Source organism: Callospermophilus lateralis, chromosome 8, assembly GCF_048772815.1.
Source record: "Callospermophilus lateralis isolate mCalLat2 chromosome 8, mCalLat2.hap1, whole genome shotgun sequence".
NCBI lineage: Eukaryota > Metazoa > Chordata > Mammalia > Rodentia > Sciuridae > Callospermophilus > Callospermophilus lateralis.
In genome coordinates, this window is record NC_135312.1 from 51,903,401 (window position 1) to 51,975,489 (window position 72,089).

The following is a 72,089-nucleotide window of genomic DNA, read 5'->3' on the forward strand; positions in this document are numbered from 1 at the left end:
AAAGTGGATCAAAGAATTTAATGTTGGATATAAAAGTTTGGAGCTTACAGGAAAAAATTGGGGAGACATTTTATGATGTAAGAAGAGGCAACAGTTTTCTGAATAGGACTACAAAGCTTGGGAAGTAAATGAAGAAGTGGCATATTGGATTAGATCAAATTTAAAAGCTTCTAAACAGCAAATGAAGCAACTGGGAGAAAAATAAGAACCTTCAAATAGGACAAAATTTTTCATATGTATTCATTTGATAGTGAATTAATATTCAGAATATATAAAGAAGTAAAAAAAAATGTTTGACCAAAGAACAAACCATGGAAACAACAAATGGGAAAAGGATCTGAATAGACTCTTCTAAAAAGAAGTTCAAATCACCAATGTAGGAAGAAAAGTGATGAACATCTTTAGCCATAAGGAATATACAAATCAATATACCTCATCCTGTCAGAGTGGCTGCTATCACAACAACAATAACAACAACAAAATAACAAATGCTGGCAAGGATCTGAAGAAGAAAGAACCCTTATGTGCTGTCGGCAGAATGCAACTTCCAACAGCAACTATGGAAAACAGTATGGGGTTCCAAAAAAAACACTAAAATTACAGCTATCTTATGACCCACTCCTAGACATACATTCAAAGGAATTGAAGTCAGTATATAAAAGAGATTCCTGAATGACTATCTTTATTACAGTACTATGCACAATAGCCAAGCTATGGAAACAGTATAGGTTTCTATTCACAGATGAAGGAATAAGGATAAGATAATATATCTATATCTACATCTATATCTATGCCTATAGATATATATTATATATCATCATATGGTTTTATATATTTATGATATATATATGGTGATACACACATATATCACACATATATCACATACATGTATAAGTTGTTATACACACACATAATTAGAATTTTATTTAGCTGTGAAGAAGAATAAAGTCATGTTCTTTGTAGAAAAATGAATGGAACTAGAGATCATCTTTTTATGGGAAATAATCCAGAGAGAAGACAAGTATCACATACCTTTTCTCATTATGGGAATTAAAATAAAAACCCTGAATATCAAAGAGGTATTGTTAAGACAGGGGAAGGTGGTTAGAGGAGAGAAGGAGGGGAAATTGTCAGGTGGGAGGATAGGATTAAAACACAGTACATGTACTCAAGGAAATGTCACAAAGAATTTCCTTAATTTATAGAAATAATGATTGAATATTTACATAAAATATATAAAGTGAAAGTAATTCTGTTCATATTCCGCATTATTTATATCTGTTTACCTGTTGATAGACACTTGGTTAGATTATAGTCTTGGCTATTGTGAAACATGTTAAAAGCAAAATGGCAGTGTTGATATTTCTTTCACAAGCAGGTTTCTTTCCATTTGTATATATGCCCAGAAAGAAACTGCTTACATCTCATAGTATTTCTATTTCATTCTTTTTGTAATACTTCAGTACTCTTTTCTGTAATGTATACTCTAACTTACATTCCTACAAACAATGTAAAAGCCTACTCTTTTCTCTGTATCTTTGCCAATACTACTTATTTTTGTCTTTCAATAGTGTTCACTATAACTGGAGTAAGATGAAATATCACTGTAGTTTGACTTGTGTTTTTCTAATAATTATTGATGGTGAGCTTTTTTGTTATATATTTGTGGACCACTTTTTATATCTCCTTTTTGAGAAATTTCTTTCTATTCCATTGTTTTTTCCTCTTTTTAATTGTTGCTGCTGGTGAGGTAATTCGGACCTTGATATATTGAGGATATCATTCCCTTGTTGGATGAATGGTTTGCAAGTGTTTTATCCAATTCCATATGTTTTCATTTAATTCTTTTGATTGTTTCCTTTGATGTTCTGTTTTTCAATTTTTATTTATGTTGCTTGTGCTTTTGGGTTAGAGTCAATAACCCTTTGCTGAGCGTTATGGTCTGAAATGTTTCTTCTGGTAGTTTTACAATTTGCATACTTACATTTATATCTTTAATATGTTTTGAGTTGATTATTTATTTGGTAAATAGTAGAAGTACAGTTATATTCTTCTATATTAAAATTAAGTTTTTCTTTCACCACTTGTTGGTCCCTATGTTGAAAGTCAAGTGACTATAAATTGGTGGACTGATTTTTTAGTTGTATATTCTGCTACAATGGTCCACTTATCAGATTTTATGCTAATTCTTTGCTGCTTCACTTTCTATAACTTAATATATTTTGAGGCAAAATATTATAATATTTCTCACTGTTTTTTTCAGAAGTATTATCTCTCCAAGTGTTTTTCATGGATCCAGGTAGTTTTTACTATATTTATATTATATTGGTTATTTCTGTGAAGGAGTTCCTCAGTATTTTGTTAAGTTTTGCTTTCTGACCTTAGATTGCTTTATATTTTGTGGACATTATACCAAATTGAATTCTTCTTATGAAGGTGAGCTGTCTTTACATTTTTGCATGTGACTCATTCAATTTATTTTATCAGTGTTTCAGAATTAACATTTTACTTTTTTTTACCTTTCATGGTAAATTTATTGCTAGCTAATTATTTTTCCGTAACTACTATAAATTGAATTTATTTCTTGATTTTTTAGGTAGCTTCTTATTGGTATTGATCATGAATCCAGTAACATTATCAAGAATGTTTTATCTATTATTTTTCATCCAAAAGGTTTCTGGTGAAATGAGAAGGGTTTTTTTTTCTATATAAGATTATGTGGACTCAAAACAGTAATAATTTGACTTCTTTCTTTCCTATTTGGATGAAATTTCTTTCTTTCTTTGATTAATTGTTCTGGGTTGGACTTCCAATATCATATTGAGTAAGAGTGATGAAAGTGAACATCCTTCTCTGGCTCCCAAATTTAAAGAAAAAATTTCAACTTTTCCTAATTCAATATCTTGTTATTTGTGCATCTGGAATATGTGTCTTTAGTTGTATTGAGGTATGTCCTTCTACTTGTGACTTGCTGACAGGATTTATTAAAATTTATTGAATACATTCTATTTCCTTTTATAACTAGTCTCTTTTACATGTTATTAACCACTTTTAATTCTGTGAATTGCTTATCTATCTACTTCACTGATTTGTACACAAAGCTGTTTAAATTTCTGATGATTGTAATATTTTTTTCACTATTTGATGAATATTACTCTTTTGTTCATATATAAGTTGCATGAAAACTAAGTCAGTCTTCATGATTTAACAGTATTTTTAACAACTTACTGTATTAGCTCTATTTGTATTATATATATATATATATATATATATATATATATATATATAATTATTAGATAAGATGTAAAAAGAATTCATCCAAACCTTTCCTATAATTTCTCTAATTTTTAAAAAAAAGTTTTCGTCACCTCAATTTTCTTTTTGGGTTTTTTTTTTTTTTTGGTCCGGGGATTGGATTCAGGGGAGCTTAAACACTGAGCCACATCCCCAGCCCTTTTTTGAATTTTCATTTAGAGACAAGATCTTGCTGAATTGCTTAGGGCCTCACTAAGTTGCTAAGGCTGGCTTTGAACTCACGATCCTCCTGTTTCAGCCTCCGGAGCCTCTGGATTACAGGCGTGCGCCATATTATGTAAAAATGTGGATGTGTAACCGATGTGATTCTGCAACTTGTATTTGGGGTAAAAAATGGGAGTTCATAACCCACTTGAATCAAATGTATGGAAGATGATATGTCATGAGCGTTGTAATGTTTTGAACAACCAATAAAAAAATAAATAAACAAAAGTTTTCTAAGGAGGTGAAAGACCTCTACAATGAAATGTGGACAACATTGAAGAAAGAAATTAAAGATCTCAAAAGATGGAAAGACTTCCCCTGTTCATTGATAGGCAGAATTAATATTATTAAAATGCCCTATAATCAAAAGCAATATATAGATATGGCTAATTCACCATGAGAACACCAATGACATTGTCCACAGAACTAGAAAAAAGCAGTTCTCTAATTAATTTAGAAGAATAAATAATCCAGAAAAGCCAGGGCAATTCTAAACCCAGAAAGTAATGTTGGAGGCATCAAAATATTTGACTTCAAATTATACTACGGAGCTATAGTAACAAAAGTCACATGGCACTGTTTTAAAACAGACACACAGGCCAGTGGTACAAAATAGAAGACACAGAGACAAACCCACAAATGTACAGATGTCTGATTCTTGACAAAATTGCCAAAAATACACTGGAGAATAGATTGATTATTTAGGAAATGATGCTGGGATCTGGTTATCCATGTGTAGAAGAATGAAACTAGCCCCCTAACTGTGACCCTACATAAAAATAAACCCCAAATGGATCAAAGACCTAGGAATTAGAAATTATGCAACTCCTAGAAGAAAACGAACGGTCAACACTCCAGTATATAGACACAGGAAATGACTTTCTCAATAGAATGATAAAGTTCAGAAAATCATGCTAAGAGTTAATAAATGGGAAGGCATCAAATTAAAAAGCTTCTGCACAGCAAAACAATTATAATTTTGAAGAGAAAGCATACAGAATGGAAGAAAGTCTTTGCTAGTTATATTTGACTAAGGATTAATATTTAGAATATATAAAGAATTTAAAAAACTTTACACCAAAAAAACAAACAACCAAATCAACAAATGGGCAAATGAATAAAAAAGATACTTCTCAAAAGAAGAAATATAAATAACCAAAAAAAAATGTGAAAAATATCTTTGATACATTTAATCTTCATGGAAATGCAAAGCAAAAGTATACTTGGATTTTATCTTATACCAGTCAGAATGGCAGTCATCAATAAAAAAAAAATAAAATGCTGGAAAGAATGTGAAGAAAACACTTTTACAATATTGGAGACATTGTAAACTAGTACTACCACTATGGAAATCAGTATAGAGGTTCCTCAAAAACGAGGCATGGAGCCATCATAAGACCCAGCTATACCACTTCTCAGTATTTATCATGAAGAATTAAAGTCATTTTATTACCCTGATACATGCATATCCATGTTTATATTTGTAGAAGCACAATTTACAATAGCCCAACTATGAAACTAGCTTAGGTGTCTGCCAGTGGATGAATGGATTTTACAAAAATTGTGGTTTTTATACATAATGGAATTTTATTCAGTCATAAAGAAAAATAAAATTATGCTATATGCATGAAAATGGATGAAACTAGAGATCATTATGTTAAACAAAATAAATAAGCCAAACTCAGAAGTCAAGTGTTTTATGTTTTCTCTCAGATGTGGAAGCTAGAGACAAAAAAGGAAAGATGGAGATCGATCTCATGAAAATCAGTGGAAGAGCCGAAGCGGAAAGCCTCCAAAGGGTGGAATGTGGGGTAAGAGGGGAAAAGTGTTGGGAAGTGATATTGGCCAAATTATATTGTTATATTGTGTCTTTGTTTGCATGTACAAATATGTCACAATAAATCCTATCAGTTTATAAAATTATAATGCACCAATAAAAAGTGGAAAAAGATGAAAACATGTTTTAGTATTTATTTTGAATTAATAACTTAAGATGGAGAATATTTCTTGTGAGGCTTGGTTGGTGGTCTTTATAACAAAAAAGATAACTAACTATTATGGTTTGGACTTGAGGTGTCCCCCAAAAGCTCACAGGAGAGACAATGGGAGATAGTTCAGAGGGGAAATGATTGGGTTATGAGAGTCCTAAGCCAAACAGTGAATTAATCACCTGATGGGATTAATTGAGTGGCAACTGAAGGCAGGTGGGGTGTGGCTGCAGGAGGCAGGTCATTGGGGTCATGGCTTTGGGGTACATATTTTGTATCTGGCAAGTGGAAGCTCTCTCTACCTCCTGATTATTATATTAGCTGCTTCTCTCCACCATACAATACCCCCATGATATTCTGCCTCACCTCCAGACTCAAGAAATGGAGCCAACCTTCTATGGAATAAAACATGAGTCCTCAAATAAACTTTTCCTCTTCTACAATAATTCTTGTAGGTCTTTTAGTCATAGTAGCAAACATGCTGACTAAACCACTAACTATTCCTGAATTTGGGACATTTTGATCATAAAAAGGTTTAGTGATGTTTTCCTTAAAGGACAGCATTTGGATTACTTGTGATTTTGTTTACCTATTTTCCAACCAACTTATGTAATTTTTATATTGTTTTCAATGTTACTGAATGTTATAATAGATAACATGCTGAGTTTTACAGGAAAAATATGAAGATTTTATTTTCAGTCATTCCAAATGATTTAGATCCTTTACTACTGTTATAGGTGATATGAGACAATAAGCTACTTAGGAAAAAGAAAAAAAAATAGACATGCTCTTCATAATTACAGATTATAGAATTTAAATATAACTGCAAACTGTCTACAAAAACTCATTACATTTCACATCATAACAGTAACAAATATTGGTAACATTGTGTCATATTTGAGTAAAGAATAAGAATTTAGCAAGTTTCTTTCCTGTTCCTGTTCTGTATTACCACAACCTAAAATTGAGACCTAATGTCTATTTTCAGAGCATGATTATGAGAGTGGCCAAACAGTTCAATTTATTTGATGGATTAAGAGTAAATAACTATAATGAGGTAATGAAACCAAATATTTCCTTCAATGACTCAATTGTGCTGTAGAAAGTAGATAGGAATCATTATGTTTCTAATCCTACAAAACATTTTATGGGGAAATGATTTAGCTGGAAAAAAGGAAAGTGTCTTTCTTCAGGAAAGTTAAATGTACAAAATTCTGTGCCTAAATGACAAGCAAGGCTGGGAATTTGAGAAACCATACTGATACTATGAGTGAATCCTTACTGTTTTTGTCTCAATGCATAATTGTAATTAAGTTTACTAAGTTTTTTTGGTATGAGTAATAAATTAAAACATTAAATTTCTACATAGGTTCATATAGTCATATAGTTTAATCTTCCACAGTGTTTGATCCCCCCCCGACCCGAGATGTTTATATCCCTTAACTAGGAATTAAATTTCTGGAAAAGAAACTTTGAGTTGATTAGGTAGGTTGTAAACATTTGTTTTTTTCACAGACAGAAAGGATTCTAGCATTGTAACATCTTATTGCTGGAGTAAACTGGAAGAGGCCCATCTGTCAGGACTCCAGGTTCAGGACTAATAAACTACTCCACTTTTTTCTTATTTCCTGTTTTAGCAAACTTCCGACAACAAAATAGACAGCATTTGGTGATGATGAATATCACAGTTGCCACACAGGCCAGCAGGAACCCAAGCACATCCAAAAAGTAGTACTGGAACCAGGAGAGGTCATGGGCAGCCACCGGAAGGTGTTTAGCTCCTTTGTGGCGCATGACAAACTCGATCCAGAAGACAGCTCGGTCCAGAGGCTTCACTGGCTGATCATGGTGAATTCTTGATAATCTCATAACATTATCTTTATGTCTATAGAACAAATCATAAGATACCAACATTTAAAACAAGTTAATTGGCCTAAAATTCCAAGTCCCTGAAAGGTTCTTTGAGTTTCACAAAACTAGGTCAAATAAGTGTCATAAAACAGCCATAGAAGTATTTTTTTTTTTTAAAATTCTGTTGTCTTGAGAAATTCAGCTTCTAAGATGGTGATTTATTTATTTAATTTCATTTCAAAGTTCAAATGTAATTAAAATGGTGATTGTATAGAATGGGTTTGAAGTCATTCAAGCTCCTTAAGTTGGAGATTTGTGTTGGACAAATATTTTCCAAAGTGAAATGGAAGGTCAGGTGGGAAAGGTAATATTACCTAGAGGACCAAGTGGAAGTACGCAATTTTCAGTGTGGTAAGTGATATGGTTAAACACTATTTGAAAATGATCATCTTGATGTTTTTGAAGAGATATTGTGTCATGTTGGGTGAAATGACTTCGATCAATTCTATTTTGCTCTTCTATTCTACCTGTTGCTGTGTATTTTCACTCAATACCCAGAAAGATCCTTTTTGATTAAACACATGTCAGCTTCTAATACTGATGTGACCAAAATTTTCATATGGCTCCCCATGTATTTAGATTAATATTCAGTTAAATATTTATATACTTGTTTCCTCAGTTAATTACTGCATGTTTGAACAATATATTATTTATTATTTTGTTTTTTAAAAATGTACTAAGTAGGTTTCATGGCATAAATATACATTCATAACTTAAGCTACATTTATCAGGTTCTACAAATTTTATATGCACTTGTATTTATTAATTTTTAAAATAATTTCTGAGTTATTACAAAAGTGTTCAAAATCATTTATTATTACACATTCTGTGTGTACTTTCTTCTTGTTATTTAGACTTGTTTACTCTTATTTAGTAGATGCACAAAATTTAGAATTGTATTGTTTGGATGGCTTATGAAATAATATTTGAATAATTATTACTATTTATTTTTAGAGATTATTTTGGACTATTTTGGTAATAGTAGTATAAGTAAAATAGCTTACATTGATTACGGCTTCATTGGGACTTGTCTTACATTTTCACTCATGGTTTTATTGTATACTTAAATTTATTATGTCTTATAAACAAGGTTTAGTTAGTTGAGTTAGTTTTAAAAATATGGTCATTGATAATAATTCTGGTTTTTATAATTAATGTAAGCATTAATACCGTCACAGTTGAATTAACTATTTAATTTTAGATTCATTTTCTGTTTTTCTGACCTATATTTCATTTCCATTCTATTTACTTCTTGATGCTTTAAAAGTACTATTCCATTGAATCTTATTACTATTTTGTTTTTGTTTATGCATTATTAAAATGTTCCTTTAGGTGATGTTTTCCTTATACAGTAATATTACCGATCATTGTGATGAATGTTGAATTGATTGTAGATATGCTAGGCACTTTGTACTTTACATTACATTTCCATTTGAATTGGGGAAATTTTGATAATTAAAGAGTTATTTAACTAAAATTAAACATTTTCATGCTTCAAAGTGCACTATGAAGAAATTGATGGATCCCTCTATAGTAGATGGATTTTCCACTTTGAAATGGAAGAGCATGTTTGCAAATCACCCAGTATCTCACTGTAAAACTTATTCCATCTCTTCTCATTAAATAATTTGAACCAAAAAATATAGAGCATATATTTTACCCGCTCAACAAATGTCATTTGATTGCTTAATCCTGAAAATATAACAGGTATATCGGAAGGAGAAAAAAGTAGTACCCTACAATACTTTTTAAATTTGTAACCAGGCGATAAGCAGAGACTGTAAACAAATGGTTTTTGAAGAATTTCAGTTAGCAGCTCACCACAGGGACAAATGGCATCTGAAAGAATGACATCAAACCTTGATTCTTGTAGTTTTGCCATAATTTTCTTGTTCAAAACTGCATCTATACACATAGTCTCTACTTAATCAGAAAACAGACTCATAATTTTTTGAAATCTTGAATATTTCCAAAATGGATTTTTCACTGTTTCATAAATAATTATAACAAGTGATTGAGTATAAAAATTCTCTATATATTCTCTTGAAAATGATGAAGCACAGTTCTCAAACTTAATGGCAGATGATTTGTCATCACCCACAAAAATGGAACCTGAAGGTCTCAAAATAGTCACCTCATGTACCCTTTGTGTGAGCTCCTCCAGTATTGTCTTCATATTGATCTAATGGCTGTATTCATTGCCCACACCAGCACCTTTCCACAACTTCCAGAACCAAAGTCTAACAGCTGTAACAGGAGCAGAACTACAGTCATTTTCACAGACATCCTGGGGAAATGCAAGGCTTCCTTTGACATTGAATTCCCTCTGCTCTTGCAAATATCCAAGAAGAAATCATTATTTGGTTAAAAAGTAACTTGTACACATAAAAATAAATACATAAGTGAACATTTAGTATACCTGGATGCCAAGTAGAAAAATCAAAGGTGACTTTGAAAAATCATTAGGTGACTTCCTGCTTGTGTATGTGTAATGACTCTTTCATGATTATACATGCTCTCCTGCAGTTAAGAATGGATTATCCTGCATGTGCAATACACCTATCTTATGTTAAAAGTTTTAGAATAGTGTGAGGAATGTTTGCAAGTGAGATGACTTGTTCCTATTGATTCCTTGGCTGGAACTAAAGTAAATACATAGTTGAATTAACATTTCTTATAGATCATTGTTTAACAGATTGTTTTTTAAGTAAAATCTTTGTTTGCCTATATTTTACATAGGATAAAACTCACCATTTTTAAGTATACACTTCAATTATTTAATTTCACAGTAGAATCTCAGAATTGTAAACCTCAGTTAACATTCAATGTAGAGGCATTTAACAATCCAAACATTCCCTGTACCTCTAACCATTCCATGTCCCTCATTCCTAGGTAACCTGTAATCAATTTCCTCTCTCTATGGATAAGCTTATTCTGATAGCATTTCAAATAATTATTATATAATATGTGGATTTTAATGATTGATTTCAACATTTTCAAATAATTGTCATGGGTTTTGATGATTTATATCAATACTTAAAATTATGTCACTTATAGATATTCCAACATGTGTCAGGACTTCATTCCTTTTCATGCTGTGACAGGGCATGAGCTATGCCACTGAACTGAGGCAACCATGGAAGTCCTTTCTCTCCTGATTTTTGTGGTCATGCTGGAAATATTTTATACATGTTGCTCAGAGTAGCAGACATACGTTTATTGAAGGAACAGTAAAAAGGAAATAGGGATGCTAAGGCAATTCTAGGTGACTTTGAACTATGCTGACCTGTTCTAGTTGCAACCTGCTCCTAAAAAGATTGTAAGGTTACAGGTAATTATCCTTATCTCCTTAAGTTTTGTAATCAGGTCTTTGTAAAGCTCATAAAATTCCACCTCTCCCTTCCCACAGGGTACCTTGTAGTCTTATTGGCATTTTGGACCTGCATTTCTCCTGCAGATAACAGCTTCTTTGCTAAGGAATATAGCATAATCTATTAAGTTAAACCAGCAGTTAAATATTGTCTGTGTGTGTAAAAATGAAAGCATGTGGGTATCAGCTCAATGGTCCTACTTTATAGAATTATTACCTTAAACTCCTATGCCCACTGTTAATGTTTGTGTGCTTCCTATCAAAGCCAAATAACAACTCATAGTGTAAAATATATCACATTTGTTTTTCATTCCTAAGTTTTTGCACACTAATTTTTTCCCAACCTTGGGCTATTATAAGTGATCTTATTTATTAATGCTTATTTAATAATTTTATTTGCACATGTTTTCATTTCTATATGGTATATAGGTTAAATTCAAATTCTTGGGTCTTTTGAAAACTCTGTTTATCCTTTGAGGGCCAGGATGACTCCTTCCTCTAACCAGCATTGAATGAGTGTTTTAATTTCCATTCTAACCAGCATTGAATGAGTGTTTTAATATCTCACATTATCGCTAACAGTTTATTATTAATTTTATTATAACTATGATATGAGTAATGTAGTCAGATATCTCAATATGGTTCTTTCTGAATTTCCTTGTACTACTGGTAATAATATTTTTCCAGGTGTTTGCATATGTTTTCATTGACATTTTGAAAATTTTTCTTGAAGATATGTCTATTCAGAGTTTTTGGTCATTTTTTATTTCGTGATATTCTTACTATTGAGTTGCTAACTTTCTTTATATATTCTTGATGAAAAATCCATTACCAGGTGTATGATTTGGAAATAATAGTCATTTTTTCATTTATTTTATTGATTGTGCTCTTTCATGTAGAAAAATTTTAAGTTTCATGAAGTCCAATTTTTCCATTGAAATTTATTTGTGCATTTGTACCACATATTACCAACTTCAGGGGCATAAATATTTAAATATTTATTTATTTAATTCTAATCAGCCCAAATATGTAGTTCTTTTATTGCATCTTTTGAAACTAGTCTTAAAAATTAGAATAAAGTCCTTGTTCCCTGGTGTTCAAGATTAAAAACCCGAGAAATGCCGAGGCAAGAAAACAAGTTTTATTTAAATGGTAGCACAGACACACACATACACACAGAGAGAGAGAGGGAGGAAGGGAGGGAGGGAGGGGGAGAGAGAGAGAGAGAGAGAGAGAGAGAGAGAGAAAGAGAGAGAGAGACACTTCCCACTTCCCAATAAGGAGGGGGTCTGGAGCTGGTGCCCAAGGGAGTAGAGGTGTTCTGTTCATATCTAGATTTTGGATTTCCATTCATCTCACACACCCTCCTTCTCTTATCTTGCCTGTAGGTTGACCAAAATGTGGAAATGACAGAGGCAGAAAAGGAACTACAGGGGATATTCACGTACAACTCCTTTCAATGAGGAACAATTCCTTTGAGACCAGGTAGTCTTGGAAATAGGCTGAGAAGAGGGGAAAGTATTCTGGATATTAGCATTTTATTTCCTTTTGAATTAGCTCTCATCTGCCTGATATAATAATTTATTTCCTACACTGTTGGGGGGTTTAACCCCCCACCCCCACTCCCCATTTCCTCCTGACCTGTGGGAAAGATGGGGAGGGCACGCCCGGACCAGGAGGAGCCAAGAAAGGAGAGGGCCGACTGATCACCCGCACCCAGGGCTCCCTCGCTGGAGGACAATCACACATGTCAGGGAGACCAGTCAAGGCAGGAGCTTGTTTATTGAGGAAGCACACACAGCTAATGTAATGCACAGGAGCCAATCAGGATAAAGGTCAGAGGGGAGGGGAGAGTCCACATGTGCACGCATTCCATGGTTTGTAAGGGAAGGCACGAGCTGTCCACGAGGGGCGGAAGAGTCTTGGACCTATCCTGGAGGGGGTCTCATTTTTTATCACAACCCATAGCACTGCCTCTTGGCTGATTGCCAGGCGCCATCTTAACTACATGTGGCCCCAGGACTGAGAAGCAGATTGCAGCCAGCAAGTAAGACTTTCTCTTTCCTGATGCAACATGCTCCACATGTTACAGTGTGCCCCTACATTACACTATCTCTGTATTGCCCTGTTTTCATTTTCCCCATCCCTCTGATTAAGGGAACCCTTACTGCTATAAGGGGAAATGGACAATGACCACCCTGATTGTTTCAGGCTGAGAGTTGGCGACATGGGGCAAGCAGTTCAGGTTTCCCTTTAATGAATGATTTGGGTTGTTTGAGGGGTCTGTTGTAAAATTCTGGTTTAAAAAGAACAGGTTGTCAAGTCATCTGGATATATGTGTTTCTATGAGAGAAATAAGACATGACTGCTGAAGTGAGATTAATACAAAATAAATGTTGCAGCATCTGGAACATGTGAATGAATATCACGATGATGAAATAAACCAGTAATTTTACACCTTCAGGGGTAAAACTAATTTTTTTTCCCCATGACTAGGCCAATGAAGTCATGGCCTCTATTTGAGAATTTCAATGTTCAAGGATATTTGTTATATTGCCAGAGTAATCCAGACTATGAACACAACACTTAGTTTTTATAATGTCACAGAGGTCCCCATAAGAGGTGCTAGTATCCTTGGAAGAACTCAAAGAGAGAGAAGAGTCAGATAAACAAAGGAGAAGTTAAATTCTGAAGAGAAATCCTGGAATCTTGGAGGTTGCATTGGGAAAACTACAACCATATAGGAGCAGAAAGGCATTTCAGAAAAATGTATGAAACAATCTGTAATAACAACCCAACCTCCCAGGCGGGGGCAGGCAAAACTGACATGCAAGCACCAGTTAAACTGGGAGAGAGCAGGCAACCCAAAATGATAGCCACAAACTAGTAATAATAAATGTAAAGGAAACTCAGAGTTCTTAAAATGTTTATATTCAGTACAAGGGTTTCATTTGAAAACGCCTTCTCCTGCATAAAAAGCTAGCCTGAGAGAAGAATTTAATATGATCCTCACCATCTCTTAGTGTGTTATAACCAGGAGCCACCTCTAGAAGGGGCCCATTGTTAAGAAGTAACTACTCTATGAATCAGAAAAACAAGGAACACTAGTAATTCTGGGTCCCTGTGGACACCCTGCTGCAATGACAGATTCAGAGAGAGTTACAAGGAACTGTCTTAGTAAAGGGGAGGGTCTTTCAAAAACTGTTCTAAGAATTTAACAAATGGGGACATGGTCTGTGTAAGGTTGGTGTCCTGTCCCTAACTCTCTCTGTTGATTAATGAAAACCTCATTTGTGGGGACCAGGTCTTAAAGGACTGAGACTAGTATTGACATATTACATGGTACCTGTAGATGTTTTCCCTTGAGTGCAGAATTCAGTAGTCTCCCAGCTTTCCCCACAATGCAGGGCTATGGCAGAGTTAGGGAAGTGGCAATACCCCCAAGTGCATTGTTGAATGTCTGCTTAGCACACATAATGCTGAAGTTCATAAGGACTAATAGTAGTTCTAGAGATGCATTCAAATCCATGGCAATCAACTGAGTTCCACAGCAGACAAGACACCAATGAGTAGCCTGGAAGAGAACATGTGGCCAGGCTCAGGTTATGTATACAACAATATGTTTGAAGGGAGCTCAGCAGTGGCCTAGTACCCCACCTCATGACCCATACCTAGTTAATTTCAAATAACAAAGGGCACCTGTTGAATTCAAGCACCTCAAGGGGAATATTTCCTTGATTTCTTTTTCTCTTTTCTTTTGCTACACACATTTTATTGTTTATTATGTTACTTTTTCATAGTTGTACCAGATTTTCATTAAACTTCAGTGAGGTATTTTCACTCATTCTCTATTGTCTTTTACTGTTTCATTTCCCCATCTTCTTTCTTTCTTAATTTTAGTTTTCTTAATTTTTAACATTTAGCTTTTTCTACAATGCTTCTGCTCCTTCACTTCTTAACTTTGTGAGTTTTTTCATTCTCAATGCATTACTAATTGTTTTCTATATATGTTTTGTTTTTATTTTGTGATTATAGTTTATAATTCTTTTATCTTTCTTATTAAATGCATTCCTAGATAATGATTTTTTAACACTATTGCAAATTGGATTAATTTCTTGATTTTTCAGGTAGTTTCTTATTGGTGTTTAGAAATACTAGCCACCATTGTATGTTCATTTTTTATCCACTAACATTATCAAGAGCACTTCATCTGTTCTTTTGCATTCAAAAGATTTCTGGTGGAGTGAGTAGGTTTTTCTCTACATAAGATCATGTGGAATCAAAATGTTGATAGTTTGACTTCTTTTTCAAGTTCAATGAAATTTTTTTCTTTGATTAATCATTCTGGGTTGAACTTCCAATATTATATTGGGTAAGAGTGGTGAAAGGTCATATCCTTTCTTCATTCCCAGACTTAGAGGAAAAAAATTGACTTTTTCCTATTCAATATCATGTTAACTGTGTGTTTTGAATATATGGCTTTAATTGTGTTGAGGTATGTTCCTTGCACTTATAATGTACTTACAGTATTTATTGAAATTTACTGAATTTTATTGAGTACCTTCAATTTCCATTTTCATTTTCCATTGTCAATTTTCCATTGTCCATTTTCATTTTCCATTGTCAATTTCCATTGTCATTTTTACATGTTAGTAGCCATTTTCACTTGTGTGAATTTCCTATCCATCTCCTTCATCTATTTGTATACATGACTATTCATATTTTTGTTTGGTGATTTATAATATTTATAACTATTTGATGAATACGAATCTTGGCCATATAACCAAAAGCAATATACAGATTCAGTGAAATCCCTATAAAAGTACCAATGGTATTCTTCACAGAACTAGAAAAAAAAAGAGTCCTAAAATTTATTTGGAATAATCAAAGACCTAGGATACCCAAAGTAATTCTGATCCCAGAAAATAATGCTAAAGGCAACACAATGTCTGACTTCAAATTATACTACAGAAGTATAGTAACAAAAATTGCACAGTATTAACATAAAACACATACACCATTGGTACAGAGATGAAGATACAGAGAATACCACACATATGTACAGTCATCTAATTCTTGAAAAGGTGCAAAAACTATACATTGGAGAAAATATTGCCTTTTCCAAAAATTTTGTTGGGAAAATGACTTATCCATGTGTGGAAGAATGAAATTATACCCCTTTGTCCCACCCTACACAAAAATTAACCACAAGTGGATAAAGGCCTAGGAATTAGACCAGAAACTATGGAACTCCTTCACCATATAGGCACAGGAAACAAGTTTCTCAATAGAAGCCCTAAAGCTCAGGAAATAATGCCAAGAGTTAATAAAGGTATCAAATTAGACAGCTTCTGCACACAACAAAGGAAACCATTAGAATTGTGAAAAGAGAACCTAGAGAATGGGAAAAAATCTTTGCTAGCTCTCTCTTTCTAGATACAGAAATTACTCAACAAAATGTACACCAAATAACCAAATTATTAAATCAGCAAATGAATTAAACATATACTTCTTAAAAGAAGACATGCAAATGACCAACAACAATGTGGAAAAAGAATGTTCGACATCTTTAATCTTCATGGAAAAGAAATAAAAACTTCACTGAGATTACATTTCAAACAAGTCAGAATGGTAGTCATCAATAATAAAAAAAATAATAAATACTGAATAAAATGTGTAAAAAAAGAAACAACTTTTCACTGTTGATGAGATTGTCAACTAGTACAACCATATGGATGTCAATATTGATGTTTCTCAAAGGCTAGGCATGAAACCATCATATTACCCAGCTATATAACTTCTTAATACTTACCCCAAAGAATTAAAGTCATCTTATTACAGTGATACCTTCATATTCATATTTTAAGCAGCACAATTCACAATAGCCAAATTATAGAACCAGCTTAGGTGCCTGCCAATGAATGAATAAAGAAAATATGGTGTATGTACATAATGAAGTGTTATTCAACCATAAAGAAAACATAAAATTATGTCATTTGCATGAAAATGGATGGAACTGGAGATAATTGTGTTATACAAAATAAGACAAACTCAGAAAATCAAGGGTTTTATGTTTTCTCTCATATGTGGAAGCTAGAGAGGAAAAGGAAAGACTGGTGTGAATCTCATGAAAATCAGTGGGAGATCAGGAGAGGGAAGGAACCAAAGGATCAGAGGAGACAAGGGTGGGAGAAAGTGCTGGGAAGTGATACTGGCCAACTTATATTGTCATATTGTGACTTTGTGTACATGTAAAAATATGTCATATCAAATGCTATCAGTTTGTATACTATAATGCATGAATAAAGAAGTGACAAAAGGATATAAAAATAGGTTTTAATATTTATTTTTAATTAATAACTTATGACAAAGATTGTTTCTTGTGAGGCTGGATGGTGGTCTTCATATCAAAAGAGAGAATTAACTGTTGTAGTTTGGATGTGAGACGTTCTCCAAAAGCTCACTTGAGAGACAATGTGAGATGGTTCAGAAGGGAAATGATTGGGTTGTGAGATCCTTAAGCCAACAGAATGTTCTTCCTCACCTGGAGCACAGAATAAATGAGCCAGTGAAAAAGCTGACTTAAAAAAGTAACTATTCCTCAGTTTTGGTCCACTTTGATAATAAAAATGTTCTGTGATGTTTTCTTTAAAGGACAGCCTTTGGACTACTTGTGGTTTTATTTATCTATATTCCACACAATTTATATAATTTTTATATTGCTTTCAGTGTTAGTGATTATTATAATAGATAACAAGCTGAGGTTTGAAGGAAAAGTATGAAGATTTTATTTTCAGTCATTCCAAATGATTTAGATTCCTTATTAGAGTTTATCGGTATGAATAATAAATTACACTATTAAATTTCTACATAGGTTCATATAGTTTATTCTTCCCCAATGTTTGATTTTTCTTTGACCTGAAACATTTATACTCCTTAACCAGGAATCAAAATTCTGGAAAGGAAACTGAGTTAATTATGGTACGTTGTGAAAATTTCTCACAACAGTAGGGAGTCTAGCATTGTAACAGCTTTTTGCTGGAATACACTAGAAAAAGTCCATCTGTTAGGACTTCCAGGTTCAGGCTGAATAAACTTCTCCTTTTTTATTTTTGCTTCTTTCCTCGTTTAGCAAACTTTTGGCAACAAAACAGACAGCTTTTAGTGATGATGAATATCACATTTGCCACACAGGCCAGCAGAAACACAACCACATCTAAAGAGTAGTACTGGAACCAGGAGAGGTCAGGAGCAAAAATCAAAGGTGTTTAGTTTCTTTGTGGCACATGACAAACTTGATCCAGATGATAGCTCAACTGGATGCTTATGGCGAATTATTGAAAATCTAACAGCATTCTCTTTATCTCTAAAGGACAATCATAAGACACCAATTTTAAAGCCAGTTAATTGGTCAAACTTTTCAAGTCTCTAAAATGTTCTTTGAGTTTATAAAAGTGGGTCAAATAAGTGCCATAGAACAGCCTTAAAAGTATTGTTTTTTGAACTGTTGTCTTGGGAAACCTGGCTTCTAAGTTAGAGGTTTATTTATTTCTTTACTTCCATTTCAAGTTAAATGTAATTAAAACAAAAATTGTGCTTGAAAAGAGTAAATTTAAAGTAGTACAATCTCTTTAAGTTGGAGATTTCTGGTGCATGAATATTTCCAAAGTTAAAATGGAATGTCAAGTGGGAAGCTTAATCTTTTCTAGAGACCAAGTCGTGGTAAACCATTCTCAGAGTGGTAAGTGAAATGGTTAAATACTATTTGAAAATGATCATCTTGACGTTTTTGAATAGGCATTTTGTCAGTGTGGGTGAAGTGACTTTTAACAATTATATTTCTTCTCTTATATTCTACCTTTTGCCAGAAAGATAATTTTTGATTAAACACACATGTCAGCTTTTGATACTAGTGTGACCAAAGTTTCCACATGGATCCTCATGTATTTAGATTAATATCCAGATGTGGTTATTTTAGTTAAATATTTTTTATTTGTTTCCTCACTTAAATCCTGTGTATCTGCACTATATATTATTTATGATTTCTACCTTTTCAAATGTACTGTCAAAAATAAACATTCATCACTTAAGTTACATTCATTATATTCTATCAGCCTAATGTGCACTTATATTTATTAAATTTTTATATTATTTATTTATTTATTTATTTTTATGTGATGCTGAGAATCGCCTTATGCATTATGCATGCGAGGAAAGCACTATACCACTGAGCAATCCTAGCCCATATTTATTAATTTTTAAAATAATTTATGTCTTATTGTAAAGATATTCAATATCATTTTATTATGTCAATAGATTCTGTGTATTCTTTTTTTTGTTCATTTAGACTTATTTACTTTGAAGTTTATTTAGTAGGTGCATAAAATTATAATGATATACTTTAAAATGACATCAAATAATATTGTAAAAATATTAATATTTAATTTTAGTTGTTATTTTGGAAAATAATGGTAATATTATTGGAGGTAAATTGCTTATTTTGGTTGTAGGTTCAGTAGGACTTTTCTTACTTTTTCACTCACAGCCTTCTTGTATACTTAAATTCAGCATGTCTTATAAACAGGTAGATAGTTAGTTTAAAAAAATATGGTCTTACATTCTTTGTCTGATAGTAATTCCAGTTTTTATATTAATGTAAACTTTAATATTTTCACAGTTGAATTCACCATTTTATTTTATATTCACTTACTGTTTTTCTCACCTGCATTATATTTCCATTCTATTCTTTCCTTGAATTTTAAAGTACTTTTCCACTGAAATTTATTACTATTTTTTTGTTCATGCATTGTTAAAGTGTTCCTTTAGGAGATGACTTTCTTACACAGTAAGATTATTGTAATAGTTGTAATGAATGTTGACTTGAATATAGATATACATGGCACAATGTTAACATTGTCACTTCCATTAGAATTAGGGGAATTTTGGTAACTAAAGAACTATTTAACTAAAATTAAATATTTAGATGATTCAAAATGCACTATGAAGAAATTAATCTGTCTATTCATAGTAGGTGGTTTTTCATTCTGCAATGGAAAAATATTTGCAAATCACATATCTCATAATGGACTTGTATCCTGTGTCTTGTTTTGGAAAAACATTGGGAAGAAATGAAAAAGAAGTAAGTACTTTTACAATTCTACTACCAGTTCTATATTATCATAACTTATAATTGATATCTTACATCCATTTCTAAAGACTGAATATGAGAATCAGTGTAACCAGATCATTAATTTTATGTGGTTAAAAGAAAACAGAATAAATGTGTACGTAGGAAACAGTATATTTATTATTTGACATACCTTTCTTGAAAATGACTTCAGCAAGAAGAAAATAAAAGTCTTATCAGGTCTTGAAGAGAAATGATGCTAAGGCTGGATGTACAAGCCAGCACTACCAGTCTCCCAAAACAAAAGAGAAGGGTGAATCTTGACACACAATTTTAAGTATTGAATACCTCATTCAGAAAAAGTTAACACTACAAAACTCTACACCCAAGTGAAATTAAATCATGCTGAGTATTTGCGAATCTATATTGACACTATGAGTATTCTTTTGAAGGTTCTTGTATCCATGAATAAATTATGAACCACAGACCTGCTCAGTAAATTAATACTGTCAACTTGTAAATTCCAGCAGTCATTTTCAATAGACACTTGTATCATTTTATTATTTTTATTTTTTCCATCTCCCTTTGTCCTGAAATAGTTCTAACTCTTAAACAAGCAGTATATCTTGGAAATCTGGGCTGTGTCTTGATGAGATAAGTTTTGAAAAGTGATTTTGTAAGCAGAAGGAGAAGCCTGGTTCACAATCTCTTCTTGTGAAATTGAACTGGAGGAGGTCCATCTGTCAGGACTCCCAGGTTTGGGTCTAGATACCACTACGCCCTTTTCTTCTTCTTTCCTGTTTTAGCAAACTTCTGGCAACAAAACAGACAGCATTTGGTGATGATAAATATTACAGTTGCCACACAGGCTAGCAGGAACCCAAGCACATCCAAAGAGTAGTACTGGAACCAGGAGAGGTCATGGGCAGCCACCCGGAGGTGTTTAGCTCCTTTGTGGCGCATGACATACTCAATCCAGAAGACAGCTCGGTCCAGAGGCTTCACTAGCTGATCATGGTGAATTCTTGATAGCCTCATAGCATTCTCTTTATATCTAAAGGACAAACCATAAGACACCAACATTTAAAGCAACTTAATTTGCATAAGTATATTAAGTCTATGTAAGGCTTTTAGAAATGTTCATAAAACTGAATCTAAACAAGTGCCTTAGGTAGCCACAGAAGAGCCAGGTTGGTGACACAGGCCTGTATCCCAGCTATTTGGGAGGCTGAAGCAGAATAATAAGTTCAAGGCTAAGTCTGGGAAACTTAGCAAGATATTGTCTCAAAGTTCAACAAAGTGGGCTGAGGATGTAGCTCAGAGGTAGAAAATTTGCCTATCATGAACAATGCACCTGAGTTCAATTCTCAGTACTACACACAAATGCAAAGAATATCCATAGACTGTTGTTGTTGTTATTGTTAAAGATGTTAGATCAGCATAGAAAGTTTAACTTTTAATTTGGAATTTTCTTATGGGCAAATATTTTTCAAAGAAAAAATGGAAGGTTGATTAGAAAAATAAATCATTTGCTGCAGATAAAATGATAATAAGCCATTCTAAGCACTATAAATAAGATAGTTAATTGCAATTGAAATGATCATCTTGAAGTCTTTGAAGAGAAAGTGTCATAGTGGGTGAAATTACTTTTAATCAGTCTCTCTGTTTTTAATCTTCTTTATTGCTCTCTACTGTCTAATTTCTACCTAGTATCCATGTCAGATTATAACACTGGCTCAAAGATTTTCACCCATAATCATATTTAGAATAACATTCAGATATACTCTTTGGACTACTATTAGGCCAGAACGCAAGAAAAGACCACTGACTCCAATTAAAATCAAATTAAAGCACGCTTATTATTTTGATCAGCGGTGCTGCCTCTCCCACCAAAAACCACAGGAACAAGACAGCCCTGCGGTTTTCTTGCAGCCTAGCTTTACAGCCCAGAAAGTTACAAAAGGGAGGTTATAGATAACAAAACTCTGAGGAGCATAACACAAAGGCTAGTTTACATTTTTGCTGTCCCAGACATCAGAATTTATGAAGGTCATTAGAGCCTCAGAGAGGGTCGTTATCTGGCCAGGGAAGGCCAAGATTTGTGAGGCGTCACTGAAGTTTCAGAGAGGGCTACTATCTGGTCAGAGAGAGCCAGGCATGGGTGAGTTCAAGGCAGGCATTCCAAGCTAGTTCCGAATTTGCAGTAATTTATGTTAAAGCCGAAATCATCTTTTCATGGCTTTGTGGCGAGATGGCTCCCAATTTTAAGAGAAAATCAGACTGGGTCTAGCACAACTGGACCACAGAAAGTCACATACTGGAAAAGTTCTCTCCTATCATTCTTCCTGTGCATATTATGTTACAGACACAATTTTTTTTTTTTGTTTTCAGTTTTCTCCTGAAGCCCCCAATGTCCATCTCAGTCCACCAACTTTTCTGCCCCGATTCTTCCTGTTCCCTCTCCTTTGCCTCATCCCAAATTCCTGCACTCATCCCATGCCCCATCCATTATGCATTAGCAATCATTATCAGAGAAAACATTCAGCCCCTGTTTTTTGGGGATTTGTTTATTTTGCTTATCATGATATTCTCAAACTCCATCCATTTACCTGCAAATGCCAAAATTTCATCCTTTTTAAATGCTAACTAATATTCCATTGTGTATAATATTCCATACTTTTGCTATCCATTCATCTATTGAAGGGCATCTAAGTTGTTTCCACAGTTTGGTTATGTGAATTATGCTGCTATAAACGTTGAAGTGGCTTCACCACTGTAGCATGCTGTTTTTAAGTTCTTTGGGTATAGACCAAGGAGGGGGAGAGCTGAGTCAAGTGGTGGTTCCACTTCAAGTTTTCCAAGGAATCTCCATACTGCTTTCCAGGTTGGTCGCACAGATTTGCAGTCCCACCAGCAAAGTATGAGTGTGCCTTTTCCCTTACATCCTTGCCAACACTTATTGTTGCTTATATTCTTGATAACTGCCATTCTGACTGTCATGAGATTAAGTCTTAGAATAGTTTTGATTAGCATTTCTCTAATTCTTAGATATGTTGCACATTTTTTATGTATTTGTTGATCAATTGTGTATCTTCTTCTGAGAAGTGTCTGTTCAGCTCCCTAGCCCGTTTATTGATTGGGTTGTTTGTTTGTTTGTTGGTGTTAAGTTTTTTGAGCTCTTTATATATCCTGGATATTGGTGCTCTATCTATCTTGAGCGTGGCAAAAATTTGCTCCCAAAATATAGGCTCTCTCTTCACTCATTAATTGTTTCTTTTCACGGAGAAGAAGATTTTCCGTTTGAATCCATACTATTTATTGGTTCTTGATTTTATTTCTTGCACTTTAGGAGATTTGTTAAAGATGTCAGGGCCTAATCTAACATGATGATTTGGGCCTACATTTTCTTCTATTAAACATAGGGTCTCTGGTCTAATTCTGAGGTACTTGATCCACTTTGCGTTGAGTTTTGTGCATGGTGAGAGGGGTTTAGTTTTAGTTTACTGCATATATATTTACAGTTTTCCTAGCACCATTTGTTGGAGAGGCTATCTATTTTCCAATGTTTGTTTTTGGCACCTTTGTCTAGAATGAGATAACTGTCTTTATGTGGGTTTATTTCTGTGTCTTCTATTTGTACCATTGGTCTACATGTCTATTTTGGTGCCAATACCATGCCTTTTTTGTTACTATAGTTTTGTACTATACTTTAAGGTGTGGTATTGGGATTCCTCCTGCTTTACTACTCTTGCTAAGGATTGCTTTGGCTATTCTGGATCTCTTATTTTTCCAAATAAACTTCATGATTGCTTTTTATATTTTTATGAAGAATGTCATTGGGATTTTAATAGGAATTGCATTAAATCTGTATAATGCTTTTGGTAGTATGGCCATTTTGACAATATTAATTAATATACATTATTATTTTAAATATTCATATAGTTCTGAATGCTGACTTGATGGTAAAATCTAAGCACTACACATTTTACAGAACATTTTTTGTTGTATCAAGAGAAAATTTGACTATAAAAGATATTTTATAAAAATTGAAATTATTTGCTTTCCAAAGTACGCCATTATAAAAATGATGAACTCATCTATTCAGAATAGAAGAAAATACATGCGAATCAAATATCTCAATATAAACGTGTCTCCATAATAAAGACTACTGACAATTTAATATTAAGACAAGTAACCTAATTAACAAGGGATTTAAAGACTTGGATAATTATTTGTACAGAGAATAAACATGACTATCTAGTATGCATGTGAACAACAATTCATCATTTTAAACAACCTGTAGAGTGCAAATCAAGGACAAAATTAGTTGCCACTTCATAACCACTAGGATTGGCATTATAAAAAGAAGACAGATGATAGCAACTTTTAGCAATGATGTGGAAAAGTTAGAACTCTCCTATACTACTTCTAGGAATGTATAATCTTGCCAATTATTTGGTAAACAGAATGGAATTTAATTACTAACATGAAATTCTCATGTGAGGGAGTAATGCCACTCTTTGGCACTACATAAAAGAAATGAAAAAAAAAAAAACCTTTTTCCACACAAAACAAGCCATGTTCAAATATTTGAAATTAGAAAAAAAGACCAAATGTCCATGATGTAATAAATGGTTAAAAAATGTGTTATATCCATCCACATTAAAGAATATGATTCAGTAATAAGTAGAAATCACATAGTGCTACTTGTTTAAACATGGACAAAATTAAAAAAAAAAAAAACAATATAGTAAGTGAAACAACCCAGTTGGAGCTGGCTGCCATTGTATGTCTGTTTCTATTTGTATGAAATGTGCATCTGAGGCTAGTTTTTAGAGACTGAATCTATATGAGTTGTGGAGAAGAGCTGGAGGTTAAGAGGGATTTACTTGAAAGATATATGAGATTTCTTTTTGGCACAACAAAAATGTTATAAAATTATCTCTTGAAGAAGAATTCTGAACTATGTGAACATAAATCAATTTATTTGACTTTTACAGCTCAAACAAGAAATTTATGGTATATAAATTATATATAATAGAATCTGTTAAAGTAAAAATCAATTTTAGGGAAAAATTTATATTTTCAGTAGAGGGGAAACACTTGAAAAAATCAGTATAGTCAATGACTTTTTTTTTTAGATGAGATTCCAAAAGTACATACAACAAAAGGAAAAATAGACAATTAGGATTATGTTAAATTGAGAAGCTTTCATACTGCAAAGTTAACACCAAGAGAGTAAACAGAAAACATGCACAATTGAAAGGTAATACTTGCAAATAATTCATGTAAGAAAAGATGAATATCTAGAATATGTGAGGAATTCTAACAACTCAGCAGCAAAATCTAAATTATTGCTGTAGAAAACAGAAAATGATCAGAATAGACATTTTGATTTCAAAAGAAAATATTGTATATGACAAAGTGCTCAACTTTACTAATCATGGAGTGAAATGTAAATCAAACAACAATCAACCCACAAGGTTGAATTCAGAACTCTTTTGTAGTTTTCTATTCAAACTTTGAAAAACACTCATCTTCAGCATGCCAAAAAGAGCAGCAGCATCAACAAGAACAAAAACAAAAATGAGATAATCTCATTGAATAGAATGGTCATAATCTAAAAGCGAAAAAATAACAAATGCTGGTGAGGTAGAAGAGGATGGGGACCTCTTATAGTCCACTGAGAGGAATGCAAATTTGTATAGCCACTATGGAAAAAAAGAACATGGAGTTTCCTCAAATAATGCAAATAGAACTACCATTCAGCTTTCGCATTACTGTATACACAATGAAACGAAATCAGTTTATCAAAGAGGTCCTGAACTTCCATGTTTACCTGAATCACTATTCACAATAGTCAAGCTATAAATCTACTGAGGTGTTCATTATTGGATGATGGCTAAAGCAAACATGGTAATACATACACACACACACACACACACACACACACAGACACCTACACACCACTGGATTTTATTCAGCCATGAAAAAGAATGAAATATTGTCATTTTTACTAACAAAAATGGAAGTGGAAGTAATTATGCTAAATCATATATACTGGCACCAAAAGAAAAATACTGTGTTTTCTCATTCTCATGTGTAGTCTAAAAAGCTGATTTAATAGAAGTAGATTATTGAATAGGAGTAATGAGAGGCTAGGAAGAGTAGCAGCAAGGGGTCTAAAAAGAAGTTGAAAAATATAGAACAAGCTACAATTAGATAGAAGGAATCAGTGCTACTGGTATGTAGCACAATAGGTTTACTATTGTTTATAATTTTTTAATATATATTATAAAGAATTAGAGGAGAAGAGTTTGACAGTTCCTAGCAGAAAACATTATGAATATTTAAGAATATGAAAATAAAAATTTCCCTGATTAGGTCATTGCATAATTGTATCAAATTATTCTGCCATACCAAATAAGTATATATAATTTTTAAAAAATGTTGGTAGTTTTGGAAATTTTAGGTATCAAATGGAAATATATTATTTCTCAACTGCATTGTCCTTCTGTTCTCTTGTCATATTAGCAAAAACTGTGTTCTTTATATTTAGCTTTATAGTAAAAAATTTTTAGTACCACATTATTTTACTACTAACCAGTACTGCTAATTAAGTAAATTTATAAGGCTAATTTGCAATGTAAAAATGATTGGTTGAGAATAAAAGCACATTTCAAAGAGTTCAATAATTTTAGTTATTAACATTAGACTCAAAGAGGAATAAATCTTTTTTCATTTTCAAGGGTACCTAAATATAAATATTACTTTACAAAAAAATTGTTATACTTACGAAGGTTCATTAATGACTGTATTCAACGCATTGAGTAAATCCATACTTGACATTGTAATAAAATTCAATCTAAGAGCTGCTCCTTTGGCCTTCATGTGCATGACATTATCAGGTTGATCAGCAAACAAGGGAATGCCCACTAGAGGGATCCCATGATAAATGGCCTCATAGACGCCATTGGTTCCACCATGAGTTATAAAAGCTTTGGTTTTTGGATGACCTAGGATTGAAACAAATCAAGGGAAATTATTCATGTCAGAAATAAATTGTCAAATATGTAATATAAAGCAACGAAGATAAATTGTTTTCTAGGTAATAGATTCTTATAATGATGAATTCATATTGCAATTACTTTCAATTCTTGGGGCAAGAGGCACCTGTGTCCACTGGCGAGGTAAGTGAAGATTACATGGAAGAGTTGGTATGTTACCTGAGATCTGAAAAATGAAAACAAGGTTGCTACCTATACAAATGGAAGGAGGACATGCTGGGTAGGACAACCAACTTGTGCAAACATAAACTTGTGGATTTATGTGTTAATTAAAACAACAATGATGTCCCTGAGCATGCTATGAAGGGTGTCCAATGCAGCAGGGAGTGGGTTGTTGGTAGTTATGAAATCAGAGGTAGGATTTGCTGTACTTCATTAGGAAGTACAACTTCATGATTAAGATCTTAAACTTGATTGAGAAGTGTTTTTCAGTAGAGAAAGAGGATGATCAGAATGTTGTGCCAGAACCTACCTCTGAAGGCTGTACCTTCCAAGTTCAGGACAGCACTCCTGGGACTTTTAACTTATATGCTACACAGCTGAGGCATAAAGTTTATTGTGTAGTATGTTTGGAATAAATTTGTCTTACTGTTTTTCTGCTAAAACTCTTTGTAAATGTGGTTTGTCATTATAGCACTTTTTATAACAAAACTGTACTAGAACAGTTATATATGTATAAAGATTGTCTTCTCAATGGGTTTCCTATTACTAAGTGAAATTTCATATTTTACAGTGTCCTGTAAATAAGGATTAAATTCTATCCTTTTCCTAAAAAAAATTTTTTTAAGGATTATGGATTTTTTTTTTTTTTTTTTTTTTTTTTTTTTTTAGGATATGGAACACGCAGAGTCAGTTGTAATAACAGAGAGAGGGCTGTTTTGTATCAGCATTTCAGATAGCACTATTGTATGTCAAAGGGTAGGTATAAAATTGTAGAAATAGGAGATAAGGTACAATCCAGGAAGTGACCAAAAAATTCTTTGTGAGAGGAAATTACCCCTAAAATAAGGATACTTGGATTATGAACACAAACAATACGACTTTGTATAATAAAATGCCCACAGTTGTTTTTTATTCACTTTCTCCCTAGGATAAAAAGAGAACTTTAAAAATCAGATTATTTTGAAATTTTCTTAATACATTTTCAAAACATTTTTTAATTATTATTTTTCTAATTGGCTATTACTCATGTTTTTGAGATTTATTCTGAGTCTTACCAAGAAGGTCATTCTGAGGAATCCATTTGTAAAGTCTAGTATTGGGTCCTAAGGTAGCTGGTTTCTTGCCATCATATCTCCATATGACCTGTTAGGGTAAAGCAAGCCTCTTATCAGTTGAGTTAAATTTCAAATTATAGGATATTAAAATTTGAAAGCGATTAAGAAATCACATACTTAAATACCTATCCTATGCAAGATAAAGAAATGAGATTAAGAGACAATAAATAATAATAACTATTGAAATGGGTATATAAATACAGACATAATTTTCCTGTATTAATTTTTATTTTTAATTAAGTTCATATAAATAGTAGCTTCATGTAAGTAGTAGCTTAGACAAATGAGTTTATCAATGTCAAATACAAATATCTAAGAAATTGATAATTATATATCTACAGCATAATGTGTAAAAAATTACTATTTATATTCATTTTGTTTTAGAAATCTGTATTTTATACTAGTTCTTATCTACTAAATTTAATATTAACCTTTGTCCTGATATGCGAAGATTACTATAACCTTACTTTTTCCATGGGTTACTAGTGTTTTGTCCTTGTAGGGTCACAGTTTCTAATTCACAGGATTCCATCTCCACCTTTTCTCTTATACCTCCCTTCTTGAGAAATTAATAGAGCCATGTCCACCATGACAAGCTAAGTCTCCTTGTTTTGATGGATACTTGGACTCAGGGTTGGTGAGCCTGGCCTTCTTTTCTCTAACTAGCAGCACAAAAAATCATCACAACTTGGCCCCTTCTAACATTTAGGGGGAGTATCAAGGCCAGGATTATATAGGATGATGATGTATGATGTTATTGAGACTTTTTATTGCCTGCTATTGCTATTACACTGATGCAATCACTGACTAATAATTAACTCCATGCTTCTTATGTCTGTCGTGTGCACAGTGTCCTCAGGAGTTCTGCAAGCAAAACAAGGAAATGAAAGAGCAGAATTTGGAGATTACTGTGTATCTGCATATAATACTTTTTTAATACCAAGTTCATACTGCACCTGAATAATGTATTTCATTCTGAGCACAATGTTAATGTCAAAGTATTATTAATCAAAAATATCCTTTGTGCTTTTTCAGAATTTGCTGTATATATTTTTGTTTTAAATGTATTTTTTGAGATAAATTTGCACTTAATAATTTAATCTTTCACAGAGAAAACATATGTAATTATATCCTTTACAAGGTTTAAGATAACTAAATAGGTACTTATTCAGTAGTTCTCCACCACTAGGGCACTTTGTCTAACCTTTTGTGGAATCTGGGCAAGGGCTGATGCAATCACATTGGCCCTTTCTTCAGTCATGTTAGTGACCATTGACCCCAGAGAAAACACCACAACACCATTCTCTCCAGAGCTCTGGACAAAGTCCTCCATTTCCTGTAAAGGAAAGAATTTGTTCCATCACAAAAGAGATAAGACAGAACACAGAGTATTATAAGGTTTGATACAACCATTTAAGGAAATAAATCAAGTATTTATAGAAATTATGTTGGGTTGTTTTAAAAATTAAGTTATAATATACACAATATAATATATAGTTATAACCATTTCTAAAGGTATAAAATTCTGTAGTATTACACATGCATATATTTCACATTTTTTATGCAAACAATATCCAGAACATTTTTATTTTTTACACAGGAAATCTGTATAAGTTAAGCAAGAACTCCTGGTTTCCTCCTCCCCTGGACCATTGTCTACCTTACTTCTACTTTCTGCTTCTCTGAAATTGACTAGTTAGGTATTCATGTAAGTGGATTTATAGTAATTTCTTTTTTCTTTGAAAGACTTATATTACTTAGTGTAATGTTTTTTAATGTTATAGCATCTATCCCAATTCCCTAATGTTTTTAAGGTTTAGTGATATTTATGTACATTTTATCAAAAAATTCATTAACATATACCTAGGTAATTTCCACCTCTTCATTTCCAGGAAAGGAGTTTTATGATTGACCTTGGGCCAAAACCTTGTGAAGATCCTTCAATCAATTCTTCTACAATCTAGCCAGAAGTGGAACTGGTAAAACCATTCAGTATTGGCGTGTGTGTGTGTGTGTGTGTGTGTGTGTGTGTGTGTGTGTTGCTAGAAGTTGAATCTAGGGCCTTATACATGCCAATCAAGTGCTTTACCAGTGAGCTACATCCCCAGCCCATGTTATGCTTCTTTTTTAAAAACATAATCACTTAGTTTAGTTGGAGATTTCTTATATGAAATACATTCCCTTTATTATGCATATATGCATGTGTATGCATCTCTGTCTCTGTGTGTGTGTACACGTGTATGTATGTATACGTGTGTGTGTGTGTTTTCAAGCAAGAAATGAAATAGTCACTATAGACTAGTGAGAATGTTTTTTTTCTCCTTGACCAAATGCTTGTTGTCCTATCTAAAATTGCGTCTCCTATAAGAGCTGGCTTTTGTGTTTCCTCTTTGCATTAGTATTTGGGTACTCTTCTTTGTATTGTCAAGAATCCTCTAAATTTGAGTCTTGTTAAATTAGCTTAACTAGAATCTGCCAAAACTGATATCTAATATTTTACATCTGATTTAAGATATTTTCAGGTCTCTCAAACTTCTCCTTCCCCAGATATCCCACTGACCTGCCTTCAGCAACTATCTTGTTAGGTTAGTTTGGCCAGAAACCCTGCATCCCCTTATGTTTTCTCTTAATAACTTTCTATCCACTGATCCTCACCTTACACCTTTTCTTCAAATCTATCTTTTTCCTTGTGTTCATAACTGAACTTAATTTATCTCCCTTTTCTACAAAATTCAATTGCAGTCGTGTCTACACTTACTGTGTAGATGCAAAATGCAGTCTGCCTTACTGTGTTTAATATTTGTCATGAAAATTTTTTTTCTTTAACCCCCAGAGAAGGTCGTATTTATCTCCAAACTGCTTAATCTTTCATTCAGGATTGTAAGTGTGCATCTTTAAAGCCTGTGCCTTCACTCCTCACTGGTTGATTGGCTATCTATTGGGGAGTAAAACTCCTGAAACTTTGTCCTGAAGAAACATCTGCGGACATTGGTAAGGGAAGATCATGTTTTTCAAGAACCTCACTATTCTGTTCAAGCTGATCTAAAGTCCAAGAAATTGGAGGCTACGCTAGTCTCCTAGGAGTCTCAGTTTTAAGGGGCAAGATTAGAGTTCCAGGCAAGCAAAAGCTGTTTATAGTGACAGGCATCTTTGATGGAAAGATAGCTGGGTACCTTACTGGCTGTCTCTCTGGAATGGAGGTAATTCCCTAACTCCTGGGCTCTAAAATTCCTTTTTGCTTGGCTAGGCCTGAGACCTATTTATTAATTTTCCCATGGGAATACATCAATCAAATGAAAGCTCTTTTCAAGCCCCTGCCAAATTTGTTTTCTGACAACTTTCTCTGCTTTCTTGTTGGTATAATTTCAGTACAGACAGTTTGGATCTTTAATGCTACTTAGGGAAAATTTAGATATCCCCAAACGTGCTCCTTGGTGGACTCTCCCTTTCCATCTCCTGTTTCTTCTTCCTTTAACATGTCATTATTCCCCTCAGGACCCTTGCACCCTTTGCTATGTCTCCTTCTAGGTCCTACCTCCTCCCTCTGCCTGTGCCCAGAGCTGCACTCTTCATGTCCCTCTTTAGCGCCTCTGTTCCTGCATTGACAGTCACTTGTTCCTCTGTCTCAAGCAAGGGCTCTCAAGGAACTCAGGATCCTCCAAAAGCAACTACTTGAGGTTGAAAGGAAAACAGCTAATTAGACATAAAGTGAATATGTTGTCCACTTAGATGGGCTTCAAAGACATTTAGAGGGACACAAGATGTCTTGTCTCCCTCACCTAAAATGAAGACTCCCTTAAAAGCCTTCTTCACACATATTTTAATTCCAAGAATCTTTACCGCATATTGAATATATAATCTCACCTTGTTGCATTTTATCAGAAACACAATTTAGATGAAATATTATATAGAGATAATAGCAGTAAGTTTTGTATTACAGTGTTGCCTGATTCATGCCTAAAATTTTAGAATGAAAGCTGGAGATCTGTGTGTCTGCATGTTTATGCCTGTATGTGTGTATGCATGTGTGTATGTGTTGCATGTTACATATATGTGATATTTTCTCAGCTCTAGATGATATGCCTAATGAAATATATAAAATCTCTGAATGGCTTTCTATTCCAACTCACTGTGAGATAAATGAGCACTTACATATATTAAACATATCTAAAATTACCAGAAATGTAGAAAAAATCAAATGCTTTCAATATTCACATGGCTTAGTAAATCTTTGGAAAATAGGACTAGTTTTATGTTATTGGTTTACTAAAAACAGATGTGTTACTCAGTTTTCATCAAAAGTATAATATGAGCTTATATTTTTATTCCACCTGGGTTTGCCAGTTACCTATGGTTGCAATTAGTTAACAAGAAAATCATTTGAGATGAGGTCTAGCATTTTTGCTGTTAAGTTTGAAAAGTATGTCTTCTTAAAACCAGTTTCCAAAATCTTTTTGTTAATTTGATACCTTAGTTACATACTAAGTTAAATTAAGGGATATTTGTTTATTAGATGTGTAGCCCATTTCTACATGACTGAAACACTAATTTTTACATGTGGCTTTTAAGCATAATTATATTTGTGTCTGTTAAGAAAGATAAAGAATTATTGAATGATATAACAGTCCTATAAGAAAACGTGTCACTAAAACATTTGCTTGTCAAATGGACTTTCATCACATCTTTAACTACTGCAGTTTGATGAACCTGCCTAAAGTAGACATGGAAATGAATGATCTGATAAAGAATGATTATAATATTTTTGACATTAAGTTTGATATTTTGCTGGAATTTGATGTTTTGTTTTCATGATTCAAGGCACCATTTTTTCTTTTCCCATACAGTATTTTTCCACATGACAAATTTGTAGTTTACACATTTTTATAGAAATTAATCATTTATTGGCTTCTCTTTTCTAATCTCTATAGAATTTGGATGTTCTTGCCGTTAGAAGTTTAACTCTGTTTCCTAACTTGGCTTCCCAGGTTTCCCAACCTCAAGAGGCTTTTAAAAGTCTATCTGAGATTTCTTTTGGAAAGATCTGGCAAAGCAAACCTCAAAAGCCTTATGATCAATTTCCATTCTTCCTTCATTGATGAAAATAATCCACCCAATACAATGAAATTAAACATATTTGGTCAGGAAGTATTACCTTACTTTAGTTATCATTTTTCAGAAATGGAGTTGAGTGGTTGTAGGTAAATTTCATGTCACAGAGGACAATATTTTGTGTTATTTTAACCTGTAAATTGGACAGTCTCATGTTGTGTTCATCCTCACTAAATTTTCAATTCTAGGTTCCTCATCAAACTAAAATATTCATTGTTTCTGCTATCTTCCTGATGTAGACTACCAGGAGCAAAATTCTGACTTTTTTTTGGTGACTCTCTAAAGATTTCCTACAAGTTGAATCTGGGAGGTGTCATGTTTTGCTCTAAGAAATCATCACAACTGTGACCTTGATCTAAGAAATCATCACAACTGTGACCTTGATATCTGTGCCATCACTAGAAGCACTTAAATTGCACATCAGGAAATTTGTCAGTTGTGATGTCTGAGACTATGTTCTGTCTTCAGCAAGAATTATTGTTTTGGCCAAAATTTCCTTGACTTCTGATGTTTGTTCTTAGTAATCTTTCATCCACTAACCCTCACCCTGCACTTAGGCTGAACTTCATCTTTCTCGTTCTTTTTCTGGACATCCTCTCTTACCTCCTGTATTGACACTGTCATTTCCATTTAACACAAATGGAGAAATCTTTTAAAAATAGGATTGAACTACCCAGAACTTCCATTACTCTTAGGTGTTCTTTTGGAATTGAATTGCAATAGCTAGCCTCAAAGTTTGGCTTTAAGTTCCTATATTTGGATTTTAAATGTTCAATGAGATCAGATACAATGGTACTGCTAATAAAAGAGTAGACAAAGAGAATCTCTTAAGTGATCACTTAATAGTGAGTTAAAAAATGATTGCTGTTTGATGTAACAGCTCTGTGTTTGGGATTGTATAGGGATTCTGGCCCTGAAAATGTAAAGGGGAGCATTCCCATGGTGAGAAAACACACAGGGAAAGGGGGGTAACAGGCACTCTATTTCCCACCCTTAGAATGCCCTATAATTTTTCTAAGGATCTAATAATATAGCTAATATATGTGCTATGTCCAGCTGGTATGGCAATGCCCTGAGACCTCTGTGTTAGAGCCTCATCAAGCCTCAACCTTGATTGCAGGCACATAGCTCCTGGGAATAGAAAAACTTGTTTGCTAGAAAACTACAATGTTTCATCAAGCTTCTGTACTCCTGGAGCTGCCCGCCTAACATTCAGACAGTGGCTTTCTTGAGAACTGCACAAAGCTCCTGACACTACATATTGTAATGGTGAAATGTAGCTGCAGAATAAGCAACCTTACTGATACTTTAAACAATAATGTGGTTATGGTACTAATGACCTGATGTAACCTATTGGTATAAATAAATGTGGCCACTTGGACAAAGAGCCACTCTGCCACCTTCCCTGCTTCTGCACTTTGACTCTGTCTCCTCTTTATTATTATTCCTTACAGGATTGGGTCTCTGATGGCTTCATGACTTTGGCATGCTTGATGGCTAGGAAGTTTCTGTGCAAAGACACAGAATGCCTAGCTGCTGTAGCAATGACCTGCATGAGGAGGCTCTGTGGTAGAGTCTTATTATCCCCAACTTTCATCTCAGGCACATAGCTCATGGGAATAAAGAAATTCTCTTGTTAAACAACCGCAATGTTTCACCAAGCTCTGCTGCCTGAACCTGACCACATAATAGTTACTTTAAACAATGGACTTTCTTGAGAACTATACAAAGCTCCTAACATTGTACACTGCAACTATAGTATGTAACTGAGAAAAAAGCTGCATAATGTTACTAACTCTGTATCCTGCCTAATGACACAGTGAACAATAATGTATTACTGATGCCAGTGACCTAATATAACCTATTGATATAAATAAAGCTGGCAACTTAGCCATTCTGTCATTTTGCCTCTGCATCTTGTCTCTGTGTCTCTTTTTATTATCCTTACAGTTTATTGGAATGATAAAAGTGCAATATTTATTAAAAATACATCAGATTCTTATGTTTTTTCATAAGCAGTATTATTCTAAATACTTACAGAATTATTTTATAATTAAAAGCTAAGAGCATCCATCCTACAGATACAAGTAGTACAAGTTAATATATGTTCTTCAAATATGCAAAATTTATGGTCATTGATAACTCTGCAGTATATCTCTCTTTTTCTGTAAGACAACTGAAGTGTGGTGACCCACTTTGCCACAGGGAGTTTTCCTGAGGTTCCCCGATAGCCTTGGGTAGACAGGAAATGCCTGTGGTCCTTCCCTATTATAATATTTCTCACAAAATTTCTCTTTCATGTTCAAAATCTGTCTTTCAATGTAGAATGTAAGGTATTTGGGAGAAGAGACTCTGTTACTTTGTCTTTCTGCATATAAAGAATTTTCCTATGGTACATGCTAGTCATTTCTTTGAATTAATGACTGATATTGTCTTGTATGTTGAGAAATAAAGACCTTAATTTAACTGGAGCTTTGTGTAGCTCTCAAAAGTCCCCAGGTTTTACTTTTCTACTATTAAAAAAAATAAAATCCACATAGTTATGTGAATATGCATAGACATGTAAGAATTTCTATCTACAGATCTCTTTGTCCCATTTCCTATAACTTTTTTTTTCATAGTGAATGAGACATTCTGAGTGAGAACAGAGAATCATTCTTGGTGAAAATGCAAGGACAACAGAACCAACTAAATGGGAATAGGTTTACCTTAGGCAGAGGTTTGGCAGGTCTGCAGTGGAGTCCTCCAACGAAGTCAACATTTGGTAGGGTTGGGCGAGGAAATTCCAAATCCCAATAGGTTCTAATGAGCCAGATATCTGCTTTTGACATTGTCTCTAATAATGTAGTGGGTCGTCCTGAACAGGAAAAGGAATACAAAAGCTATAGGACATTAGAAAGTTATCATGTGGAAAAGAATATGTCTGGTAAGTATCTGAATAAACTTTTAATAATGAAGCCAAACATGTTTAAGAGTGTCTGTGATTTAATAAAGCTAATGTGTGTGTATGCATATGTGCATATATAAAAAAACATATATGTTGCTCATATTTATGTGGACATACGTGAAAGGCACAATGTGAGAGATTAATTGACAAAATATTTGAATTTATAAATGTGGAAACTAATCTACACATACAGAGATGATTTACTCAAAGCTACATAGATAATTGTTCTAGAAATATTTGTAGGAGTCAACAAACTACATTCTAGACTCATGAAGACATTGAGTAACATTAAAAATTATTGCTTTTGAAGACAAAATAAAATGGATACTAAAAGGTTAATAAAGGTGTGTGACTGCCTAGGGAAGTCCTCAGTGGCTTATTTTGTGTGTGTGACTTCCTGATGTATCCAAACATTTCAAACTAACTTTACAGCTTAAGCTTTTCCATAGTGTTTTGAGTTTGATGTATTATTGTGATAAAATATTTTCTATTTTATCACCATACATTTAAAAGATTAACTTCTCTGACTTCATACTCCCTCAGGCTCACCCTCAGAGACATGACTAATTTTGGAATTTTCATTGCCATTAGAAAATAAGACTTACCTAAAATTTCACTGTAAAACTGATTCCACTTCTTCTCATCAAATGTTTGGAACCAAAAATCAAAATACAGCACATACAGCATATTTTTTATCCGCTCCATGAATGTCATTTGATCACTTAATTCTGACATAACAATAGGAACATAGGAAGGAGGGAATGAAAGTCCTGCACTATATTTTTCATACGTGTATCCAAACAAAAAGCGAAGAGTATACACAAGTGGTATTTTAAATAGCTCAGCTAGCAGTTCACCACAGGGACTAAATGCATCTGCAAGAATGACATCAAACTTGGATTCACGTAGTTTTGTCATAAGATTCTTGTTAAAAACTACCTCTTTACAGAGTGTCAAAAAGTATTCAGAATCTTCCCACGCCAGTTCTTGCAACATTGAAAAGTATGTCCAAATCGATTCTTTTGGCAGCTCATAAATCAACTTCCTGAGTGCTTCAATGTAAAAATCTTCCATGTCAGTTTTAGACATTGCTGAAGGGTAAGTCTCAAATTTAATAGCAGATCCTTCTTCAACATAAAAAGAAACGGAAGCTGAGGATTTCAGAACAGTCACTTCGTGACCTTTCTGAACTAGTTCATCCAATATTGTCTTTATATTGATCCAATGGCTGTATTCCGTTGGCCACACAAGCACCTTCCCACAACTTCCAGAACTAAAGTGACTACTCAGCTGTAACAGGAGCAGAACTGCAGTCATTTTTGTAGACATCCTGGTGAGATGCAAGGCTTCCTTTCACACTGGATTCCCTTGCTCTTGCTGATATCCAAGCAGAAATCGTTAGTTAAAATATAACTTGTACACACCTAAGTAAATACATACACTAATAGACAGAGTGTCTGACTGCCAAGTGGGAAAAGCAAATGGTAGATGACCTCATGTCCTTATGAAAATGTGCCATAATTCCTTTCTGTGTTCTTTCCTGTAGTTAAGAGTTGATGACCTTACATGTGTATGTCTCTTATGTTAGACTTGATGTTTTCGAATAATGTCAAGAACAGTGGCCTGTGACATATTACTTTTGTTTGCAGCTTCTTTGTACAGAAGCAGAAATGTAGTCATAATCCTGGTGAATCAATATTTAAGGATAACTTCCTTCAATGAATTTTTTTGGGGTGTCAATTTTGTTTTCTTGTAAATCACATATCATACAATGCAGCAATAAACATAAAGCTCAGTGGTACATAGTACAATCTCAGAATTGTAAAACCATCACTGCAATCAAGTTTAGGGCATTTTAGCAACCTGAAAATAAGCCCTATGCTCTACTTATTCTCTTTGCTACACTCCTAAGAATGTTTAATATACTTTGTCTCTTTATATCACTTTGTAGGGACTAGTACAAAAGCTACTAGGTACAGGATATGAACCATTTGTCTCTATGTTATACTGACTCCATTTCCTGTGTAATGTTTACTTTCAAAGTGTTACATTTTTAGTCTCTCCTTTATATACCTCTGTATTAACTGAAAGAGTATTACATTAGTAAAATTAAAAATATGTCAATTTAATGTTCCAGTTATCTAAAAATATGTCAATTTAATGTTCCAGTTATCTATCAGTGTTTAAAAAATTGCTCTCAAATGTAGAGGACTAGAACAGCAACATTTATTTTGGTTATCTTCTTTCATAATTTGGTGCATTGAGTGCACTTAGCAAGGTGGTTTTTACATAGGCTTTCTTAGGTGGATATGGTCCTGTGGTGGCAGGGATATAATCATGGAAAGTCATTCATTCACTTCTCTAGTCAATGTCAAGAAAAAGTCAAACTGACTTTTTGGGTTGGAACAAGTGGGACAATTCTCTCTCTCCACTAAAAGTTTATCTTGGAGGCTTCTGTACTGATTCAGATTCTATAGAGTGTAGAGAATTGAATAAGAGAGGAAGGAAGAGACAGAAAAAGGACACAGGGATAGAAATGAGAGAGAGAGAGAGAGAGAGAGAGAGAGAGAGAGAGAGAGAGAGAGAGAGAGAATGTATTGTCTTTTCTAATAGTTTTTGAAAATAAACTATGCCACTTCTACTGTATTGTCTTTGTTGAGGGAGCTATAAGGCTTGCTGAAATTCAGCCGGAAAGGTCACCCAGAGGGAACATAGCTTGTTAAGATTGTCAGAGAATTTGAAATCAGATGTCAATCACCACAATTTTTTGAAGTCATTAACAAAGGTCACTAATTTACTATAAAATGCATTAAATAATGATATTAAATGCTAAGTAATATCACAAAAATCTGTGACTTTAGTTTTTACTATATAGAAATTTTATAATATATTTATTCATACTTTTTTGTAATTTTTTATTTGTTTTTTATAGATATACATAATGATAGAATGTACTTTGACATACATGGAGTATAACTTATTCTAATTACGATCCCATTATTGTGGTTGCACATGATGTGGAGTTTCATTGGTCATGTTTTCCTATATGAACATAGGAAAGTTGTCTCTATTTCATTCTATTGTCTTTCCTATTCCCATCTCTTCTCCCTCCCCGTCATTCCAATGAACTTCTTTTCTTTCCTCCCACCGCTTGTTTTGTGTTAACATCGTATATTATAACATTTGGCCTTTGGTGTGTGGGGATTGGTTTATTTCACTTAGGATGATAGTCTGCAGTTCCATCCATATGGCATCCACTTAGGATGATAGTCTGCAGTTCCATCCATTTGCCATCCATATGGCAAATGCCATAATTCTACTTTTCTTTATGTCTGAGTAATATTTCATTGTGTATATATGCCACATTTCTTTATCCACTCATCTGTTGAAGGGCGCTTTGGTTAGTTCCCTAGATTTCTATTGTTAGTCGAGCTGCTAAAAACATTAATGTGGCTGCATCACTGCAGTATGCTAATTTTAAGTCCTTTGAGTTTATAATAAGGAGTGGTATAGCCAGGTCAAATGGGGTTTTATTCCAAGTTTTCTGAGTAATATCTATAGTGCTTTCTACTGTGGTCGCACCAATTTGCAGTCCCACCAGCAATGTATGAGTGAACCTTTTCTCCCACATCCTTGCCAACATTGTTACTTGTATTCTTGATAATTACTATTCTGACTGGAGCGAGATGGAATCTCAATATAGTTTTAATTTGCATGTTTTTAATTTCTAGAGATGTTCAACATTTTTCATGTGTTTGTTGACCAAATGTGTTTTTTTTTTCCTGTGAAGTGTGTGTTCAGTTCCTTTGCCCATTTTTTCATTGGGTTGTTTGGTTTTTTGTATATCCTGGAGATTGATGTTCTATCTGACACAGAGACAAACCCACATAAATACAGTTACCTCACACTAGACAAAGGCATCATAAACATACGTTGCAGAAAAGATAGCCTCTTCCCAGTGGTCTGGGAAAACTGGAAATCCATATGCAGCAGAATTAAATTGAACCATATCTCTCACCTTATACAAAACTCAACTCCAAGTGGATCAAGAACATAGGCATTACACCAGAGTCGCTGTGCCTAGTAGAAGAAAATTTAGGTCCAACCCTCCATCATGTCAGCTTAGAACCTGAATTCTTCCACAAGACTCCTAAAGCATAAGAAGAAAAATCCAGAATCAATAAATGGGTGGTATCAAAGTAAAAAGTGTCCTCATAGCAAAGAAAACAAGAATGTGAATAGACAGATTACAGAATGGAAAAAAATCTTTGCCACCTGCACCATAGATATTTTAAATATGAAACAAGTGTCATACTTCCTGGCTCAGGAAATGTTCTGAATGAGTCTAACAAACTGTTAATTTGATATCAAATCTTATAGCTAGCTATGTTGAATCAATATATTTGTTTTACAAATTAGTTTTAAGCCATATGATCAATTGTAATTTATTATTGGGGAAAGTCAAATATCACAGAAGTACAGAGATTTAACATTAAAATTATTTACCTTGAAATTCTGTGTATTTTTGCAAATTATTTACACTGTGTTTGTACAAGTTCACATATATTTTACTTCATTCTAAAGTGCTTTTCAAATTTATGAACTTTAAGAAAATCAATTTGACAAGAACAGCATGGTTTTGTACCTTGTAACATTCATTGTAAGAGTGTTTTCACTATTAGCCATGGAGTTCCAAAGAAAATACCCCATAAACAAATATGATGATGTGTGGGTTATTGCTGCTTGTGATTCCTAACTATAGAATTTCAATAGCAAGATGACTTTTCAATTTGATTTAAAATTGTTACTCCACATTGTGTTTTCTTAGAAATAGTTTACTCCTAGTATTATAGGTTATGAGTCTTTTCTGAGAAAAATGTCTTGATTTAATTTCTGTTTCCTACATATCATTAGTTTTTTGAAGCATGTAAAGTTTAAAAAAAAATAATCGACACATAATAGTTGTGCATATTTATAGGGTAAATTAGGATATTTCAATTCATACACAAGGTTTAATTGTCAGATCAGGGTAATAACAAATCCATCACCTGAAACATGAGTCATTTCTTGTTGGGAACATTCAAAATTTTCTCTACTAGCTATATAAAATATGCAATTAACTGTTGTCAATGTTACTTATTCTACTATATAAAAGAACATTAGAATTATAGCCACACCTCTCTCTTTTTACCATTATTCTTTCCCCTTCTTCCTACCTTTTTCTACTTCTGTGAGATTAATCCTTTGTGCTTCTACAAATGAGAACATATGGTATTTGTTTTTTTGTGATTGCTCTATTTCACTTAATATAGTGTGCTCCAGTTCTGTTTATGTTGATGCAAAAGGCAGGACATCACAATTTCCTGTGGACAAGTAATGTTTGATTGTGTTTACAAAACACATTTCCTATACTTATTTATCCATTGATTGGAACTTAATTTTATTTCATATTTTGACTATTGTGAATAGTGATGTGAGAAATATGGGAGTATAGATTTTTTTTGACATACAAATTTCCTTTCATTTGAATATATACCAGTAGTGAAATTGCTGGATCAAGTGATATTACTGTTTCTGAATTTTCCTTTCCTTTTTCTGGAATCCATAATGTTTTCCATGATTATACCAATTTACATTCTTGATGATGGAGTATAAGCATTCCTTTTCTTTGCATTCTTGCCAGCAATTTTTTTGTGGTCTTTTGATAAAGCACAGTCTTACTGAGGTGAGACAATTTTGATATAATTTGCAGTTTCCCGATAATTATCAATGCTGAGTGTTACTTCTTGGCCATTTGTATATATTCTTTTAAGAAATATCTAATCAGGTCTTTCCCCATTTGTAATTGTGTTTGAGATTTATCTATTTATCATCTATCTATCTATCTAACTATCTATCTATCTATCATCTATCTATCACCTCTCATGTATATATCCAACTATCTATGTATTTATCATATATCTATCATCTATTCATCTATACTGGAGATTGAATCCAGGGCCTTATGCATGCCAAGCAGTGCTCTTCCACTGAGTTACATTCCCAATTCTTTTTACTTTTTGTTTTTGCTAAACTGCCAAAGTTGGCTTTGAACTTACAATTCTATTTTAGACTTTCTAGCCACTGGGATTAGAGATATGCCAAATATTTTACTGGTGACATATTTTCTTCTAGTTTAATTTTGTATAATTAAGCAGGTATGGATAATTATATTTTAAACTCCACAGACAATCTATGGGAAATGCCCTTGAGTGGAATCCCCACTACATAACATCCCATGAAAATAAATAAATAAATAAACAAATAAACAAACAAATAAATAAATAAATTCATTGCAAACAACAGAAACAATTATTGTTTTCAATGTGTAATCAGAGACGCGCCAGCCGCCCAGCCAGACCGGAGCAGGAAGACGCGCCAGCCGCCCAGCCAGACCGGAGCAGGAAGACGCGCCAGCCGCCCAGCCAGACCGGAGCAGGAAGACGCGCCAACCACCAGGCCAAACCGGAACAGGAAGGCGCCAGCCGCCCAGCCAGACCGGAGCAGAAAGGCGCCAGCCGCCCAGCCAGACCAGAGGAGGAAGTCCAGCCCCGCCCCGAGCGCTAGTCTCCAGGAAGCCCATCAACCCTTAAAACCCATCAAAGTGGGTGTGGCTACCAGCACGGTTGCGGCTGATCCAGGTACCCGGTTTCCAACTCCCCCACCCTTAGCTGCGATAACTCAAAATATTTCCCACAAGCTTTTGGGGATTGTAGCTATCAACACAAAACAACAACTGTACAGGCACCTGGTTTCTACCTCAGAGACTAGAGTAGGGAAGATACAGGTGGAAGCTCATTTCCCTTCACACTGGCTATACCCACCACCCTGAATACAGAGGCTCAAGCTAGGAATAGACAACGCCACCTACTGGAAGCAAGGAAAACAGTGTTCTGAGAGACTTTTTTTCCCCCTCTTTCTCTTTTCTTCTCTCTCTTCCACAACTTCAGCATATGTGAAACCAAGAACTGTGCATGAACAACTGAATTACCAAAGTAATATAATATAGAGGAATTGCATATACCCCACCTCCCCCTGATTTTTTTTCTTTATTTCTATCTTACTTCCCTTTCCCTTCTCTTATTTCTCTTTTCTTCCTTGTTATTTTTTTCTTTTTTTTTTTTAATTCGTATTCTCTATATCCCACTTTCAATCTCCTAACTTTTGCTATCTATACATAGGGTAACTATCTAAATAGGAGGTTGAGTCTATACATTCTTCCATAAATTACCAGTCGAGTGGTTAGAGTTCTCCAAAGGTGCTAAGTTAGTTTAACCTCATACCCTCACTCCTTTCCCTTTAAGTATAACATCCTTTGTCTGAAATTAAGTTTTCTATATGCCACCAGATATGGTACGCCTTTTATGAAACTAAGGAATATATTCTTAAGTAATAATGAAAACCAATATCTATAGTCTTAGAATCTAACTATAAATGTATTAATAATGAAAACTTGTCCTTAGATAATGTTCTGTTGATATTGGGATCTGTTAACATTGTCTTTCTCTGCAAAAGAGGGATTTTGGAGCTACTCAAGAACAATACAAATATATAAGGGGAAAAACATTAGCACACCAGTTTCACAAAGCTAGAAAGAATCATGAGCAGTATGAAAAGACAAGGAAAGAAAGGACCACAAACAATACAGGTCAATTCAACATTAGATGAGGTAATATCTGCAGCTGATGGAATGTCAGACAAAGAGTTCAGGATATACATACTTCAGATGATCTGGAGTCTCAAGGAAGACATTATTCATCAAATTCAGACAATGAAAAATCACTTTGACAATGAATTACATAAACAAATCCAAGAAGCAAAAGATCAACTCTATAGAGAGATAGAGGATATAAAAATCAAACAAACAGAAATCCTGGAAATGCAGGAAACAATAAACCAAATTAAAAACTCAAATGAGAGTATTACCAGCAGAGTAGAACACTTGGAAGATAGAACTTCAGACAATGAAGACAAAGTTTTTCAACTTGAAAAGAACATAGACAGCTCAGCGAGAATGTTAAGAAATCATGAGCAGAACATCCAAGAATTATGGGATAACATCAAGAAACCAAACCTAAGAGTTATTGGGATACAAGAGGGTACAGAGTTCCAAACCAAGGGAATGAGTAATCTATTCAATGAAATAATACTAGAAAACTTCCCAGACTTAAAGAATGAAAAAGAAATCCAAATACTAGAAGCCTACAGGACACCGAATATACAAAATCATAAGAGATCCACACCAAGACACATAATAATGAAGATGCCCAACATACAGAATAAGGAGAGAATCTTAAAAGCCACAAGAGAGGAAGCAGATTACATTTAGGGGTAAATCAATCAGGATAACTGCTGATCTTTCAACACAGACTCTGAAAGCTAGAAGATCCTGGAACAACATATTTTAAACGCTGAAGGAAAAAGGGTTCCAACCAAGAATCATGTATCCAGCGAAATTAAGCTTCAGGATTGAAGATGAAATAAAAATCTTCCACGATAAGCAAAAGTTAAAAGAATTTGCAGCTAGAAAACCAGCTCTTCAAAACATTCTTGGCAAAACATTACAGGAAGAGGAAATGAAAAATAACAATGAAAACCAACAATGGGAGGGAGTACAGTAAAGGAAAAACTAAGCATAGAGGAAAAACAAATCATGTTAAGTATCGTACATAACCAAATATGGCTGGAAATACAAACCATATCTCAATAGTAACCCTAAATGTTAATGGCTTAAATGCACCAATCAAAAGACATAGGCTACTAGAATGGATTAAAAAAAAAGATCCAACAATATGCTGCCTACAGGAGACTCATCTGATAGGAAAAGACATACACAGACTGAAGGTGAAAGGTTGGGAAAAATCATATCACTCATATGGACCCCGGAAGCAAGCAGGGGTGTCCATACTTGTATCAAATAAAATAGACTTCAAGCCAAAGTTAATCAAAAGGGATAAACAAGGACACTACATACTGTTCAAGGGAACCATACACCAACAAGACTTGACGATCATTAATATATATGCACCAAACAATGGTGCAGCTACGTTCATCAAACAAACTCTTCTCAAGTTCAAGAGTCTAATAGACCACAACACAATAATCATGGGAGATTTTAACACACCTCTCTCACCAATGGACAGATCTTCCAAACAAAAGTTGAATAAAGAAACCATAGAGCTCAATAATACAATTAATAACTTAGACTTAATTGATATATACAGAATATACCACCCAACATCAAGCAGATACACTTTCTTCTCAGCAGCACATGGATCCTTCTCAAAAATAGACCATATATTATTTCACAGGGCAAATCTTAGCAATTACAAAGGAGTTGAGATACTACCATGCATTTTATCTGATCATAATGGAATGAAATTGGAAATCAATAATAAAATGAAAAAGGAAAAATCCTACATCACATGAAGATTAAACAATATGCTACTGAATGAACAAAGGGTTACAGAAGACATCAAAGAGGAAATTTAAAAATTCTTAGAGGTAAACGAAAACTCAGACACAACATATCGAAATCTTTGGGACACTATGAAAGCAGTAATAAGAGGAAAATTCATTTCATGGAGTTCATTCCTTAAAAGAAGGAAAATCCAACAAATAAATGACCTCATACTACACCTCAAAGCCTTAGAAAAAGAAGAACAAATCAGCAGCAAATACAGTAGAAGGCAAGAAATAATTAAAATTAGAGCTGAAATCAATGAAATCGAACAAAAGAAACAATCGAAAAAATTGGCAAAACTAAAAGTTGGTTCTTTGAAAAAATAAATAAGATTGATAGACCACTAGCCACGCTAACAAAGAGAAGAAGAGAGAGAACCCAAATTACTAGCTTACGGGATGAAAAAGGCAACATCACAACAGACAATTCAGAAATACAGAAGATAATTAGAAATTATTTTGAAACCCTATACTCTAATAAAATAGAAGATAGTGAAGGCATCGGTAAATTTTTTGAGACATATGAACTACCCAGATTGAATCAGGAAGATATAAACAACCTAAACAGATCAATATCAAGGAGGAAATAGAAGAAGCCATCAAAAGACTACCAACCAAGAAAAGCCCAGGACTGGATGGATATACAGCAGAGTTTTACAAGAACTTTAAAGAAGAACTAATACCAATACTCCATTATCTATTTCAGGAGATAGAAAAAGAGGGAGAACTCCCAAATTCATTCTATGAGGCCAATATCACCCTAATTCCCAAACCAGAGAAGTACACCTCAAAGAAAGAAAACTACAGACCAATATCCCTAATGAATTTATTTGCAAAAATCCTCAATAAAATTCTGGCAAATCGTATACAAAAACATATCAAAAAGATTGTGCACCATGATCAAGTAGGATTCATCCCTGGGATGCAAGGCTGGTTCAATATACGGAAATCAATAAACGTTATTCACCACATCAATAAGATGTGATAAGATATCTTATCTTAAAGATAAGAACCATATGATCATCTCGATGGACGCATAAAAAGCATTTGACAAAGTACAGCATCCCTTTATGTTCAAAACATTAGAAAAACTAGAGATAACAGGAACTTACCTCAAAATTATAAAAGCTATATATGCTAAGCCTCAGGCTAGCATCATTCTAAATGGAAAAAAACTGAAGGCATTCCCTCTAAAATCTGGAACAAGACAGGGATGCCCTATCTCACCACTTCTATTCAATATAGTTCTTGAAACATTGGCCAGAGCAATTAGACAGACGAAAGAAATTAAAGGCATAAAAATAGGAAAAGAAGAACTTAAATTATCACTATTTGCAGATGATATGATCCTATACCTAGAAGACACAAAAGGGTCTACAAAGAAACTACTAGAGCTAATAAATGAATTCAGCAAAGTGGCAGGATATAAAATCAACAAGCATAAATCAAAGGCATTCCTGTATATCGGCGACAAATCTTCTGAACTGGAAATGAGGAAATCCACCCCATTCACAATATCCTCAAAAAAAAAATAAATAAAATACTTGGGAATCAACCTAACAAAAGAGGTGAAAGATTTATACAATGAAAACTACAGAATCCTAAAGAGAGAAATAGAAGAAGATCTTAGAAGATGGAAAAATATACCCTGTTCATGGATAGGCAGAACTAACATCATTAAAATGGCGATTTTTTTTTTTTTTTTGTGGTATATATGTGTATTAAGAATTGTAATGCAAAAAAAAAAAAAAAACCCCAAAACAAAAACAACAAAGTACATATATAAAGGCATAAAAAATAATTGGCATGATGAGTTACTCTAGAAATAATGTAATAATTTGTGCCAAAAAATTAAATAATGGTTTCTATGGAAATAAAAATAAATTATCTCTAGATTACTCAAAAACAAAAACAAACCCAAACAAAAGACCTTTTAATAGCATTCTGTTGTTTTTAGTATATCCTGTTATACTTTTTTTTTAAAATTTTTTCATCTTTCATACATTTGATTCATGTGAATTATGCTTTTCCATTTTTACCCCAAATACAAATTGCAGAATCACATCAGTTATACATTCACAAAAAGTTCTCTATAGGTTCAATGCAATGCCAATCAAAATCCCAACGGCATTTCTTGTAGAAATAGATAAAGCAATCATGAAATTCATATGGAAAAATAAAAGACCCAGAATAGCAAAAGCAATTCTAAGCAGGAAGTGTGAATCAGGAGGTGTAGCGATACCAGATTTCAAACTGTACTACAAAGCAATAGTAACAAAAACAGCATGGTACTGGTACCAAAACAGGCGGGTGGACCAATGGTATAGAATAGAGGACACAGAAACCAATTCACAAAATTACAACTATCTTATATTCGATAAAGGGGCTAAAAGCATGCAATGGAGGAAGGATAGCATCTTCAACAAATGGTGCTGGGAAAACTGGAAATCCATATGCAACAAAATGAAACTGAATCCCTTTCTCTCGCCATGCACAAAAGTTAACTCAAAATGGATCAAGGACCTTGATATCAAATCAGAGACTATGCGTCTGATAGATGAAAAGGTTGGCTCCGATCTACATATTGTGGGGTCGGGCTCCAAATTCCTTAATAGGACACCCATAGCACAAGAGTTAATAACAAGAATCAACAAATGGGACTTACTTAAACTAAAAAGTTTTTTCTCAGCAAGAGAAACAATAAGAGAGGTAAATAGGGAGCCTACATCCTGGGAGCAAATTTTTACTCCTCACACTTCAGATAGAGCCCTAATATCCAGAGTATACAAAGAACTCAAAAAATTAAACAATAAGAAAACAAATAACCCAATCAACAAATGGGCCAAAGACCTGAACAGACACTTCTCAGAGGAGGACATACAATCAATCAACAAGTACATGAAAAAATGCTCACCATCTCTAGCAGTCAGAGAAATGCAAATCAAAACCACCCTAAGATACCACCTCACTCCAGTAAGATTGGCAGCCATTATGAAGTCAAACAATAACAAGTGCTGGCGAGGATGTGGGGAAAAGGGTACACTTGTACACTGCTGGTGGGACTGAAAATTGGTGAGGCCAATTTGGAAAGCAATATGGAGATTCCTGGGAAAGCTGGGAATGGAACCACCATTTGACCCAGCTATTGCCCTTCTCGGACTATTCCCTGAAGACCTCAAAAGAGCGTACTACAGGGATACTGCCACATCGATGTTCATAGCAGCACAATTCACAATAGCTAGACTGTGGAACCAACCCCGATGCCCCTCAATAGATGAATGGATAAAAAAAATGTGGCATTTATACACAATGGAGTATTACTCAGCACTAAAAAATGACAAAATCATGGAATTTGCAGGGAAATGGATGGCATTAGAGCAGATTATGCTAAGTGAAGCTAGCCAATCCCTAAAAAACAAATGCCAAATGTCTTCTTTGATATAATGAGAGCAACTAAGAACAGAGCAGGGAGGAAGAGTAGGAGGAAAAGATTAACATTAAACAGAGTCATGAAGTGGGAGGGAAAGGGAGAGAAAAGGGAAATTGCATGGAAATGGAAGGAGACCCTCATTGTTATACAAAATTACATATAAGATGTTGTGAGGGGAATGGGAAAAAAATAAGGAGAGAAATGAATTACAGTAGATGGGGTAGAGAGAGAGATGGGTGGGAAGGGTAGGGGGGATAGTAGAGGATAGGAAAGGTAGCAGAATACAACAGTTACTATTATGGTATTATGTAAAAATGTGGATGTGTAACCAATGTGACTCTGCAATCTTTGTAATGTTTTGAATAGCCAATTAAAAAAAAAAAGAAAGAAATAAGCCAGGCACGGAAAGACAAAACAACAACAACAAAAAAAAAATGTGTAATCATATGCAACTTTGTGTGGATAGACCTTTCTATGCAGAAAATGGAAAGATTATGTAGAACTAGAAAGTAACTTAGAGGTTGGGTTGGATATAATTAATATTATGACTAACAAAGAAAGGATGCTTTAATATTTGTTGAAAAAGACAGCTGAAGGAAGAGATATGATAAAACTTTAAATTACTAAAGTGGGCATTTGTATCCCTCAATTTAGAGAAAGGGAGATGAAGCATGGAGATTTAGATATTTTTGAAATATCTCACAATGAATGAGTGATAGTATGTACTTCAGCACAGGAAGGATAGTCTCAAATTGAACACTCAACTATTACACAAAATTGCCTCTTGGAATACAGAGAAATTCCTGTAATTGATACAGCATTTAGCTACATTATATGCTGCTCAAAAATGTCTTGAAAAATTGTCTGGGAAAATGAGGACATCTAAGCTCCTTGGAGACTCTTATATTTCCAAATACCAAACTAAAATTCCCTAGGTATAGAACATTAGAGAAGAATCCATCACCTTGTCTCCTGAAGATACATCTACCAACTGACCTTCTTTCTAAGTCTTTCTGGGAGAACAACTACAAGGTAGACTCTAAACTGTAAGCTGTAAAGTATGACCCTGTCTCTTTCACATAGTAAGAAAATGGCCAGATGTTTAATTGACTTGTGACTGTGAGCACTGATCTACATGAGAAATTGTTTCAATTAAAAAAGAAAAATAGTGTAAGTTTCCTTACTTAAGTTTTCTAAACTTGGGTAGCAACAGAATCCTCACCTCAGGACAGTGTTACTACTTTTGTTCCTCTGCTGTCCTTAGATATAGATATTGTGGCCTTCTACAAAACCTTAACATAAGAGTGCTAATTCTTATTTGTATGATAAAATTCTTCAGTGAACATTTATTTGTGTCTGTGTATTTCTTTTGGTGTAAGTTTTAAATTCCAAATTGAATTCTTCAATAGCTATAGTGTTATTCAGATCATCTATAGTATCTTATCTGACATTTGCTAGTTTGTTATCTGTGAGAAAATTTTCCAAGTTGTTGAATTTGTGAGTGAAAAATTATTCACATAATATATACCTGTATTATTCTTATAGTGGTTTTAAGAGTTGTTATGATACCCACTGTTCTGTTCTTTATCTTTGTTGTTTGTATCTCCTTTCTTTTATCTTTGTTGTTCTTGCTAGAGTGTTATCAATTTTATTTTAAAAAGTGAGATTTTTGTTTCTATTATATTTCTACTTTTATTTTCATGAATTTGTGCTCTTGTCTTTATTATTGCTCTCCTGATTGTTTGGGTTTAATTACTCTTCCTTTTCTAATTTCTTTATATAAGAAAGTAGATTACTAATTTGGTGCCTTTCCTCTGTTTCCAGTGTAGCATTTAGTGTAGCAATTTCCTCTCAGAATTGCATTGTGATACATCACACAAATATTGATGTGTTGTACTTTGATATTCATTCAGTACTAGGAATACTTTTACTCATTTGAAATGCAATTTTTTACTGTAGGATTATTTGAATGTGTGTTGATTTCCAAATGTTTAAGGATTTTCACAGTCTTATTGATTTCTACTTTGATTCTACTTTCATCAAAGACCATATATTATATAATGTTATTCTATAAAATATCTTATATTTTATCTCTGTCTATCTTTGTGAATGTTCCATGAGCACTTGAAAAGAATGTGCAATATTCCTTGTTGGTTGAAATGGTCTATAAATTTTGGTTAGACTCTGTTACCTGATAATATTATTCAGTTCTTAGTACTTGCTTGTTTTCTACTGTTTTGTGGTTTGGTCAGTTGGTGAGGGTAGACTATATAAATGCCCCCAACTATAACTTCTGAGTTGTTTTTTGCTGATTTCAACTTCACCATGTTTTGTTCCATGCATTTTGAAGCTATATTGTTTTGTGTTTGGGAGTTAGGATTGCATTATCTCCTTCTTGGATTAACCCTTTTGTCATTATGCAATGTCCTTTCTGTTCCTAGTAATTTTTTGTACTGAATTTTACCTTGCCTCATATTCACACAGCCACTCCTTCCAGGGTCCAGCCCCAGTGAGGATCCAGGAGTCCTGAAAGAGGAGTGGCGTTGGACAGGAGGACAGGTTGCAAGTTAGGAGGAGCCTGCAGAAAAAATCTGCAGCCCCTAGAGGGACCTTTATTTTTATACCTTTTTTTACAGATGTTTTTTCAGGTAGTTAATGGATAGCCTCAAAGCCCAAAACTTCTTTGATTTACATGATTTTTAAGAGTTACAATCTTTTCGGATATATATTGATTACCTAAGATATTGAGTACATTGTTTAAAATATTTTCCTATAACCTTAGGCAATCATGATTAAGCTTTTACATTTCCACATCAATCACTAGGTGATTTAGAAATCTGTTTAGATAATTCAGAATTTAATTCAACTCTGTATTGGTGTCTATTGTCTTTGTACATTTAAATCATGGTTTTCTTAGTTTTTAGAAAGACATTATTTCTATTTATGTTCTGGATTTTGACTATGTTGTTAGGGTTCGTTTTAGTAGTTATTCACCCTTTTGAGGTTTACCATATAGATTTTTACTGTATTTGGGGGACTTTGTTCTCATAGGAGTTTATTTTCATCAGTCCACACAATGTTTTTCTTCTTGTGTTGACATTCTGGGGTGGTTGGTGATCTTGCTTTGTCCCTGCTCATGCCTTATGCAGAAGAGTATGGTACCTCCTGGGACCACTGGCTAGTGCTGACTGACCCACTAAAGGAGGACAGAGCCTTGATGTCTGGGTCTCCTTGTGCCACCTGGCGGAGGGCATGAACAAACAGAGCTTTGCTGCTGTGGTATGGAACTACTCATGGGGGCCTCGACTGTGGATCAGAAGCTGGGAAAGCACAAAGCATCATTTTCTACTGTTTTCTACTGGACTATGTAGATGGTCCCAAGTGTAGAACAGAGTTTGGGATTTTTCCACTATGTCTCTTTTGGGCTTCTTATTTCCTGATCCTTTCTCTAGGAAGTAGGTTTTGTTTTATTTGGTTTATGCTTGCTAATGCTTCCAGGTCACAAATCTCCTTGTTGTCCAATTCAAGGGCATATAGGAGATAAAAAGAAAAACCAGAGGGAGCTTACTACATTGGTGTCCTTAGGTCAGGAGGTGACTATTCAGTATAGTTTTAGGGTTTTAATATCACTGTCAACTTTTTAGAACTTTAGTGATCCTTAGAGGACAAAAACAGGGGCAAGTGGGTCTCTGTCTTCCAGTTTCTAAACTGGTTGCCTCTATAAACTGATTTTAATGCCTGCCATTGCTTTCTATTGCCTCCTTAACCTTTATCTTTTTTTAACCTGTTGTATGCTTGCTGATGCTTAAATGGTAAAAATGAGTCACCAAGGCCTCACAATTTTATTATTTTCAATTTGCTTGTTATTCTCTGTTCTCTCCAAAGATGTTGTTGTGTATTTCTAGATCCCAGAGTCAAAGGAGCCAGAAACTGGCAAGATTTATCTTCCAGAAAAATCACTTAAATGTATTGTGTATTTGAGGTGTTGATAAAGAAGCATTATGGCCCACAGTTTCTAGGAGAAAAAGCACTCTGCCATTTTAATTATCTATTTTTTTATGAATAACTTCCACTTTATTTTCTTTTTTTTTCTCTCTACTGCAGATGATTTATCTTACTTGAAATGCCAAGGATGTTTCAGTATTAAAAAAAATTTGCCTTAATGAATAATTTACACCTTCTTCCTAGACCATGGAAAGAACATCTGGAGAAATTCATGACTGGAAATGGTTAAGTGGTCTTTAGCTTAAAATTTTATATATATATATATACCATTAGCAATTACAGTTATAAATTTTTCTTTCAAAAGTTACTTTTTTAAATAAGTGCATTCAAATTCATCACAATTATATCTAAATTTCATTTTATAAAATTAATCAACTGTATCCAATGTTTTACTATACTATTCAGGTTATAAACCTGATATAGATCATTAGCATAATAAAAATATTCTAGAATCCTTTCTCAATTACTAGAAATATGTTCTTAGTCTGTGCTCACAATAAACATTACTTAACTTGCTCAAATCATTAGTTTGCTCTGTACACCTATATTTTTAATGGATACTTGATAGAAATAAATTGTATAAGAATAATTTTCTTCCATGTGAGACTGAATATAATTTATTGGCAGTCAATGTATTTTTATCTGAAATACTTCCTTTGTTTTTCACATTTTAAAAAATTTAATTGCTTGTACATCCATAAATGGCTAATTTTACTTTTTAAAATTGATCTTATATTCTCAATTCCCATGATTGCCAAATTATACAAAATGTCTTTACAATTTAACTATTGTTTAGGAAAAATAAATAGATTTGATGAATACTTATGGAAATGGACTTTTTCTCTTGTTTCAGTGGCCTGTGGTTCCTGGTTTAATCATGTTAAGAGCTTTTAGAAGAAAAAGGAAAAATATCCAATACTTTTCCTATACTATGAAGATATGAAAGAGGTAAAAGTGGTGTTTATTTATTCTGGATAATATCTCTTCCCTGTCCTAAGGTAAATACTTACAGATATTCTGAATTACTGGAAATTAAGTCAAAATTTAACATAGGATAACATAGAATTTGGTGTTAAAATACAATTTTACCACCATTTAAGAAAATTGTGGGCTGGGTTCTTCATCTATAAAAACAGGACTCATTTAATAATACCTAGCACCAAAAGTTACTCAATTAGAGTCAACATTATTAAATGAAACATAGTGTATAAAGCTGTTTGTAGAACACATTAAATGTCTGAAGAGTATTTCCCCTGTTATTTACTGTTCTGCTAAATGGAAGTGGTTTGGAGAATTGTGGTATAAATATATGTTCTTCATTCTTCTTTAATTCTTTGTCTAAGTTTGCATAGGCCCCTTTCCCTTCCTCAATGTTATATAAATTTTCCTTAGTACAGTACTCTGTTTTTTATAGCCCCCACATCATTTAGAAAATAGTGGTCATTTACTTCACTAAGAAGATTCACCAAAAGGAAGGACTTTTTAAATTTTTTCTTTTTAGTCCTATAGGAAATTTTTGCTCCTTACAGATACTGTCTGAGTTACAGGGAAAAAAATCCAAATTTAATGTAGAAGAATATAGAATTTGGTGTTAAAATACAATTTTACCACCATTTAAGAAGATTGTGGGCTGGGTGCCCACTTGTAATCCAAATGGCTCAGGAGGCTGAGGCAGGAGGATCATGGAGTCAAATCCATCCTCAACAAAAGTTAGGCCCTAAGCAACTCAGTGAGATTCTGTCTCTAAATAATTTACAAAAAGAAAAAAGAAAATTGTGTATAATGTGTCTTATTGTGTATGAAACATGTAAAATGTGTTATTGTTAATAAAAACACATTTATCAAATTACCTTAAATTTCAGAATTTATCCATCTATTGATTATATCACCATATACTTTCAAAATTCTTTCTTGTACGAGAGAGAGGAGCAGAAATTCAGTTAGTGTTCTTGGAAGTAAGCATAACCCTAGTATTGTATTGTACACATGAACACATATATCAAAAACATCAATTTGCATTGAGTTACAGGATGAATTCTTTTCTAAATAGGTTTTGATAACATGAAAACAAAAATATGGTGTTATCAAATTAAACATTTTTTTCCACAAAAGTACTACATTTAATTTCTTAAAAATTATTTTTAATAAAAGAGAGCAAGGCAGACTTTTCTTTATAAATGTTTGCATTATAAGTTAGAGCAAAAAAATAGATATATGTAAAATATATGTAATATATAATATATATGAGACACATAATATATATATATATATATATTTTATTCCCTGGTAGAAAATTTTGAAAAATCTTTTTAAGCAAATTCTCAGGGATAGATGACTGAATGTAATTTACAAGAGATTTTTTTTTTTACCTCCAATTAGATAAAAATAGATGCCATCTACTAAGATGTACATGTAGAGGAGACAACCTTTTACCTGGATTATTTGACTTCTCCACTTTCAATAAGAAAGAGTACATGCTTGTCTAATAATGAGGTCAGTTTTTGCATCTCCTTTGATGGTGATAAAGAACGAACATTTGTGGTAGATAGATCTAATGTGTATCCAGGCTATGCATTTGACAAAATCTATGACACTGAATATATTAATTCATCTGCCAAAGTTCTGCCTCCTTCACTGACAAAATGGGAAAAATATGAACACTTATGGCATAAGTTTTTTTGTGGGAGGATTATAGCAAATGAAATGTAAGCATTTAGGGTATTTTACAAACATAATACATGAATAAGTAATAAATATTGTTGGTCTAAATAGTTCAAGATTCACCTGCTCATTCATTCATTCATTCACTCGTTATTGTATTCACTCAATAATTCACTTACAGAAAATGCTCTTTCTGCATACCTACATGCAGCACATATTCTTTAGGCCCTTCAAGGATAAGTGACAAATACATTTGCTTCAAAAAGCCAACAATGTAATATAAGAATCACACAAATGAATGCTGAAAAGGGATCAATGTGAAATAGGACACAGGAACGAGGTACACCCAGATTGGAAAAATGGCTTCCTGGGAAAATTAATGTCCTCATTTAGTGGCACAATAGTCAGCATAAAGGAAGGGACAGATGATGTCTAATGTCTATTTCTATGTCCCAAATAACAACAAAACAAAAATCTGGCCTTTGGCCAGCATTAACTTTATTTAAAAAAAAAATTGTTACAAAGTGTTGTGTTTATTTGCATAATTAATGTCCTCATTTAGTGGCACAATAGTCAGCATAAAGGAAGGGACAGATGATGTCTAATGTCTATTTCTATGTCCCAAATAACAACAAAACAAAAATCTGGCCTTTGGCCAGCATTAACTTTATTTAAAAAAAAAAATTGTTACAAAGTGTTGTGTTTATTTGCATAATTTATGCACATTTCAGAAGATCACCAGAATGCTTCATGTATAACTTTTTATTTCTTAAAATTGTGTTCTTCTCTATTTTTAATGACATCCTTGCTGATGCACTATTCCAAATATGTTCATGTTGATCTTCATGTACATTACAAAGAGCTATTGCCATATGGTCAACAAAAAATAAATTATAATAACCAGAGAGGCAACCTTGTTTAGGAGTATCTTTTTCATTTGAATACCTGGAAGTTTTACTAAAGTATCATGAGTTAACCTAGATTGTAATCCAATATTTTAGAAAATGAAAAATAGTATTTTCATCCTAGAATATTAACAGCACATTAACAGTTCATTCATTTTAAAAATGAATTTTTATAATCACCCAAATGTAAGAGATTAAATATACGTTTATATGCTCCAAATTTTATTTTTGAAAAGTTTTCAGGAATGTTAATGTGTGATTTTAGTAGTGTAATTCTTACCCAAGTTGCAAATCAAGTGCAAACCTAGTGAATTTTTGGGAAAATAAGTGTCTTCCAGGTATCATTGTATTTTCATTTATAAATACTAGAAAACTATATATCCATATTCTGTTTCATGGTTCTTTGGGTTAATGATTGTTCTGTGTACATTTTCCCAAAGTAACTCAGGGAATATAATAAGTCCTGACTATTGATCCAGAGGATTCAGTGATAACGCCATGACCCAGAATTGTCAGAAAAAAATAAAAGAATCTTGGGGAAAAAAAATTCACTTCCATGAATTTATTTACAAAAATTAGTCCTTCTAACTTTTTAAAATTTAGATTGTGTGTTTAGTTATAAGCCTCATTTAAAAATAAGAGAAAATTTCCAACTTTTTAAGAAAATAACATTTTAAAGTTTTCATACACAAGCAAGACTTTCTTTATGGCTTCTAATTGTTCTTTTGGTGTATGTTAGGTTTTCCTTCATAATGGATATATTTTTATTTTTCATATGTTTTCTTGTTTTTTTTTTATTTTTTTATTTGTAGGGATTACTAGTGACTGGAAAAATTACTTCACAGTGGCCCAAATGAGAAATTTGATGCCCTTCATAAAAAAAGAAATGTCTGGAACTACACTTAGATTTTTGCATAGAGATTTAAAGTGCTGAACTGTAACTTTAAGAAAGAAGAGATGACCCACAGTTTTTAGAAACAGGGCAGTTATGACTTGGCTGAGCAATCAAATGATTGTAGGAAGAAAAGAACTTGATTTTAAAACTTTGGATTTTTCAGCATCATTAATCAGTTCCTCTTTTGTTCTGCTGTCTCTGAGATTCCTAATTCCCTACAAGCCAAGGCCCATCATTCTTTTTTTGTAGTCTATTCCTGACTTTTCTAGATTAGACCAGATAAAACAGTATTTACCCTCCTCAGTCTCCCTTATCTTATAACTTAGTTAAGTTCTTTTCCCTATTATTATGGTCTAGGAAATGCCATTTGCAACCTGACACTATATTTCCTGCCTCCTCTGGTTTCTTTTGCTGAATTATTGACCCAGGACACTGTGTTCCACTGTTATTTACTCGATGTCAAACTGTTCCTGGAGTCATAGCTCATCTTCCTCTATTTCCATAACGCAGTTCATGTTCCAGATCTTGTGAATTTTTTTTTTTTCTGTACCTTATTTCATGTCCAGGTCTCCAAAGGGCAAAGACAGACCTACCTTATTCTCTCTAAGGTCTTCCCTGGGGACTGGAGCTTGTCTCTGAGAGACTACTGTGAGGGCCAGGACCTGCTTCCTGTGGAGAGTCCTCTTCTCTTGCAGACCCTTTTCAATTTCTACAAATCACACATGGCCATGCTCTGGTCACTTTCATCTTCTCCAAATAGATTTGGATTCCCTAATAGCACCCAAGATAAGGGTATAGCTGCTGCTGAAAATTTCCCAGTCTGCTATCCAAGGAAGATTAGTCTGAGTCTCACTCTGCCCTCCTGACCCAGTATCCCTCCTATCTACTATCCCACACTATGGCTACGTGCTTCAACTCTTTGATAGACGTTTCCTGGGAATATTTATATTTCAACTCTGGTTCTTCCATGCATGTAGCTATGCCTCTATCCATGTGCAGCAAGAACTTTTACCTGAAGTTCATATCAGCATGTGCCAAATTAAATCCAAAGCCACAGTTCCTAAACTGAAGCTCCGTAGAGTGCTCTGGATTGGGTCCTTCTATGTTTAGGTGTTGGAACTTCAAATGCATTGTAGACCCTCAGAGGCATAATACAGATAACAGTGGGTTGCAGTTTTGCAAATATATGCTCTTAGTCCGAAATAGTTGGAAACACTCCTTCCGCCTGTAACTACACTCCTTTTCAATCTCAGCAGAAAAGTGATATAGTATCAAATATACCCGCCCACCCCCCGGCAAGTGATTGCCTCTGATTCTGGAAATATTTGCGTCTATACTTTTACAGTGTATATTACAAATCATTTCAGGGTACAAAACTTGTGTTGATGTTCTTTATAAACATATTTTGAGGGAATTAATCCTGTGATTCTAAGGAGATTTTGAACTAATTCCAGCTAATACTGGTGTTAAGAAGGAAGTAAAATAAGCCAAGTGTGTCTATTTGCTTTCTTATCTTTACTAACACTGAGATAATGTAGCCTAACACATATGGGTTTCTGCTACTATGATCTGTTATTGGGAAAAAAAAACTTGTTCAAAATTTAATCTTTTTTAATTTTAATTTTAATTTTTTTGGAGGGTTTACTAGGAATTGAACTCAGGGCCACTCAACCACCAGTCACATCCCCAGGGCTATTTTGTATTTTAATTAGAGACAGGGTATCACTGAGTTGCTTAGTGCCAAGGTTTTACTAAGGCTGGTTTTGAACTCGCAATCTTCCTGTTTCAGCCTCAGGAGACTGTGGGATTACAGGTGCGTTGCACCCACCTGGTTTAGACTTTAATCTTCTTAATAGATTGACCACACTGGTTGCCTTCACTAGCAGGGTATAATAATCTTCACATTCAGAATGTAATAATCTCCACATTCCCTAGTTTTCATTTTTTGGATGAATTTCTTAATGGGACTTAATTCAACAACAAAAACAAAATGATGTAAGATTAAACTATTCTCCAGTTACTTTTTTATGCACTAAATATAGAGTGGAAAAAAATTTAGATTTTCCATTTCCTTTTTATGTGGGTTTTTTTCCTTTTATTCATTCTTTAGTTTATGATTCAAACATCTATTCTGATTCCCTTACTCTTAAGCTCACTCTTGACACCACACGTTTCTAGTAGTATTCAGTTTCAGAAGTGTTCGATATCTTTGAAATCATAAAAACCTGCCACTAAGTTAATTTTTCAAAGACAACTTTTTATCTCTATTTCTTTTTTAATTTCCAAATAAAACACTGTTATATTAATCTCATTATAATGGTGTTATTTTGGGGTGTGTGTGTGTGTGTGTGTGTGTGTGTGTTTGACCTAACTGATGTACCATGAGGTAAGGACAATGGTAACAAATATCTGGCACTGATGTGAATATTCCCTGTCTATTACAAGTCTCATTATCCAATCAAGAAATTAATGAACAGCTTAAAGATTTTTCCATCACAGCACAGATATATATTCCCTTTCACTCTACCGTGACCCACACCATTTACTCCCTTTTCCCACTGGCCTTATTTTCCATTTGGTAAAGTTACACCCTATGAGGATTTTGATGTTTGAGTACTATGTCCCATGTCACTATCAAACAACAGAGCACTCTCCTCCATATTTCATACATATACAGACAAGAAGGTAGCACAATCTATTTCAAATACTTGATGTTAAAGAGATAGGAGAAGCCAATTATTTTGCTAGAGTTCCTCAAACAACTGAGAAAAGTAAGAAGGAAAAGTGGGACTAAGAATAGGTAGTTTTCAGTAAACTACCTGCAACAATGTCTCATTTTTTATTTGTGATCATTGGACTTTTATATATAAATAAAATTTACATGTTGTTAAAACGTTACCTTCAGCAGCAATCTTTGTAAGCAGCCACTTATCTAATACTCTGTAATATTGAAATTTGCCATACTAAATTTATTGATGCCTATTTGGAGACTCTCTGTGCCATTGACTTTTTGTAACTATCTTTATTTTAATATCTAATGCTTAATTTTTACAGGTTACTTTAATTTTCTACCCTCAACATATAAGTAGTCAAATATCTTAGTAGAAAGTGGATTATCAAAATTCATAGCTTCTCTCTCACTAGTTAATAAATTGGCATATTTGTTTTTGTGAATGAAAACGGGACTAAATCAGAAAAGGAAGCAATAGAAAACAGAAGAGCACAGACTAGAGTGAAAGAGACTTTTTGGCATCTGGTCTGTGCCACTTCCTACCAAGTAACTTGGGACCTTGAGACTGTAACTTAACTTTCCTGTGACTCAGTTTCTTATCTGTATAACGTACACAGGATGGACAGAAATTTTCAATAAAATAATTAGAATGTGTTTATTAAATATTCACATTCCCATTTATTAGCTACCATGAAGAAAATTGTTTTTATATATCTTGAAATTTTATTTGTTTAAATGGCTGTGAAGCATCAGATTTTTTGTTCCACACAGATGGCTTCAAAATGACAGATATTTTACATGTTAGTCAGAGAAAAAGAGGTCTCTGATTTCATTACAGCTATGAATATTCTTTTGTTGTTTGCTCCCAAGTCTAATTTTCCTTGTGTGCAAACTATTGTGGTGTAAGGGATTATTGTTCAATACTGAATATCTTCAACGGAAGCCAATGATCATCATTCAAAAGAAAACCATAAGGCAGCTGTGTAGATTGTAATACCTTTACAAATAATATTTAGGATGTAATAATAAAACCTTTGAAAATAAAGTTAGATATAATCAAATAATCATTCCACATAGATGGATTAAAATTTATTTGCCAATCATTCCACATAGGTGGATTAAATTTCTTACTGGGCATTTGATTATATAGGGAAGCCTATATTGTTAGTCTTTTCATCTGACATTATGTATATTCACATTTACATATAATTTTCTTAATAACTATAGAATGGGAAAATAAAATGGAATAAATGTCAATTGTATAAATTAAAATCAAATACTGTGATTTGTGAGTTGATATGTACTTACTATACTTTGTATTTCATTGCCATTTAAATTAGAATCTATCAGATATTAGACAAATTTATAGAAAAATTAGTACATACATTTTAAAGTATTCAAAGTGAGACTTATAACAGATTCAAATCTAAGTCTATTTGACTCCAACATGTCATTCTTAACCATTATATGACATACATAGAATAATATATAAGAAGTTCCTATAGATGTTAGGAACATTGTCATAGAAACAATTAGGTAATGGTGGTCAATGTTACAATGTAAAGGTTCCAAGTTTTATTTATTCTCAGAACACCAGTGTTGCAGAAATGCAGGCTAAGAACCTGTGATTAAATTTATGTTTTCTATAAACTATAATTGGCCATAACTAGTACTTGTTTACAATTTTATAGAGCAAGATAATAGCATTTTTAAAACTTTTGTAGGTTAATTAAATTTCCAATATGGATTTGTAAACTTACCAATTAGAAAGAAATGCCTCTGGTAAAATGCATCAGTCTCAACAAATGATTAGTAAGATAATTTTTGGAATGCAGCTTACTTATAAGATGAGCATTGACTCCACTCTCTTGTTTTCTCCTATTGAGGGCTTGAAGAAAACTAGTTGTATAAATTTTATGGAGAAACTTCTCATGCAAGTTGGAATATGGTGAAAAAAAGAGGAGAGAAAACAAAATAATTCTTCACAACTTACCCTCTGTAAACCCTCTCCTTTCTCCAGTCCTGTTAGCAGGGGTACCAAAAATGCTGTGCATATTAGAAGTTTTAGAAAAGAAAAAGATTCTTGCGGTTCTCTCTAGAGACTCTGATTAATAAAGCAGAGAATTTGGCCCCAGATTATGCTTGTTATATAAACATCAAAGGTGAATCAATGCCTGTATTATCTGTTGATTTTTCCTAGTGATAAATTTGAACTACTCATATTTTACAAGAAAAAGCTTGATAAGCATCTAGATAATAGATGCTTTTAAAACAACTATCAAGGCATCCCTTTTGTACTGATTGAATTCATATTTATAAATAAAATATGCAAAATAAAATGGAAAAATGAAATTTAAAACTAATGGTTTAAAATAATTTGAAAGGAAAAAGTACATTTACCAAATTACACAGCTCAACATGGGTCTTTGTTCAAATTTGCACTGTTCCAAGTCAAATAAATAGAAACTTTCCCGGTATAGTTTGCTCAATCACTTTTATTTTTTATTTTTGGGGTACTGGTGATTAAAGCCAGGGGTGCTTAACCATTGAGTCATATCCTCAGCCATTTTTATTTTTGTATTTTGAGACATAGTCTTCCAAAGTTGCTTAGGGAACGTAAGAGAAGTTGCAGCAGTTGGTGTTGAACTTGTCGTCCTTCAGCCTCAGCTTCCTGAGTCACTGGGATTACAGGTTATGCACCACCATGCTTAGGTTAAAAGTGTCACTTTTGAATCATGATACTGTTGCACATAAATGTCTGCTTTCTCTTTTCTTGTATTCTGAGACTCTGTTCTTTCAATCAGTTACTCCTTAAATACTAGAGAAAGGAGGAAACAGAGAGAGGAACACGGAATTTGGACAGGATGGTGTGCCAGGTCCAGGAGCTCTACAATGCTTTAAAAGATCTACTTATATTTTTCTGCAGGGACAGTATGGATATGAATCCAAACTACAGGGACTCAGGTTCATAATACAGAAATCTGACACAAGAAGCCCAGGAATGACAGGGGGCTCCCACTTTCTGAGGTTCTTCTCTCTAGATTTAACAGTTACAAAAGGGAAGAGCGATAGAAAAATTCCACATATGCAAGTTTTATTTTTCATGAGAACTTTTTCCTAAGATACCATCTCTCCCAGAACATCATAGAATTTCAATATCTTTAAATATCTGGACTAAGTCTATTCTGATACTAACATGCACTCTGATATGATATAAACATTCTATATACTCTGTTATTAGAGTAATTATAGCCATTTTTTAAGGAAAAAAATCTACCTTTTTTTTAGCTCATGGTTTTTCTGGTGAATTCACCTTTTGTCCTGTGCATCAAAATTAACATATTTTTGTTTTGAATAATGAGTGTGTGTGTGTGTGTGTGTGTGTGTGTGTGTGTGTGAGAGAGAGAGAGAGAGAGAGAGAGAGAGAGAGAGAGAGAGAGAGATATCTGGGCTTTATTTATTTATTTATTTATTTAAATTCTTTCTATATTTATTTAGAGACCAATTACTCAAGGGTTAACTCTCAAATGCACTGGAAACTAAGATATCTCCTATGATGAGTCTTAAATCAGGAGATAAGTAGTGGTGATGGTCAGAGTACTTCTATCCTCTTGGAGAATGAGTGGTATCCTGAACTTGGATTTCAGCATCCAGGGTGGCTGACAGACTCTACTACTAGTATCGCCCACTGTACAGGTTCTCCCAATATCTGAGTTATAGTAAAATAAATCAAGGTTTCTAAGAATTAAAATTCTAACTAATAGATGTAATTTTGTACGCAACAAAATAAAGAATGAAAAAGAAAAAATTAATCTGTATTTGAATTGGAAAAAAAGTGCAAAAAGTGAAGTATTTCATCTTATTAAAAAAGAATTGACCAAAGTTAAGAAATTTTATAAGGATTTCATAAGGATTGCTTCAAAATGTAAATTTAAGAAATTTAAAATAGTACCAGGAAGCACTGAGAGAGAACTCCATTTTCCAGGGACAAACTATGTACCCTAAAGACAGGCTTCCAATGACCTACCTCTTCCAGCCTCACCTTCCCTACTTACAATTACTACCCATTTGGTACATGCCAGGAATTTAATGCACTGATTAGGTTAAAACTCTCATAACCCAATCATTTCCCCTTTAAACTTTCTTGCATTGTCTCACATGAGCTTTTGGGGGACACTTCATATGTAAAACATAATACTAAGCATACAAGTCTTTTAAAAGGTAAATCTTATAAAAGCACTTTACCAAGTTGGTATTCTCTAAACTAAAGTTGCAAGAATTTTTTTTGTAACAAGTTTTCAGATTTATATGAACATAAAAATTTAATTCAGCAACTATTTGTGCCATTCAATGTTTTTTTCACTGGATAAAAGTACTCATAAACTCAGATGGAAATTTAAATGTGATTTTGGAAAGGTAATAAGGAGAGCCTGATTTGTTTAAAGTTTGACAATGTAGAACATGAAAACATTCTGCCACATTTTCCTTTTCCCTATAAGGAAGTTAGGACCTCTCTGAGCTTTTCTGTTTGATTCATGTTTCAGATATAACTGATATTCAATTATGTTAACTGATGTTTAGATAGCCTCAGAAAAGAATATATGATATTTGAAAGAGGAGCAATGGTGAGCTTCAGAAATTAAATACTTTATCGATGATTCGCCAAATGGTCAGCCTCATCTAAGTTTAGGCTCTTCCTCCCACCATACTCCATGTTAGGATAGTTCCAATTTAGGCGAAAATTAAGTTCATTTAAAGTTTTATTAAAAAGTCAGAATTTTGTTGTAAGGACTACTGTGATCTCAAAATAAAAATGACTATAATACAAATCTAAAAAAATGTTTGCACAAATTACAAAATATATATTTGAAGTGAAGTTTTAAAAGAAGTTTAAAACAAAGTAAAACCTATAAAGGCCCTTTTAAGAATTTTATTTACAATTGATTTGATGAGTGTAAATTTTAATGGGGGCCAAAGGGATATCAAAGATATTTTTGTGTTGCTAAAAAAATTATATTTTTGGTTCAAACCTTTCATATAAACTGAATGTTTTTTTTCTTGTTATTTTTATTTTCTATTTTCCTTGTAGAACTTTATAATTATTATCTGTTAGTGTTTTATAGAAGTACTACTTCTAACACAATAAGCTTAATAGATAATAAGTCATCACCTACAGAATAGAATATAATTCTTACTTTGAGTACTCATAGTAACCCCAGTTAAATGGCAGGATTGACCATAAAATCATAGATAATAAAATAAAACCCATTACTCTTTAAGATTGGTTCAACTGGTCTGCTTCATGTTTAAAAACAAAACTTGGACACAAAAGAGAAGGAATTAAACAGGCTAAGAGAAAAGCAGCCAATATTTTGGACCTTGTCTTCTAAGATCATTCAGGACCTAGGGAATGATGGAATCTCACTAAGGGTCCTAAAACGCTGGTGAGTCAACTGACCTCCCAATCAGGTAAACTGTGTGGATTTTAGAGAAAAGGAAGACAATTACTGAACATATTACAAAAAGGAGGGGAAGAAACTATCCATGATTGTTCCAAGGGAAGCTGCATGTGATCACCAAGACCCTGACCTAAACTGGCATATGGCACACCTGGTAGAGGAAAAGTTAAAGGAGTCAAGAGACATCCCTTAATCTCCCAAGAACAACCTCTGAGGAGTCTCAGCTGAAATTAACTAATTTTAATTAATTAGAGGCCAATTGCTCAAGGATTAACTCTCAAATGCACTGGAAACTAAGAGATCTCCTAGGATGAGTCTTAAATCAGGAGACAAGTAGTGGTGATGGTCAGAGTACTTCTACCCTCTTGGAGGATGAATGGTAACCTGAACTTGGATTTCAGCATCCAGGGTGGCTGACAGACTCTACTACTAGTATCTCACACTGTACAGGTAAGAACATGTAGGTAAGAACGTGGTTGTTTTTTTTTTTTTTTTTTACCAACTTGCTCTTAACACTGTTACATTTTAGACATTAGATGTTCCCCAAAAGCTCATATGTAAGACAATTCAAGAAAGTTTAGAGTGAAACGTTGGTTTATAAGAGGTTTCCCTAATCAGTGCATTAATCGGGATTAATTGAGTAGTTACTGAGTGACTGTAGGTTTTAGGGTGTAGCTAGAGGAGGTGTGTCTCTGGGGGTGTGCTTTTGGGGATTATATATTGTGAATTGAGCTTAGTTTCTCTCTCTCTCTCTCTCTGCTTCCTGGTGTGGTAGACCCAGATACTTTGCTCCACCACAAACTTCTGCCATGATGTTCTGCTTCATTCACTTCAGGCACTGAGCAATGGCATTAGCACTCTATGGACTGAGACCCCTGAAACTGGGGACCCAAACTAAACTTTTCCTCCTCTAAGATTGTTCTTGTCAGTTCTCTCAGTTGCAGCGGAAAAAGCTGACTAAAACAGCTGGCAGAAAAGTGCACCCAAAGTGACTCATACTATTATGAGAATAGAACGTGAGATGTGAATTTGTGTCAGCCCTATCTAATTCTACCAAGAGAGCTCTAATGAACACAGCTAAAGGACTCCTCCACTAAACAGAAAAAAAGTAACACTAATTTTTAAAAAAGATATTTTATTAAATGAGATAGCATTAGGAATCTTAAGTGTAGCTCAAGGAGATACCTGTGAAATGTTGTTTGTCTGTTTCTAACAAACAACTCTGCCAATGATTTTGAAGCCTTAAATGACCTCCATGCACAAATAAAAGGCATCGTGCTTAACTATTAATGAGTTACTCATCTGTGTGGCTTTCAAGGATTGACTGATAAATGCTATTAATTGCATTTTTGCTAAATGTTTAACAAAAATGCTTCTTAATGTTTTTTATTTTTTATTTTTGTCTTAACTGTCTTGTTTATTTTTGTATTTACATGATCCTGACCCTATGCATATCTCACCAAGTCACCCCCCAACTGCCATGATAGACCTCTAAATTGCCCTGATGCTGAATACCCTTAGCTGTCCATGCCCTACTGGACATAAAGTGACTTCAGATTACTCCTAATTTCACCCTCACTTGGCAAGTAGCAGCCAGAACAAATCAATGCACAAATACTCTAAAAGAATTTAGGCACCAAAAGTCCTTTTTAACAATTTTTTAAAATCTATTTTTTAAAAATTTTAGTTGCATTTGGACACAATTTTTTTTTAAAAAAAAATTGTTTACCTTTATGTGGGGCTGAGGACCACACCCAGGACCATGCATATGCTGGGTGAGTGATCCACTGGTCAGCCACAACCCCAGCCCCAGTTCTTGATACAGGAAATGATAAGTAGCTGATAGTCATGAGCACTGGGAATGTGAGAGTAAGACAATAACTTAATAAATGTGGTCCGTCCACTATGCTGATTTCTACATGCTTCCTTTTAATAAATGATTTATCTGCAGTCCTGCCAGGTAAAATATATTCCATTCATCAGCAAAAAGCAGGTACAAAATGCTGATAAGAAGAACACAAGTTACCCTGGAGTGGTGGACTTTTATGATCTTTATACATATCAGGTTGCAGAACTTAGCAAGATAAGGATAATTCCCCATAACCATAAAAATCTATAAAACAGGTTCCAATCAGAATAAGTCAGCATGAGCCAATGTGAACTAAGTTTTCCTGAAAGTTTTCCATGCACAGCGGGGACTTGAAAGTCTGATGTCATCCTTCCCAGTCAAAAGTCAAGAAGTTGGCCTGGGTGTACTCTCTGCAAAGTTCCCAATACAAACAGGAACTTGGGAAGCCCTCCCTCTCCTCTCGGAGAGAACTCACTCTTTCTCACTCCAAGTGGGAAAAATATGATGATTTCATTTTCAGTCATTGCAAGTTATTAGCTCTATTTGTTTTTAATATATATAAATTATTATATGAAATTGATAAAGAATTCTTTCAAAATCCTTCATATAATTTCTCTAACTTTGAAACATGTTTCCAAGGAGGTCAATGACCTGTACATGAAAACTGCACAACATTGAAGAAAGAATTTGAAGAAGATTTCAAAAGCTGGAAAGACCTCACCTATTCATGGATAGGCTGAATTAATATAGTTAAAATGACCATATAACCAAATCCTCAAGCAAATGTCAATGACATTCTTCAGAGAACTTGGAATATATAGTTCTAAAATTTATTTGGGAGAATAAAAGACCTAGAATAGGCAGAGCAATTCTAAATCCAGAAAGCAATGCTGGAGGTATCACAATATCTGACTTCAAATTATACTACAGAGCTATAATAACAAAAACTGCATGGTACTGGCATAAAACTGACACATAGACCAGTGCTACAGAATAGAAGACACAGAGACAAACTCCTACATCTACATTCTACTGATTCTTGACAAAATTGCCAAAAATTGCCAAAAATATACACTGGAGAAAAAGATTGTCTTTTTAGAAAACAATGCTGGAAAACAGGTTATCCATGTGTAGAAGAATGAACTTAGAACCCTATCTCTCACCCTATACAAAAACAAACCAAAAATTAATTAAAGACCTAGGAATTAGAAACTATGCAACTCTTAGTATGAAATGTAAGGTCAACACTTCAGCATATAGTCACAAGACACGATTTACTTGCTCAATAGAACCTCTGAAGGTCAGGAAATAGTACCAAGAGTTAATAAATGGGAATTCATCAAATTCAAAAGCTTCTGCACATAAAAGGAAACAATTAGAGTCCTGAAGAGAGAACTTATTGAACAGGAGAAAATATTAGCTAGCTGCCTTCTGAAACAGGATTAATATCTAGAATATATAAAGAATTTAAAAAACTATTCCAAAAAATCAACAACCAAATTAGTAAATGTGCAAATTAATTAAATAAATATTTCTCAAAAGAAAAATACAAATGACCAACAAAAATATGTAAAAAAATGTTTGATATCTTTAACCTTCACAGAAATGCAAATCAAAACTACACTGAGATATCATCTTACACCAATCAGTATGGCAGTCATCAAGAATAAAAAGAGTGATAAATGCTGGAGAGAATGAGGAGAAAAAGGAACACTTTTACGCTGTTGGAAGGATTATAACCACTATGGAAATCAGTATGGAGATTCCTCAAATGACTAGGCATGAAGCCATCTTAAGACCAAGCCATACCACTTCTCAGTATTTACCCTGAGGAAATTAAAATTATCTTATTACAGTGATACATGCATATGCATGTTTATAGTAGCACAATTTACAATAGCCAAACAATGAAACCAGCTTAGATGTCTTGCCAATAGATGAATGTATAAAGAAAATGTATTTTATATATATATTTATATATATATATATATATATAATTCATCCGTAAAGAAAAATAAATAAAATTATGTCATTTGTATGAAAATGGATGGAACTAGAGACCAGTAGGTTAAACAAAATAATTCAAACTCAGAAGAGCCAAGGTTTTATGTTTCCTCTCAGATATGGAAGCTATAGAGGAAAAAGAAAGATGCAGGCAGATCTCATGAAAATCAAAGGGAAATCAGGAGATGAAAGGAACCAAAGAGTGGGAGGTGGAGAGGGAGGGGTTCAGTGCTGGGGAGTGCTATTGGCCAAATTATACTGTTTTATTGTGTATCTGTGTGCATATACAAATAGGTCACATCATATCTAATCAGTTTGTAAAATTAAAATGCACTGATAAAAAGTGAGAGATATGAAAAATATGTTTACTATGTATTTTAAATTTATACCTTAAGATGGAGAATGTTTCTTGTGAGGCTTGGATGGTGATCTTCAAATCACAAATGATAACTAGCTATTATGATTTGGGCGTGAGATGTCCCCCAAAAGCTCATGTTGAGACAATGGTAGATTGTTCAGAAGGGAATAACTGGGTTGTGAGAGTCTAAAGTCAGTCAGTGAACGTTCACCTGATGAGATTAATCGAGTGGTAATTGGAGGAAGGTGTGTTGTGGCTACAGGGAGGCAAGTCATTGAGGGCATGGCTTTGGGGTATATATTTTGTATCTGGCAAGTGGAGTCTGTCTCTATGATTTCTGATCATCATGTGAACTGCTTCTGTCCACCACACTTTCCTGCCAAGATGGTCTGTCTCCCCGCCTACCTCCAGAAATGGAGCCAAACTTCTATGGAATAAAACCTCAGAAACTATGAGAAATCGAATAAAATATTCCTCTTCTGAAATTGATCTTGTGGGTCTTTTATCCACAGCAGCAAAAAAGCTAATTAAAACACTAACTATTCCTCATGTGGACCATTTTGATCACAAAAAGGTTCCATGATATTTCCCTTTAAGGACAACTTTTGGAATACTTGAGGGTTTATTTACCTATTTTTCAAATAATTTATATACTTTTTATATTATTTTCAGTGTTACTGATTATTATGATAGACAACATGTTGATATTTGAAGGAAAAGTATGATGGTTTTATTTTCAGTCATTCCAAGTTATTTAGATCCCTTATTAGTGTTATGGGTGAGATGAGACAATAAGCTACTGAGGAAACAGAAAAATTAGATAAACTCTTCATAATTACAGATTATAGAACAGTAAACATAATTGCAAACTGCCTCATTACATTTCACATCATAACAGTAACAAATAGAGATAGCATTGTGTCTTATTTGAGGGGAAAGCAAAATTCAGTACTTGTCATTGTGTTAAAATCCAGTCTAACAGCTGCTCCCTTGATCTTCATGTGAGAAGATCTGCAAACAATGGAATGCCAACCATAGGGATCCCATGATAGATGGCTTCATAGATGCCATTGGTTCCACCAGGAGTTATAAAGGCTTTGGTTTTTGGATGACCTATGATTAAAATATGTTAAGGCAAACTATCAATTCTAAGTCAAAAATAAGATAAGAAACGCATAACATGAGACATAGAAGATTAATTATTTTTTGATAGCAGATTATTATAACCATGAAAAGGCACTGAAATTGCTTGTAAATTTCAGGTCAAGAAGTACTTATGTACATTGGAGAGATAAATGAAGGCTATGTTGAAGTATATGACTTGAGACTTAAAAGTGGAAGAAAAGATGCCATGTGGAGAAAAAGAAAGAGCACATTCTGAATAGTAGCAATATTATGTGTATCATAGGAGGGGAAGTATGCAAACATGTACTATCAAAGGAATAGTGACAACTTTGAGTCTGCTATGCATTGTCCAAGGCAGCAGGGAGTAGGGTAGTTGTGGTGCTGAGAACATTTTAATAAAGAAGAGGGATCTTTTTTTTTTTAATGGAATCTCAAGTGGCCCTGTAGTAGGTCAAAGGATAGGTGTAAAATTACAATGCAGGAAGTGACTAAAAAAACTCCCTGTGAGAGGTAATTAGAACTGAAATGCAGATAATTTAATGGGATATGTATAATAAAGTGCAAATAGTTGTTCTTTATCCATTTCTCCTGATAAGAGAATAAATATAAATAACTTTTATAATTCATTAATTTTTCATTAAGTTTCAGTACATATATGTACTACTAAAATATTATCTTTCTTATTAACTTTTCTTTGTATTTTCATTATTCATTCTCCAGGTCTTACCAAGAAGGTCACCTTGGGGTATTCACTTATACAGTTGAGTATTGGGTCCTAAAGTATCTGGTTTCTTGCCATCAAATCTCCATAAAACCTGACAGGATAAAGCAGACCTCTTATTCCTTGAGAC

At 33.7% G+C, this 72,089-nt stretch overlaps 1 protein-coding gene and 2 pseudogenes across 1 annotated transcript; all 3 read right to left on the bottom strand.

Annotated features, from left to right (window-relative positions):
* Positions 1 to 7,112: 7,112 nt before the first annotated feature.
* Positions 7,113 to 9,704, bottom strand: LOC143405659 (UDP-glucuronosyltransferase 2B31-like; annotated as a pseudogene).
* Positions 9,705 to 20,949: 11,245 nt separating this feature from the next.
* Positions 20,950 to 37,644, bottom strand: LOC143406325 (UDP-glucuronosyltransferase 2B31-like). Its single transcript, XM_076865051.1, has 5 exons — positions 36,921 to 37,644; positions 36,077 to 36,225; positions 29,464 to 29,595; positions 28,200 to 28,287; positions 20,950 to 20,969 (listed from the first exon to the last, which is right to left on the bottom strand). Exons 1-5 carry the CDS (start codon positions 37,642 to 37,644, stop codon positions 20,950 to 20,952), a joined length of 1,113 nt encoding a protein of 370 aa, XP_076721166.1.
* A 33,392-nt stretch (positions 37,645 to 71,036) lies between these two features.
* Positions 71,037 to 72,089, bottom strand: part of LOC143405660 (UDP-glucuronosyltransferase 2B9-like) — a 10,893-nt pseudogene continuing 9,840 nt past the window's right edge.

Excerpts from the sequence above, each read along its gene's own strand:
- LOC143406325 (XM_076865051.1), bottom strand. The coding sequence starts at position 37,644 with ATGTCTACAAAAATGACTGCAGTTCTGCTCCTGTTACAGCTGAGTAGT. Across the intron at positions 28,288-29,463 it reads TTGCCCAGATTCCACAAAAG|GTCATATGGAGATATGATGG; the intron begins GTTAGACAAAGT and ends TTACCCTAACAG. Across the intron at positions 20,970-28,199 it reads TCCTCAGAATGACCTTCTTG|ATATAAAGAGAATGCTATGA; the intron begins GTAAGACTCAGA and ends TTTGTCCTTTAG.